Raw genomic sequence first — 72,089 nt, 5'->3', positions numbered from 1 at the left:
TACTCAGTATTTCAGTGGCTTTTTTACCAAATACTTTTTTTCTCTTACTTTTTACTTTTACTTGAATAAAAATATGTTGAAGCAGTGCTACTCTTACTTTAGTGCAATTTTTGGGAACTCTACCAACTTATAACTAAAACACAGAGCAGTTTTTTAAATTTGTTGCACAGAGATGATGAAATCTGGTGATTTTTTTTTTGTATATCTAATAATCAGGCAGATCAGGTGAAGAGAATGAAGAGATTTTCTGTCATATTCAGGAAGCATATTAAGTGATTTCCACTTGTGGTTTCAGATTAGCCTGTTTGCTATGAGTCAAGATGAGCCGAATATAGTAATTATTTCACACAAAATTAAATCTGCCCGACTTTATGCTTAAATCTGTGGCTCCTTGTTTCTGTCAGTGGAGATTTCTGCAGTGAGGAGAGACGAGGCTGATCGTGCCGCAGCTGTGATTAGACTGGGCCACCTCCAGCTTGTTTTGGGATGTGAGAACATAAACAGCAGCGATCAGTGACACGCGTCAGGATGTCTGCTGCATCGCTTTGTCCCGAAGCTGTTTAAATTTAACTTCACACGCTTTGTTCAATAGTTATGATGATATTCAAGGTTTTCCATAAATATTTGCAATTAAGATTTGTAATAAAATAATTAATTCAAACAAAGCCTCATCCTGACATAACAGAGGTTTTCTGACATAGCAAATAAAGTCAAACTTCCTGCCTCACTGCTTGTAAAAAAAATAACTTAAAAAACTAATAATAAATAAAATTAAAAATAAAATAAAAAAAATGAAAGGCTATAGATAAGCTAGATAAGATAGCTGGTTCTATGTTATTTTAATGCTTAGAAAAGTTCTAAGCTAGCTTAGAAGTAGCTAGCCAGATGAGCTAATTTAGAACTAGTTTATCAGATTAACAGCTTTGGAAAAATATTTCTTTTGCCTGAGTTTGTTATTTTGTAGGTATGTTATTTATATAAAAATTTATTTTTTTAAAATGCACATTATATTTTGGTCTGTCTGATGATGTAATTTTAAAATATTAAACAATTGATGTGAATAATTTCTTGAAGTTTTTACTTTCACTATTGTACTTTTACTATTGTACTATTTTACTTTTACAATTGTAAAAGTATAAAGTGATAAGCTAGCTTATTAGCTTATTAGAACTATCTACAACTATCTATCGCCAACATTATCTAGCTGGTTCTAGATAAGCTAGATAAGCTAGCTAATTCTAGCATATCCTAATACTTAGAACTAGCTTAGAACTTGCTAGCTATCTAGTTAGCTAGCACCTCAGAGTTTTTACATCTATATGTTTTTAGTGTTACGTTTTCATACACACAGCCACATGTTAGCTAGTTCTAGATAAGCTAAATAAGGTAGATAGTTCTAGCTTATCATAATGCATAGAACTAGCGTAGAACTACCTTATCTTAATTATGTGAGACCTTTCTCCTGAACACTGATTAAACAGGACAGATGTCGTCTGTTTCAGTTTCAAAGATGTCTTCAGCCTGCCTAGATTATGTGAATGAATCCAGAACAGTTGTTCGGCGCTCCTGTGACCAGGAACCAAAGGTCAGGGAGAGGTCACTGCTGTCACCAGCTTAGAGATGGGAAACTGTTATTGGTGCTATTGTGGAGGGGCTGTTAATTATGTGAAAGGAAGTTGTCTTGTTGTGTATATGTGTCCATCTGCATGTTGTAGTGACAGTATGTTTAAACAAGTCTATCTATAGACTCCATGTTGGTTTTGATTTATTGTGCTGCAGAGACCATTTAAAATCCCAAATGTCCTCACAGCAGACTGAAATATTCAAAACTATTAGCTGAGACAAAACAAAACATAACAGAAAGATGGATCTCAACATTTATCATGTTTAGGCCGGATTAATTAATAGCAATAAAATCTGTTTTTATTCTAAAGAGAAACAGTTTAACTCCAACGTAATCCTAAGTCATTCCATGCAAAAAGCAAGAGAAAAAGGGATTATATGAGTGTTTACTTCGTTGCATGTGCTGTGTGTGTATTTGTGGCCCTGAGACCTTCCCGGATGTAAACAGCGTTTCAGTGAGATGAACTCAGGCTGCCGTGTCTCTCCGTGTGGCGTCAACGTCAAACTGACAATCTGTTATTGGGACGGACCACGCCGATCCCCCGTCACACGCTAGTGCTGTAAATAAAACGCTGCGAGAGCCAAGCTTTTGGCCCGCGGCGCCACGGCTTTTAGACAGCAGATGTCTTTCCTGGTGATGTTTAGGGGAAAGTAAATTATACATAAAAAAATGGAGTTTCAGTCCACTGTGTTCTGGAATGTGCAGGCGGTTTGCTGTCTTTTTGACTCTTTATTAAAGTTTTACATCAAACCTCAGAGTTTTTACATCTATATGTTTTTAGTGTTACGTTTTCATACACACAGCCACATGTAAGCTGATTTGTTCACAGTGACATCCACAAAGGGGGCTCAGGGGGGCCTCGACCACCCCTGGAAAAATTTGTCTATTTTATTTTTAAAGAAATAAATCAAGACTTTTCTTTTATTTGAATCATTTCAAATGTGATTTAATTCAATACAAAAAAAATCCTAAAATATGGCTCAATACCATATACAATTTGATGTCACTGCCTTCCTAAAATAATGTTTTTGATAGAATAAAAAAACCACCACCTCTTTCTTTCCAAAATATCTTTTAGTCAAAAAAAATACAAACACTTTTCCGTATAGGACAAATGTTATGTTGTGGAATTAGTACTTTTTATCAATGTTAAGGCATTACTGACTTAAAATAATACCTTATTTTAGCGAACCTGGTAATTTTTCAGCTGGAAAAATTACCATACAGTATTTTTTTCTAGAGTAGACATTTTTCTTCATTTTTTTCCCAGTATTTTTCTTCAGTTCTAACACTGTAATTTACTACTGCAGTAGAAATAAACTTACAGTAAAATCCTGGCAGCTACACACACCAGTGTTTTACATTATATTTAGTTCACCACTGTATTTACTTTAACAGTAATCTGCTGTCAAAAAAAGTTACATTTACAGTAAAATGACAGTGTCTTACTGTACATTTACAGGATTATTTCTGCCGATATTGTCACCATTTAACTAAATAATATAAGAAAGCAGCTGGAAGAAAGCTCTTAAAGTTTTCCAAAATAAAAAAATGGACAAAAGAAAAAATATGGCTGACTTTTTCTGCTTGTTTGACAAAAATTCTGTTAGATTTGTTATTTTTTGTTTGTTTGTCATTTTTCTTAACAATTATGACACATTTGGTGCTTTTACATATATTTATACTGACAGCTTTGTAGCTGGACGACACGTTTTTCAAACTCACCCAGATTTGGGTCAGTTCCCATCCATTACAGTGAGAGGCGTTTGTTCCCAGAAGGAACCCTGAACATCCAGGAACAGCAGCTGGCTGTTTCCAGACTTCAGCCATCTTGAACTGTAGGAACCTTGATGACAGCAGCCAGCTGGTGAGAGCAGAGCGAGACCAGTAACCATAAAAACATGGGCTTGTGTTTCTTTGCAGAAAAAAATCTTAATGTAATAGATAGTATGTTATAGATCAGAGGTGGCGAACCTGTGGCTCCCGCTTTGGCGGATCCCGTGCGGCTATTTGATACTGAAATTTCCCACATTCTTTGAAGGCAGCACTGACAAAAGCAGCGTAACATGCAGCGCAGGTTGAGAATTTCTGTTAAGCTAGCGGTACAAATCTGCAATAGTTGTCGGTCTAAGAGGAGAGACTTAGGTGGTAGCTGGAAGCTGAATTGTTCTGCATTACAAAGCAGCCCTCCCCACTCAACTCCTTCAAACTAGCCAGCAGCAATTAGCAAACAACTGCAGCTCATTATAGGAGCTACTTCTCAGTGCAATTCTGGTAAAAACGTTGTTAACGGGTTAATAGAAGAGCGATGTTGTGATGACTTTCTGAATACAGACTTTCAGAAAGAGGCGTTTTTAAAGAGACAGAGACCCAATGTCACGTTTTTAAATTACTAAGTCAAATTTCTTAAGTCGTTTTGGATGTAGCTTTTTATGACAATTGAAGGTAACATAGTTACTAAAATGGCACTATATGGCTGGAAACACATTAAACTTCAGAAATTGTTTTTCCTTTTGAGTCTGTGTACTCCAATTAACAATTAATCAATGCTAATACTAAATTAGTTGATGATTATTTCAATAATCGATTCATCACTATTAATCCGAGTAATCGTTTCAGACTTTATTCTCCTAATTTTATGACTTTATTCTTGTAATTTTATTTGTTTTATTTTCTTAGAGTGGCCCTAATACTTGAAGGAGATTTTATTTATGGGTATCAGAGCAAAAGGGGTTGAATACCAAAGTATACTTCATGTAGTTTTTTGTGACATCCACCACTTGTCTATCACAAGAATTTGCAATAAAGTATATTAAAGTATATTAAAAAGGAGGAAAAATACTATAATATCATCGTCACTCACTGTAGATGTATCTTTTAGTGCTTCCACCCATTAATCCAGCACCATCTCGTCTTTTTTCCTCTCCTCCTCTCTAAGGTCTGATGTCAGGACAGGCCTCTGGTCAAACAAACAGCAGACACACTGCTTGTATAGTCCGTCAGTCAGCAGCCCCCTCCCACGTCGACCTTTGACCTCCCTCGCCTGCCTGAACCGCCGCCGTCTTCTGTTCCTCCGGCTCCCCACAGACTCGGGTCCTGTTTGTTGATGTGTACGCAGCGACACGGATCACTTCCTGTCAGAGATCAGTGAGACTCAACACAGACACAAAGTCAGAAAACAGGGGTAGTGGAAATGCAAACTTAAGTGATACAGTGCACAACGCAAACCTCAGCCTACACTTTCAGTAAGTAAAGGTCCTGATCCCTGCTTAGCGGGGTAAATTACCGCGCAGACAGCAGAGGAAACAAGACCTGCAGATTGTACATGTACCGAGCTCCATTAGGTGTCAAAGGCAAAACACATTTTTAGACATCCAGGAGGGCCTGACGCACCTTCTGGGTCCGAATTTATTTTAAAAACATGTTCAGACCAGCTGTTATAGAAGTATACCCACTAAATGCTCAATTAAGAAGGAATAGTTTCATTTCCTTTTCACCTCCAACTCATCTCAAGAACTCCACTGTCTTGGTTTTAAGTGTTCAGGATCCATGGAAAGCAACTTTATCAGCTGCTCTGGTCAGCAAGCAGCTAAAATGAGACGTGTGGCAGCTGAAGCATGAAAAATGTTTGACTTTCAGTTGTTTTAATCGTATTTTATTGTTTGCTAATTTTCAAAACATAAAATCTTACTAGACAGTTTTGGTCTTGTTTCTAGTTTAAATATCACAGTACACTTGAAATAAGGCAAAACTAAAGTACAAGTAACTTTTTAATAAAATATAGTAGTTTGCTTGAAGTAAATAATTCCTTAATATTGATAAATTGCCAGATTATTTCACTTATACCAAGACATGTTTCCCATAAGTGAAATAATCTGCCAATGGAACAAGTGCTTTGTCATAAATATTAAGGAATTATTTCCTTAAAATAAGCTTCTATATTTTGCTAAAAACAAAGTTTCTTTCTAGTTTTGTCTTCTTTCAAATATACTAAATATTAGAAACTAGACCAAAAATACGTGGTAAGATTTTGTGGCTTTGCAATGTACTTAAGATACTTATCCAACAACATTTAGTGACTCACAATAGACAATAAAAAGTTTTGGTTTTTGAATATGAAAATGATTACTTGTCTTGTATTTAGTGTATGAGCAAAGACATTCAAATTTTTCTCATTTCAAGTAATGAAATTAGAAATTTCATTACTTGAAAAAATTTGTTGTTTGTGTAGTTTTTGATGTATGGGGCCCCGAATGAAAATCTGCTTCGGGCCCCACAAAGGCTTTGGCCGGCCCTGTGTCATGAAAGCGTGGTTTCTGTCGATGTGTTCAATGGATGACCTGTCTATGATGTACCATGTTAATAACCATAAAGGTGGGAGATATTCGATTCAGGTTTCTGTAACCGCCTGTTGTTCTCAGTGTAAAGAGTCAATATGTGTGCAAATTTTAAAAATACTTCATGAAATGTATTTATAAGTATTTTTATTGATTTAAATTTAATAAATTCCCCTTTAAGAGGCACACTGCAAACATTTGAAGTGAAAATGAAAGTCCACCTGCTGCCTGGAAAATGCAATTTAAGTCAACAAGAAAATCGTTTTGGTTTTAATTCAGAAATTAAAGTTCATTAAGTTGATTTAACAAACTCTATCATTTTACTCACAATATCAAATTTAAATAACAACTTATTTTACTTTAGAATAATTTAAATTCTTGTTTCAATTTGCATGAACAAAATTTCTGACCTGATCATGAATTTTATTGAACATCACAATGAATTCAGCTCAGAAACATTTAGTGTGAACAGGACATTATCCTCAAGCTTTAAAATAAACTTTTGCCTTAATAAAACACAAGAGTCAGATCAACGTAACGCTCTTCCACCTCAGGATACAGAAACAAGCCGCTAAGCATTCTGGGAAATAGTTCCCACTCCTGTCTTTTTCTTCTTTCAGTTTTTTTAAGTGCTAACCTAAAAACTCCAGTTTATTCAACTCTTGGAGGTTTGACAAAATTAATAAAAAGTTAACAGAGTTAAGTTTATCTTTCACAAACTCACATTTAGGTTCAAAATCTAAAAATGGATCAATTTATTTGACATAGAGACTAGAAGATAGGAGACACAACTAAATGCGGCTCAAATGTTTTACAGTGCAGGTATGTGTAAAAGTAGCATATGTTGAAGTAAAGTTGAATTGTTTCTTTTGATCATCTTAATGTTATTATTTTATTATGTGCAAAACATGGTAGTAATCTGTGTGCCATTAAACTCCAGGCCCCACCCTACGCGCTCCAAGGCCCCCCAGGTTGGGAATCGCTGCCCTGAGGTTGATTCCCTGATGCAAGTCATGTAGCAATACTAATTTTCAGGCTAATTTTGTTCAGCTTCTAACGTTCAGTGATGTTTTTCTATGTAACACACCTGTCTGTTTGTTTGTTTGGGGTCCACTGAATGTCCCTGCTGGATGTTTTTAGTTTCTTAATCAGCGGATTAACTGTAAAACAAGCCAACCATCGTGGGATGAATCAGAATCTAATCTCCTTTATTGATGCCGGCTTCCTCCCCTGTTTCTGCTTCCTCATGCTAGTCTGACAAGCCACATTAGAGGTGTCCAGAAACGCAGCAGTCCGTGGATTTAAGCGCTTTCTTAATGGGTGCATTTGTCTCTTCACATTTCTGCAGATTCTGTGGACCTGTTTAACTGCCCTGTGATGTGTTTACACATGAACACATCAGAACCTGTTCCAGCGTGCATTTCTGAGCATGAGCAGGAAGAATGAAGTTCTAATCAGCTGTCAAGAGGAGCTCTGGGTTTCGTCTTCCCCGGGGGGTCTGCCTGTCAGCTCTTTCCACCGGCCGCTCTCCTCTCTCGGACTCACACTGCCAGAACCAGGGGTGTTTTAGATGTGTGGGGGTGTGTGAGTGTGTGTATCCTGCTCTCGCTGGGGGCTAGACAAATCTGATAATTACTGACCTGACAAGGAATCTCCCTGATCCCCCAAACAGTGTCTCTCCTGTCCCAGACCTCCCCTACAGGCAACCACTCATTGCCCAGTAAGACATATAGAGGATGAATCTCACATTAAACCTCACCTGAACACACACACTCACACCAAACCAGAATATTTTCACCGCTCATTAGATTTTTTCCCACGTGAAACCTATTGAGGATTAATCTACAGCCGTTGTTCTGGAGGATTCTTGGCCAGCCTTTAGTTGTGCATCATAGGTGGATGTGAAGAAGTTAAATGGCATGTAGAGTTTAACAAGAAAGAAGTGCAGTTGGGAACATTTTAAGAACTGTTAACCTCAAAAGGATGTTGGATCTAGTAGGAAAGACATCAAGTTAACTGAGTTCAAAAAGTGTCCCAAGTTCACTTGTCCATGTCAACATGGTCATAAAAGGAGACAGTAGAGGATTGTGTAAAAGATTAATTGCGATACACATACTAGAGTGCAAATTAGATGTGTCTCTGCAGCTATAACGAAGTCTTATGTGAGGCGGCCATGTTGGAATTTGAGGTTAAAAACCCTCCAGCGTTCCCGTTCTGACGTCTTGGGACCTTTTGGTTCATTTTTTCAGTTTTAAACCCGACAGTTTAAACTTTTTTGGAATTAGATAAGAGAAGACAAGAAAACACCATAGGAGGTCTGAAAGTACTGCATATTTTTTTTAATTATTTTGACCATTTCTCATTTTCTGCTTATAGAGCCTAAATCTTTGTTTGGAATTTCATAGAGATGTTGTCAGTAGTTCATAAAATAAAAGAACAATGTTCATTTTACTCAAACATATATTTATAAAAAGTAAAATCAGAGAAGCTGATCATTTTAAGTGGTCTCTTATTTTTTTTCCAGAGCTGTATAACAAAGTTTTATGCGAGGCGGCCATGTTGGAATTTGAGGTTGAGGCTGGTTAAAAACCCTCCAGCGTTCCCGTTCGGTTCATTTCTTCAGCTCTTTTTTCAAGCAGCTCTGATCCAGTGCATTCTGAAATATGTTGAAGAGAGACAGGGAGTGTGTGTGGGTGTGTGTGTGTGTGTGTTGGAAACATCCCAGTCCCTGCATTTGCCTCAAACACACCATCCGCCACTCCTATCCTTGGAGCAGGATAACAGCTGCTGACTGAGAATTCACAACTGCACCATCTCCTGTTTCTCCAGCTGCTGGAAGTCAGATAATCTAACTGCTTGGCTTTAACTAATTATTATTATCACTTCCGTGTGTGGACAGCTCTTAGTTTTCAATTACTTTCAGTGGGAAACGCAGTGGAGCTTAAAACAATGAGCAATTTATCACTCTTGATAATCATAGTAAAGACAGTGTGATGGCTCCACCTGTTTAGCTGCTTGTAGTACAGTGTCATTTACACAGACTGCAGGATGAAGCATGTGCTTCTGCCTGTTATGACTAAATTCATGCAGGTTGTCTTGTTCTTCTACTGTTACAGCTTCTGGGAAACATCTTTGTGCTTTCGCCAATTTCATCATAGAAAAACCTTTTCTCTCTTTCTTTTTAGGAGAGTTTAAAAAAAACACGATTTACTGTCAAACTATACTGGGAAATGTCCAAAATGTTTCAGTACCTGTTCTCAGAATTATAAATCAATCTACGAAATTGCTTTTGATTCTTCCACACCCCTCAGTCTGCAGGAGAGCAGCAGCCGAGGCCACAAAACATCCATCATGTCGACAAATTGACTCAATCGGCTACATGCAGGAGCGTGAGCCTCTCAGCCCTTTGAAACCCAACACTGTTGATGATTCAGCGGAGTGTGTCTGGAGAGGCAGACGGAAGAGGGAAAAAAATGGACGTCTTGTTTGTCATCCATGCCAATGACAGAATGATGGGTGGCAAGTGGTGCAAGTGCATTTGTTATCCCGACCAAAATCAGTTTTAGTTTGACGGGTGAAGAACCTGTGTCCTCATTTTAGGAAAAATAACTTTCAAATCATGACGTTTATAATTATTATTTGCTTTATTTACCAACATACCTTTAACAGATGTGAGGTCGCTCCATGAAAACGTGCAAAGTAGGTTTGAAGTGGATGCTGCACCGAAGTAAGACCAAGGCTATACATCAAAGTTTTCCAACCGAATGCAGAAAAGAAACAGGACAGAGAGAAGGCAAGTAACAACAGCATCCCTGCAAGTGTCTACACCTATTAATAGCAAACAGAGAGAGGGTGTGTGTGCTTATGTCTGAGTCTAACAGTTTATATAATAGTACAAGGACTTAATCGATATGAATGGAGGGCTGTTTAGCAACACAGAGCTGAGGCACACAGTCTTACAAAGTATTTTTGGTTTAGTTTCTAGTGCAAATATATTAATACACTTGAAAAAAAAGATAAAACTAACTTACAAGTAACATTTTAGCAATATATAGGAGCTTGTTTTAAGTAAATAATTTCTTAACATTAATTTTTTTTAAAAAGCCCTTGTTCTGCTGGCAGATAATTTCACTTACAACCAGACATTTTTCCCATATTATATGTGAAATAATCTGCCAATGGAACTGGTTATTTTTTTAATCAATATTAAGGAATTATTGCCTTAAATCAGGGGTGTGAAACTCATTTTGCTTTTGGGCCAAATCAAGATCATGAATGTTCTTAAAGGGCCGGTTCCGCCAGAATGTATTGATAAAACCAGTTAAACTATTAAAATATAAATAAATTCTTCAACTTAAATAATACTGAATGATTTTTCTAAAATATGATTGTTTTTGCAATAAAAAAGTGTTTGTGGTAGTAATTTAGAAATATTTGCGCTTAAGTTTGATGGTAAATGTGACTTTTTATGAATCACCATATCATTATGGATTATAACTCAACATCAAGTAGGGCTGAAGCAACTGTTTAGTATAAGTAAGAAACTGTCAATTAGATCCAATGTTTTTCACCATTTTTGCAAAAAATCAGCAATAAACTCACATTTATGATTAGCGCAAAACAGTGCAAGGATTTATTAATTTTGAGTGAATTTCCACAATAATTCCAGAGAAACTGGAGAAATTGATGCAATGTGGCAGTAAACAGATAAAAACAGATTTGAATTGATTGATAAAATTATATTTAAGCACACTGTTATCTTGACGATTCTATTTATGAGTCTAGAGAGCCGCATTAAAAGCTAAGGCTGGATTTGGCCCCTGGGCCTTGAGTTTGACATGTGCCTTAAAGCAAGCTTCTATATCTTACTGAAAAGTTACTTAAGTAATTTTGCTTTGTCTTATTCCAAGTTTACTAAGATATTTGTGCCACAAACTGGATTAAAAAAAAGACTTGGTAAGAGTTTGTGTTGCACTAAAATGAAACGAATCCTGTCTCAACCTTTCAGGATTTTAATGCTTTCTGATCACCTGAGACCAGGGGCCCCTATAAGTGGGGAAAGGTTATGACAATTCCAAGGGCCCCTGACCAACAGGGGGCCCGCCACAATTTATTTATTTATTTTTTGTTCATAAAAATAAAAAATTGGGGCCCTGTCAATTACAAAATTAATCATATTGTATTTTCGAAGATTGTTTTTAGCAGTAAAAATTAAATGTTACCCTCCCAGACCAGAAAACACACATCCACATTTGCCCTGAACCCCCTGGATCTGCATGAAATGGTTGGAGCACTTTACTGTAACGGTGATCAGCAGCAGTCAGTAGAGGACACAAACAACTGTGGCGGTTACTATGCTGCTAAGAAAAATTATAAAATCAGGTTTAAAAAAATATTTTTTTAAATAGAGAGGGGGAGAGAGAGAAAAAAGCAAGAGTGTCGATTTATAACCCAGTTTTTCTCCAAGAGAGGAGGGTAGACTGTGTGAGATTATCAACCATTTAGCATAGTTAGCTTAGCTACAGGCTACTGTTTGCCTCCTTTTCACTAGCATTTAATGAATTAAGAAAAGAAATGATCAACATATTCATATATTGAGTTTGTCCCTGTACCTTTTGCCACTTAACAACAGATGAGTCAGTCAGCAGCAACTCTAACCCACGTCCCTCCTGACCCGTCCTCTACTAAGTGAAATTAAAGCTGCAGTATGTAACTTTTATAAAAATATATATTTTTTTCACATATTTGTTAAAACTGTCATTGTGTTGTGACAGTATGGCATGAGAGATAATCTGTGAAAAATCAATTTCCTCTGCCTTCTCCCAGTACTATCTAGAAACAGCTAATCGGAGACAGGAGAGTTTTAGTGCTGTCAATCACAATCTCATGTGGCTGCTCATCCCTATGCTGTAGCTAGCGCAGCCTGTTGTGAATGCTTAGTCTAGTTAGCATATCTGCTAATGACAGCAAATAAACATTTTTCCTGTAATGATAAGTTGTTTCTCCACCATTAGCACATTTAGCAGTGAGTGAATGAGGTTGATTGACAGCGCTAAGACCCTCCTACTGGTTCTTATTGGTTGTTTTGGTCAGAACGTTGTAATAGTAGTTCAGGGAGGAGGTGGAGGAGATTGATTGTTTTCACAGATTATCTGTCTCATAACAAACTGGCATGACATGGTGCCAGCTTTAACAAATATGGAGAAAATATATTTTTTATTAAAGTTATATACTGAGGCTTGAATAAAATGCAACTACATATCATTTTTTTGATAAGTCTGGATTGCTTCATGTATATTTTGCATGTTGCCTATGACTGTTGCTCGTGGGGAGAGACATTTCAGTAAACTAAAACTAATAGAAACAATTTAAGCAACCTACTTGCACACTGTAATGCAGACTGTTGGATGTAAAATTTATGAGCAGTAAATATTTTGTTAGTATCAGTATTGGACCAAAAAAAGCAAGACAGTTGCAAGCCTTTAAAATTGTGACACTTTTGATGGGTCAGATAGACTCAAGAATTTGTAACAGCAGCTGTGTGGGGGGGCCTAATTTGATTTTTTGTCAGGGGGCCCAAGATTCCTGGTGGTGCCCCTGCCTGAGACAGAAGACATTTGGATGTATGTACATTAAGTCCATACATCTTAGAGCCTTTTGTATATTAAGTAACTCTTGATGAATGGACTATAGAAGGCTTAAAAAGTGTGACTGGTTTGTAACTGCGGCATCTTATAGCTACTTTGAAAACAAAAAAGAAAATAGTTTCTTCCTATGCTGACACTGACCCCTTGTGGCCAAATGGTGGTACAGCTCTGACATGTTATTTTTCTGTCACATTTAAGACTGCTACATCCATCCATCCATCCATCCATCCATTCATCCATCCATCCATCCATCCATCCATCCATCCAGTGAGGTAGGCTACTGTGGATTATATAGTAAATGTTTCCATCAATAGAACTTGCAGATTCCAATGAACATGCATCACGAGAAACCATTAAATTGTTAACATATTAGCAGGGTGAATATTTCTTTAGTTTAAAAGGACTTCTCAGAAGTATTAGCTTTTCTGTAAAACCAAGTAAACATAAAAGAGAAACTCAAGGGATTTGTGAGAAAAAAACAACAAAATGCTTATTTGAAAACTTTTCAATGCATTATACAGTTTTAGGTAGTAATATGTGAGAAATGATTTTGTTTGTCAAATTTTAATAAGTATTAATACATTTAAAAGCTATAGGTGAGTCTATGGGTTCTTTAAGAGGTTTCTTCCTCTGGGAAGGGAGCACTTCCTTTCCGCAGTCACCACATGCTGGCCCAAGATCATGGATTGCAGCAAGGTCAAAGTCTCAATGCAGTCTCCCTATGATAATTGACTGTATAGCTGTATACTGATTAACATTTTAAAGTACATTGTATTATAAATAAGTTTGAAACAAAATGCAGGTAATTCAATTTGAACATGTATGTGACTGGACTGTGTAACATTTATTTAATTAATTAATGTGAAGTAGTACGTTTAATTTCTAGTAAAATAAATTGATTAAATCAATAAACTGACAATATTAAACTTAATCAAAATTATTTATTCACAAAGCAAGTATCAACAAAACCTAAAGCACTGCTTACTTTAACCGATTGTGTTACTTCGCTCTCATTGGCTGCTTCAGCTGACTTACGTAAGTACGCGCCTTCCTATTGGTGGTTGGATTGACGCCTACGTCCTGTACCAGACTGGTGAAGGTGAACCCGGCTTGTGTCTGTCATTGCCGTCCCAGGAAGCACCCTTTCCCCGTCTCTTATCGGCATCATTCGCTTTACCCTGAGCCATGTCCTTGTTCAGCGACGTCCCTCAGGCCCCGCCTGTAGCTGTCTTTAAACTTACTGCCGATTTCAGAGAGGACAGCCACCTCCAGAAGGTGAATCTGGGAGTTGGAGGTAAGAGCAGGCAGCTGTCGGCTAACGGCTAGCATAACCTCCCTCGGCATTGCTGTCAGTGAGGGAGCCGAGCAGAAACTTCAAAATTCAGCTCGAGAGATGATGCTAGCATATATAAGCATATTTTCTCCTCGCTTTGACCTTCTTTGGGACAGTCTGTACCTTCACTTACAAGCTAACTAGCTACAGTCTGTACCTTCACTACAAGCTAACTAGCTAGCGAGCTGCTGCTGAGCTGAAATTAATATACTCTTCTGTATGTTATGCTGTTAGGTCATTATAAATCTGAATCTGTCTAATGCTGGAAGAACGTTCTCTTAGCCTCGTCTCGTGAGTCGTTCATTTCCCATCAAACCAGCAGTCGGTCTCCCGAGTTTAAGAAAGTACAGAAATATTTCTGAAGAGTATTTGCTTAATGAGTCTAAACTGTTTCTAATTAATGAACGCATTCAACTCTTTATCGTGTCAGTCCTGAACATTTGCTGTTTAAATGAATTATTTACTGAATTAAACAAACTTAACAACAGTTTTACGTCAATAGCAAGACTCGACATGTTCATTCAACCATTTATCCATGTACAAACCCATTTTATAAATTAGAATATTCTTGAAAAGCCGATTTATTTCAGAAACCTTATTACTATATGAGACAACTTACATAGATTATGACCACAAGTGGATGTTTGAAAGCCTTTATTTCTGATAATTATGGTGATTTTCCACTTACAGGTAATGAAAACATGATACTTAAAGTTAAAATATAAAAACCACATTTATTACTGAAATGTGGACTTAATGTAAAGCATGTTCAATTCTTGCTTCAAGGTTTTTTTTAAGGTACTTTTAATCTGACAGGCCTCATCTGAACATGTATTGGCATCCCACTCTTAACTGTAGTCATAATCCTTTATTTTGAAAGTCGTGGGTATACATCTTGCTCATACAGGCCGAATTTCTATTTTTTTTCTAAGCAACTGATAAGTGTATCAGTCTATATTCAGCAGCTCTGTGATGGAGAAAATAGTGATCTGACTTTAAAGCAAGAGACCAAAAAGATGGAAAATGTTTATGTAACTGTTAACTTTGACACCAGTAATTGGGACATTCCTACAATAAACTATGAAATCTGTTCTAATCTTTTGTATGATGTCTAGTCCAGTCATAAGAAGCGATAAATCATTTAATTGCATGAATAATTAAAGTGAGCTCAGTCATTTTCATTTGAATAATTTTTCATTTTTCTCTTTCTCTCTCCACCAAAAACTGGATGATAAAACTCTTCAGTCTGGTGTTTTGGTCTCAACCAACCCTTTTTTCAATGGACAATTTTATTTGTTTTTTCTCTTGTTTTCTTTGTTTATTTTAGATATTTATAATGTCTTCCAGTTCAAGTGTTAAATGTTCATTAGGAATTATAGTTTATTGATCGTTGAGACTTACCACTATGTTATTGAAAATGATCTCAAAACATATTATCGTTTATTGCAATAACTTCTGGGACAATTTATCGTCCAGCACATTTTGTTAGTGTGACAGGGCTAGCGATAGCATAAATATTATTTTGTGTATGGTCTATCATTAGGTTTTTTTTGTTGTTGTTGCTTTTGTGATCTGACTGGATCACCTGATCCAATTAAATAAACTTTTTCATGTTGTTGCCAAAACACACCAAACCAGTCTGGTGAACACAGACACTCTGAAATCATTCCTTAAGGTGCTTTTAAAACACCTTCAGGTGTCACCTGATTCACATTTATCATATTTTATGTTAAGACATCTTGTAATTTTTCCCATAAAACCACAAAAGTCTAAATTAAATGCTAGTTGAGTTTAACTTTGATGTACCCATGGCCTTTCTTATTGTGCCTCTTCCTGAATCTATTCAGATCCACCAACTGGCAGCTGACCTTTCCGGTCTATTTGCCCTCTGCTCCTGATACTTGATGCCGCTCCACAGTCCGGCATGAAGCAGCAGGAGTTCATACAGAGTTAATGAGAGCCTTGGAGAAGTTACTTGCCCTGTTTCATTTAGTCTCACGTTACTATCAGTGTGTTTAGTGCGTAGTTGGTAAGTGTTTGGGGAATTAAACATGGTTTTTAAAGTTTTTACAAGTCAAAATCTGAAAAGTGTGACATGCATTTACAGTTATTGTAGAACTCTATGCATGTAGAGGTTTAAATAGCTCGAGCTCTGTCAGGTTGGATGAAGAACACCTGTAAGCATCACTTTTCAAGCTGTATTTCTCAGTTGGATTAAGGTCTGTGCTTTGACTGGGTCATTCTGCCTCGTAAGGCTGTATGTTAAACATTGTTGATCTTTATGAAGATAAACTCTCGCTCAATTTTGAAGTCTTTTGCAGCCTCTTACGAGATTTCTGCCCAGGATTGTCCTGCATTTAGCCCAATAGCTTCCATTTTCTCCTGATGAAAAGCATCCTGAAAACTTTAGAGCTGAAATAAATAATGGGATTAATTCACTATTGGAATAACTTTCAACTAATTTAACAATCAGTCATTAACTGGAGTATACAGACTCAAATGCAAGCCATTTATTGAAAGAGTAGCACCCTCAAAGCAGCAGGATTAAACCAAAACTGTACAAAAATTACATACATTTTGAGTTTAAGATGGAAAAACCTTCTTTGTTTCAAAATCTTTTACCCAAAACTCTTTAAGTGGCATAATTTTAGCTTCATCTTGTTCAAATTCAGTTAAAAATGTTCCTTTAAGCACCTTCTGCAATCCAATTATTAATCAATTTATCAAAAACTTTATTGTTAAGTCGAGTAGAAAGGGCTGAGCTTTTCACATGTTCATGTTAGAAATATTCATCTGCAGATGCATCCTCTGCTACAAATAATCAGGTTTTCACTAAAGATGTTTTGTGATTTTGCATATTAGGTGGCAAAATGTTTTTTTTTATTTTAAAAAGTAGTTGAATTTGTATTTTCTCATGTATTTCTAATATTCTATAAAATAAACTTTAAGGGGTTAAAATTAAAAATCCTCAGAATGTGCCAATTTTCTCATCCAATAAATCGTCAGAGTAACAGATTACTAAAATAAGTGTGACCTCGGAAGTGTCGGATTTCCTCCCAGGAGAGCATTTTTGCATTTTCCGTGCCCTTTACATGAGTTGGGCCAAATATGAAGCAGGTAAACTGAGGCTTTCCTAAATGTCACTGTGCTTGTGTCCCGTCCAGCGTACCGTACTGATGACTGCCAGCCCTGGGTGCTGCCTGTAGTGAAGAAGGTGGAGCGGCTGCTTGTGGAGGATAACAGCCTGAACCACGAGTACCTGCCCATCCTCGGCCTGCCAGAGTTTCGCTCTTCTGCCTCCAAGGTCGCCCTGGGAGACGACAATCCTGCCATCAAGGAGAACAGGGTGAGTTTGATATGTTTGTGTTACGAAATGTCTGATCTGACCTATTGTCCTGGTCAACAGCCAAAACAACTGTCTGGGGTTTTTCAACTGTTTTAGGGTAATTTTGATGTGCTGAATCCAAAAATCACATTGGTTTTGCTCAATCAGGCCAACTTCCTGAACTATGGAGGCAACATGAGCATCAAAATGCATGACTTGTTCTCACATGTGGATCGGTTTCCTGAGAATCTGGAATCAATGAGTGAAGAGCAGGAGGAGAGATTCCAGCAGGACAGAAAGGAGATGGAGAATTTTACACAATGAAGACATAATGTTCAATTTACATGGACTTACCCTTATCAGTCTTTATTATTCAAGTTACAGAAATCCAAGTTTGTAATATTTAACTAATACCCTCTGTTAGAAAACATTTTTTGGGTGAGAAATATTAACGGAAATGCAATCAAAAAATGTAATCAATTTAGTCACACGATCGGATTTCTCTAGATCAAATTAGAATAAAAACCTGGCCTGATTTAGAAAAATGGATGTCATTTTTGGATTCAGCGATGAAAAATAGTCTTAATTCGGGGCGTGGCGTGGTGGCGTAGGGGATGGCGCGACCCAGGTTTGGAGGCCTGGAGTCCTCGACATGGGTTCGATTCCCGGACCCAGCGACATTTGCCGCATGTCTTCTCTCCTTCCCCCTTTCAGCCTGCTTTCATATAAGGGACACTGGAGCCCACAAAAAGACCCCCTGGAGGGGAGAGAAAAAAAGAAAGAAAAATAGTCTTAATTCAGCTGAAAAAGCATAGACAACTTCCAAAAAATATATTTCTTTAACCCAGTGTTATTAATGCATCTTAAGCTGCTTTAGACTAGGGGTGCATTGATTTTCTTAATGTTGAGAAGTTGGTCAATATTTACATGTGAAGTTATCCACTGATCTTATCTACCTCAGTAAATGTTTAAAAATTAGCCTCTTTCCTCTTCTGTGAGATTTGACAGACAGACCGGCGCATCAGGTCATATCTGCACTTTCACAGTTAGCAATAATCCAGTGTTTCTCAACACTGGCACGATAAAAGCGTTCTCTCCAGGGTGTTTAGGGTCACATTTGCCATTAAACATGATGTTGTTGTGCACACAAAGGATTTTCAGAACAGAAACCAAGCTTTGCTTTACTAAGTTTTGTCCTCTTCCAGGTCGGGGCTGTCCAGGCTCTGGGCGGAACAGGAGCCTTGAGGATCGGGGCAGATTTCTTGCGCCGGTGGTACAACGGCGTCAACAACGCAGGCACACCTGTTTATGTGTCAGCACCAACCTGGGGTGAGTTTCATTACACATCGGCTCTATTTAGCTCACTCATTGTTAAATAATTTTACTGAACATTTGTTTTTCTGCACTGATATTCTGCATTATGAACGGCTTGTCTTTTTCTGCCAGGAGAACTAGTACTTGTTCATTACACTTTAACATTATGCACTTTTTTGGAAAAGCAATTTGTACATCTCTTGGATCGCAAGTCTGATATTTTTATTATTATTATTGTCATTATTATCATTGTTACAATCTTGATTTTTATATATTTAAGAACTTTTTTTGTGTGAACATTTATACCCGATGCTGCTTTTGCGCACAAATTTTCCCCTTGCAGTACAATAAAGCCTGTTTCTATTCTCCTAGGATGGACATTTATCGTATCGTTTTATCATTTATCATGATAAATATGTCATCACGATAAATAATTCAGATTTATCATTGTCATAATAAATTCTAATTAAAGCTGTCCGTATTGCTGGGATTGTTAGTTTTACTATTTTCTCCACTGTTTGTTCAATGAAACCATAAACAAATGTGAAAATATGATTATTTGCAGCTAGAATTTGCAGTTTAATGATATAAATCATAATTCTTTTAATGACTAATGAGATGCTATACAAATGGGAATGTTTTTCAGGAGCAGTATTTTTGTTTGTGATGCTACTGTTACTGTGACACACAGTCAAAGTCAATAAAGAAGAAATAAAAATTCTTATTGTCACTTTTATTATTCTCAAAATAATACTACAGAATATCGTGATGAAACTTTACTTCCATATCGACCTAATTTCCATCTCTTGAGGGCATTTCTTCTCTTGAATCTCTTTTTTTCCCCTCCCTCTGTTTATAAAATAACTTCACAATAAACATGTAGGTTAAAGGAAGTCGTGTCTTTTCTCTATGCTCTCGTTGGAATCTAGAGAATCACAACGGTGTGTTCACGGACGCTGGGTTCAAGGACATCCGTCCATACCACTACTGGGATGCTGCCAAACGGGGTTTGGATCTGACTGGACTTCTGGATGACTTGGAGGTGAGGAGGAACTGACGTTTGTTTGTCACATCGGCTGCCATCATAACGGCCGTTCACTGTTAAAAAAATATCACGATACAAGCATTTCATATCAGTCGATATCAATAATTACTGATTATTTTGTTTGAAAATAGGCACATATCACACCTGGTATTGTTATCACAACATTTAACATTATCACTGTTGCAGAATTTTCTAATGTGGTGAACGGCTTTGTTTTCATTTGGTACAAACTCACAGACTGTGTAAGTCCTTAGAGACATAAATGCAGAGGAGCTTCTATTTTAACACATATCTAGGCCTAAGTCGCATAAGCAATTAATCACATGATTAATTACAGTGAAGTCAATAATTTCCATTTGCCTGATTTAATGTTTTTCTCTCTTTCTATTAAAAACTAGATGACAAAAGCTAGTTTTGGTCTCAACTAGCCAATTTTTTGAAGGATGATTTTGTTTACAGAGACTTCATAATTAATTTTATTGTTTCTGTTGTTTTGTTTATTCATTTAGGATATTTTAACATTTCTTCCAGTTCCAGTGTTAAATGTTCATTAGAATTTAAAGTTGATCGATCTTTCAGAATGTGTTTTTGTGTTATTGTGCTATTACTACCATTATATTATTTGAAAATGGTCTCAAAACAGCAATGTTATAGTTTATCGCAAAAACTTCTGGGACAATTTATCATTCAATAAAATTTGTTATTGTGACAGGCCTAATCATATCATATTAATTTCATGCAATAAAAACAAGTCCCAAACAAAAACTGAAGGAAATTTTCATATCTCTCTTTACTTGCAAGTTAGTTTTGCCTTATTTCAGGATATTTCCACTAGAAACTACACCAGATAAACCTGATGGAATTTTGTTTTTGCAGTAATAAAACCTTTGTGCAGCTTAATCTTTTATCATATTGTTACATCAACTCAAGAAATTCAGTAAAAAGCAACAAAAATACACCATAAATTTTATTGATTTTGTTTGAACAGAAAGCTCCAGAACACTCCATCTTCGTCCTCCATGCTTGTGCTCACAACCCGACCGGCACCGACCCGACCCAGGAGGAGTGGAAGACCATCGCAGAGGTCATGAAGGTAAAACATGGAGCTGCTGATTTAGTTTGTATGTTAAAGTCGCAGTTTCACTGTTATTATTCCTCTCTTTCTTTGTTTTCCAGAGGAGGAAGTTGTTTCCGTTCTTTGATTCAGCTTACCAAGGTTTTGCCTCTGGTAACCTGGAAAAAGACGCCTGGGCGATCCGCTTCTTCGTCTCGCAGGGCTTTGAGCTCTTCATCGCTCAGTCTTTCTCCAAAAACTTTGGCCTCTACAGTCAGTAGACGTCATGAACAGCATTTATTCAGATCTGTAAGTTTAGAAAGCTAATATTTCTGCCTGGTTCTCCTAGATGAGAGGGTGGGGAACCTGACGGTGGTTTCCAAGGACAACGAGAACCTGACCCGCGTTCTGTCCCAGATGGAGAAGATTGTGAGGACGACCTGGTCCAATCCGCCATCTCAGGGAGCGCGAATCGTCAGCAAGACCCTCAACAGTCCTGAGCTGTTTGCAGAATGGTTCGTTGGCGTCACTGTTGATGTGTTTTTGAGACATTCAGCTGTTCTCCACATGAATAGAAATCAGAATTAAAGGGAACCTTTTAACCAAAATTCACATTTCCCAGGTTTCGTATGTCCATTTGGGTCTCTACTGCTTAAGGAAAACCCACCCAGGCATATTTTGGCAATAGGTTAATGTTTTTTGGTGTGTGGAGAATGAAAAAGCTTTCCAATAAATCATATTCAGCGTGGACTTTGCCGTTACCTAGCAACCCCAGTGGAACCCACCCAGTTACCTATGCAACCCAAACTGAGTTCCAGCTCATTTGGTTAGCTGGTTTTACTGCTGTATGAACTGTACAATGGCTGCTGGAAAAGACAACAATTTTGTTGTTGACTTACCATCCAGAAACCACTTGCTGCTTTCTTGTTGATTGTGCAGGAGGCTCCACTTCTGTTTTTCAAAGATGTAGGGTAGGGTTACCCTACCCTAACCCTAACCCCTAACCCTAACTTGTTCAAGGAAGCATAATGGGTGAGCTTTAAATTTTCTGTTGACTTATTTTTCTTGTGTCCCCGTCCCTCCAGGAAGGACAACGTGAAGACGATGGCAGACCGGGTCCTGCTGATGAGGGATCAGCTGAAGGGCAAGCTGATAGCTCTGGGCACTCCAGGAACCTGGGACCACATCACTCAGCAGATCGGGATGTTCAGCTTTACTGGCCTCAACCGTGAGTAGAAGAAACACACACACACCAACACAACAGCTTCTTTCTTGGTCCTCAGTGTGGATAAGCAACACCTGTGCACTGCACTAACATGCTAGCAAAAAATCTGGAACAGCTTCACTCTATGAATCAGCGTTAAGGTATTTACATAACTCTGTGTGTGTAAATGGGTTTTTAAAAAGGGTGTGGAACATCAGCCACTAATGTACACGTCACGGCAAAGCCAGGTCCTATAGAGGCACATTTCTACCCCGCCTGTGCTTTTACATATCTATCACAGCCGTTTTAACTTCCTGGTGCATTCAGTCCAAACCACACACTAGATTATTTTCATGAAAAATACCTCTAAAGTGAATAATGTAATATGTTTTATTATCAAATGTCACCGACGGCTTCGTCAGCACTATAATATAATATTGATAAAAACTTTGCTAATTCCGCTTGCAAATTATTTAACTAATTATTTAACGAGACTTTTTCCCCATGTTACAAGTGAAATAATCTGCCAGTCAAACAGGTTCTTTTTCACCAATATTAAGGAATTATTACCTTAAAACAGGCTTACTTGTAAGTCACTTAACTTACAAGTAACTTGCTGAAAAGTTGTAAGTTAGTTTTGTCTAAGATATTTACACCAGAAACTAGACCAAAAATACTTGGTAAGATTTTGTGTTTTTGCAGTGCAGACATCCTGCAAGCTGTCACTGCTTCCATCTTTTCCACATAGTTGTTGTTTTGAATGCCACCACATTTTTATTGTGGGAACAAAATGACAGTCCTTGAATCAATCTCAGGTATTCTGTCCAGTTCTTTTAAAGCTGTTATGGTTTTTTGTGTGCTGCAGCCAAACAGGTGGAGTACTTGATCAAAGAGAAGCATGTGTACCTGATGGCGAGCGGTCGCATCAACATGTGCGGCTTGACCTCTAAGAACATCGACTACGTCTCTCAGGCCATCCACGAGGCCGTCACCAAAGTCCAGTAAACGTCCACACTCCTAATCGCTACTGTATCCACAGGAAGTACTGTCATGTCTGCACCTCAAACCTGCTCATCTTCTCCTCTGATTGGTTGAAAAGTGACAGGTAAACCAATTAGAGGCCAGGTGTTTTTTTTTTTTCCTTTGTCCCATCAAGTTTCTGGAATGAGCACAGTAAATTATTCCCTGTCAGCAGATCTCTATACCTGGATGCTACAGTCAGATTGTAGTTAGTTGTCTCCAGATGTTAGTGCAAACCAAAATATTTTAGCTGAAAGTGTAATCGGTTTTAAACTGAGCTGTAGAATAAAACTATTGTGCTTCCTCTGTAGACGTGGAACAAAAGCCAACGGTAAACTTCAAGGTTCGACTATTTCATGCTTATGCACTGAACTGCAGCTGTGACAAATGACAAGTAATGAAGAAAATTATATTTTCCTATTTTAAACCATTTCAATTTACAAATATTTTAGCTTGTATTTCTGTGTGTATTGCAGCAGCACATTGTTGGCATCCATTTCTGGAGTAATTTTACTTAATATTGATGAGGAAATACGAGACGCACAAACATTTGTTCTTTTTTTTTCATGGTTTTTCTCTAAAGAAGTTGCGTTTGCATCAGCAGCTCAGCAGTGATCTTCTCTGTCGTGACAGGATGAAGAAGAAAAACCGGTGCCTGATCTAGGTTTTGCCATCTTAGCATCGTTTTCATTTATCCGTTAGCTTCTTTAAGCCCCTCTGTGCCAACAGAAGAAAATCACCTGCCTCCTCACTGTTACTTAAACGTTTCCCTGCAGTGCCCTTAACTGTTTTCACAAAGACACTCAGACACACTCTCATCTTGTGCCAGTGTTTGTAAAGGCATGTTGCAATATGTTCATGCGTAAATAAATTATTAAACACACATACCATGTCGTTTCTATTGAGTGTCTTATTTTTCATGTAGTTTTATGCAATATGACAAAAGTTATATTTGAGACACATTAATGACAAATCGTAATCCCTTCTGCTAAAAGTTTTCCTTCTAAGGAAGTGCTTCTGATTACAGCAGTTCCTCTTTATGAGCAAGCATGAGGGCACAGTGGAGAGAAAAATTCTCTTTTTAGAGGAAGGAACCTTTTCCAGCAAAACCAGCTTTGGTTTCGGTTTGTTACTATCATTTGGAGTTCAGAGGACAGAAAGACGTTTGTATGATATAATCTGACTGGTATGTTGTTGCGCAACACCCCCCCCCCCCCCCTCCTTTCTGTCTCTACTGTCTCACTCTCTGCTTCCTCTTCTGAGAGGGGAGATGTGCTACCAGCTCTCCTTCTAACGGGTTAATTGAGTTTTCTAAATCTGCTGGGATTTACCCTGTCCAGAACTGAAGTAAACTCTGTTTAAGCTGGTTTCGAGAAACGATTCGCCTGGTTTTCTGACGGCCTACATCCAGGTGTCCCACCCTTCTTCCCCCTGTGAATTAGCCAGACTGAGCAGCCTACAGCCAACTAGTTTCACAGAGCACACCTGTTAACGGTCGCTCGTTCTCTATTTTACAACTTGCATTTGTTATTGAACCAGGTAGGTTTTAGTGACTCGGGCGAGTCCCAAGGATGACGTTTTAAATTTGGGCTACCAGCAACTTAAAAACATTTTAAACTTTTTCCTCTCCAGAATCAAACATCACAGCTATTTTACAACCATCAAAGAACTTTAAGGTGACTCATTAACTGAATGTCCACAACATCTTTTAGATTTTCTTTATGCTAAATATTTTTATTAGTAAGGCAGTTTTGCAAGGGTCAGTACAGCTTAATTCAGTAGCAGAAATAATCAAATAAGTAAAATCAATCATCTAGTCTATCTTTCCCTACTGCTGATACTAAGAACTAAAAAAGGAACCTTTGAGAGAGACGGACGGAGTTTGGCGTTTCGAACCCCAGACCTGGCTTGATGATGAAGAAGGTGTTGCAGCAGGAGGAAGATGTTGATCAGCGAAGGCAGGGACCCCTGCAGGTCTGATGAGCCTCCTCTCTGCATGGATGGTGAGGTCACACAGGACTTGGTGCTGGCAGGAAAAAAGGCACCAGTTCTTCTTCTTTGTCTTTGCCTTTGTCTTTATCTTCATCTTTGTCTTTGGGGTCTGAACCCAGCTGATGAGAGAAGTGCGATTTGAAGCCACAGATTGCAGGGCTGACGGGTTGGTCTCCATGAGAAGGTCAGTCTTCGGCTCTGTGGCCCCGGCTCTTCTTCAGCTGCAGAGTTCTTTGTCCATCTCGATCTTGGCTCGAAGCTGCCCGGAGGATCCAACGAAAGGTTCCTCTTTTGCACCCACCTTATATAGGGTTTATCCACCCTTTTGGTGCGTTTTCATTGGCTGTCTGCTTAGACAGATGACCTCACATCCATCACTGTCCTTCAGACATTATGTCCTGATGTCTGTGCTAATGTCTCAGGGTTGCTCAACCTCCTATGTCCGTTGTCTTCACAACCTTTCACCTAAATAAGGCGTTGATCATCTCTGCTCTCCTGTTAGTTCCTTGCCTTTCACCTTTCACCTACTCTCTACCTCCAACATATCAGTGATGTTTAATTGCAGTTACACCTTTTACACCATTTCAAGTTCAATGTCAAAATCACATTTATATCACATTTATTTTCTTCAGCTTCTCTGATTTATCATTCATTTATAATTTTATAACCATAACTTATATCACATTTATTTTCTTCAGCTTCTCTGATCTATCATTCATTTATGATTTTATAACCATAACTTATTAGTTACTCTTATTATGATCTTAATGTGAGTTATTACAGATGTTTTTCTGAAAAGAAACCAAGAATAATACATGATTCTAATTATTTGATGCCAAAGTTACAGTTACTTGTTTTTCTTGTAAGTGTTCTCACAAATGTAAGTGTAAATATTATTACAAGTAAACCAATATTAATATAAGTATTTTACTTTGAATCTTATCAAATTACCAAAATGTTTAGATTTAATTCTTTAAAACTTTCATGCTTTAAAATAAGAAATAGTCTCAGCTATTTTTATAAATCTGCAGGCTGGAAACTTCCTCTTTTTCCAGGAAACCTGCTTTTCCTGTTCCATGACTCTCTCTGACTGACTATGATTTCTTATGATTAGATAGAGAAAAGTAGAATTAAAGCAAAGTTTGCATGAGACAAAAACAACACACACAACCAGATTTATTTTATTGACACCTAAGTCTACTGTTGGGCCTAGATGTCACTTGAGTGATTCATTTTAAAGATAACTTTATTTATTATTACTGTTAAACTTAAATCTCCAGCATGGGGAAGTGGGATGAGCTCGGATTTTCTTGACAGGTACCACATTACAGAAAGGCTCCTCTTGTGGATGGTTAATAAATATGTTATTAATTAATCTCTAAGCACTTTGTAAAGCATTAATAAATGTTTATAATCTATTAATTAAGGGTAAGAAGGAGACAAATTGGTTATGGGTTTCTAGCCAAATCTGTTAACATGTATTATTTCATCTGGAGTTGCTTTACCAAACATTTAAGACTATGTTCTTCTCATCCTTACTTAGTGCATTATAAACAGTTATTAGTGATTTATAAAGTGTTTGTAAATCTATTAGTAACTAGCCAAATATGCTATGTGAGATGTGCTGATTGGCTTTAATGCAGAAAAGTGACTCAGCAGCTTTGACCCTCAAAGAAAAAGATCGCTGCTCCCTTCCTCTAACATTAGCCGATGAGTCAGACGGCACCACTCCCAGCTTTTTGACTTTTATCTGCTTGTGGGTCAGACTTTTCATTAAGACCGCATTTCTGTTTTTAAAAATAGATCTAATGTAATATTCTAAGTTTAAACGTAACTGTAGGCAGAAAATCACAATAACAGAAATTAAGGGTTTCAAATATTCATTTGTGTGTAATTAATTTATATAATGTTAAAGTTCAGGAACTTTTCAATAGTATTCTAATTTATTGAATGGGTGATGGAGTTAGGCAGCCTAGAGAAGGAGATATATTAGGAAATATCTTCCTATTTTGTTTCCTATATCCTTGATATAACTTGTTGCAAACTCCAAACAGAATTTCTAACAATTTCAAATAAAATTAGGAAAGATTCAAGAGTCATGAATATTTCTGCAAGGCTAGCTGCCAGCACTGCCTTGCAGAAAAAGATTACAGCCGAAAAGAAATAACCTGAAATAAATTAAATTAAATGAATTGATGCGATTGAAAATGCAGGATCAGTTCAGCCATTAATACAACTGTTAAGTTATTTTATTAAAATAAATATATATATACAGCTCCAGAAAAAATTAAGAGACCACTTAAAATTTTGAGAGCTGCCCAGACTCAAGCTGCAAACTAAACTTGCTCATCCATGTTCTCATGAACATGTTTTGGACGCTCTTTCATAAGGGGCAATACTCAAACCTTTCCTGCATTAACTGCAGAATTAAAGGGGCAGCATTTTGTTCTCCAGTCACATAATGCCATTTTATTGCACAATCAAGTACGGTAACTATATTACTTTCAGTTGTTATAAAAATTTTGTATAAATCAAATATGACTTCAAACAAAATTGACAGATGTTTACTAACCGTTTAACAATGTTTTTTACCAATGTTTCACTGAGAAGTAGCTCATATAGTGAGCTCAGAAGATGCACAAGTTAGCATTTGCTAATCTGCTAGTCTGAAGGAGCTGAATTGGGGGAGTCGTGGTGAAGCTCAGAAGCTTGGAAACTTCAGTTCGTAGGAGGAGCAGCCCCTCGAAGGCGGGGCTAAGTCCACCCAGGTGTTTTGCACATCTGAATGGTTGCCATGGAGATTAAAGGATTTCTCAAACATGCATGAAAGAATCAAGGCAACTTTCCAGGTTTGTGTTTGATGAGGAAATAATGTTATAACATGATGTAAAGCTTAAAAACATCAGAATTTCACTGACACTGGAAGAGTCAAAACAAACCAGTGAAACTACTTCAAAGCAGGACAAACCGGAGCTTAACGTCGCTGCAACCATGGAAACCCAGTCAATGAAGCTCTTTCTGAAACGTTTCTGAGCTGATCTGAAGGCTAAATGATCTGATGGCTCCAGTCACTCTACTGGCACTCTCTACAAACACTTCCACTTTGTTTAACAGCTGATTGTGAAATAGAAATGAATATAGAAGATGATCAGTTTCAAGCTATTAAAGACAAACATTCAGCTCTTTGTTTAATGGATCTGCAGGCAACTGGTTGATCCTGAAATCAGAAAGAACATCAAGCTGAAAGAACATAAAGACAAATTGATAGAAACATTTAAACAATGGGAAAAACATAATGAAAATACCAAGATTTTCCACCTTGGAGCTAAATCAAGACCATAGTTTTTAAAAGAAAAATTTAAACTGAAACTAAAACAATTTGAAACAGAAAAGATTTGAACCTGAACAATTATTTTGAAACAGAAGAGACATAGTAGATTTGAAACAAAAATATTCAAGCTGAAAAAAGTTTTGAATTTGAAAAAAAAAAGATTTGAAATAGAAAAAAAATTGAAACAAAATTATTTTGAAACTGAAAAAAAGTTTTGAACAAAAAAAGTTTGAAAATGAAAAAAAAGATATGAAATAAAAATATTTAAACTGACAGAAAAAAACTGTAAAATGAAAATATAGCAGAGCAAAATCAGGGGCATAAAGTTTTTAAAAGAAAAAGTGAACTTGAAGCAAAAAAGTTTCGAAACTGAACAATCATTTTGAAACTGAAAAAACTTTTTAAACTGAGAAATTATTTTTAAACAGAAGAAAAAGATTTGAAACAAAAATATTCAAGCTGAAAAAAGTTTTGAATTTGTATAAAACAGATTTGAAATAGAAAAAGATTTGAAGCAAAATTATTTTGAAACTGAAAAAAAGGTCTGAACAAAAAACAGTTTGAAGCAGAAAAGAAATTAACATTTGAAACTGAAAAAAAAACGCAAACTGAAAATGAAGATTTCAAACTGAAAAAATTATGTGAAACAGAAAAAAATTTCAAAACTACTTTTCTGATTCAAGGATTCCTTTCAGTTTCTTTTTTTTTTCACTTTCATGTTTTATTCTTTTGAACAAACTTTATGGTCCCAATTTAGCTCCATACATAACTCCATACCCTTCAATATAAACAGAAATGTTCTTGGCAGACAGAAAAAGAAAACATATTTAGAGATTACATTTTGTGGTTTTAATGTGTAAAGACAATTCACGAAGCAAAGCCTGACCTCAGGAACATCAAATCAAAGTGAGCAGTGGTGTTTCGTTGAATGTCTCCTGGAGCTGCAGGTACCAAACAGCAACATGTTTGGAGTCTTTGGTGTGTTTCCTCTGTACCAACATTCCTGTTATCTCCACCCAGGAAGTGCATGAAAACTTAGTCATTCATATTTTTTTACATTCAGTTAGTCCTTCATAAATACTTAAAGTATTCAAAATTTTTTCTCAGCAAATATTTCCATTGACATGAAATGTACACCAAGATGTCGATAACAACTGAAACCACCCGTACATGCAATTTAATCAAAGCAAATTACTCAAATAATGAAGCTATGGGCAGAGAATTAAATGATACAGTAATAAACTATTGAAGACGTAGTTCCCTTTTAGGATGGTGTGTTTGGAGTGATGTGCAGATATCATTATTTACTATGACTAGACTAAACTCCTAGTATTTCTATGGCTTTAATAAAATCTTTAAACAAATTTTATGGGGGAATCTTACTGCAACAAGTCGAGAGCACACATTTCCCGTCTGAAAACAAACTTCATCTCTCAAAACTTCTGCTCCTTTTCAAATATTCACTGCGTTCTCTCAAACCTTTCTCCTCTCGCCCAAAACTTGTCTCTGCTTGGATCAAATCTCTGCTTGCTTGCAAATCATTTTCTGCTCTCTCTCGAAACAAAAAGCTTTGTGGCCTGGCAACCGTCTCAGCCAATAGAATGAAAAGTAGAAAAGCGCAGTAGAGGGTGCAATAACGTCACACAGAGAGTGAGCTCAGTGTTTTGCCAGCCGCCATAAAGAAGAAGAAGAAGTGTTCAGCGTTTACTGAAGTAAACATGGATGCTAACAGTGGACCATAGCTTACAATTTTGAATTTGTTGTCCGACCAGAGCCAGCACATTAACAGCTTAACCCTCATTATAGTCCGCCATGGTTGTTTTTCGTTCAGGTCGGATGAATGCGACCTGGACGTTCAGGTTTATTTCAAAAGATCGGATATATATCGGATATCCAAGTGGCCCGGGTCAAATTCTAAAACAAAAAAATCCGACCTGTGTTGTTCAGACTCATGAAAAGATCAGATACAGATCTCATTAAAGCAAAAAATCGGAATTGGGTCACTTCCGGGCTGCAGTGTGAAGGCAGCCTCTGATCCCTTTGTATGTGGATTATTTGTGTTGTTCCCATCATCTGTTGTGACTTTCATGTCAATAGAAATATTAGAAATCCCCATCGCATGCCAGCTGTCTGTGAAAAATGTGGAGTGGTAAAGATGAGAGGCTATTGTTTATTTCTAATTCACAACCTGAAGTCAAAAAAATGATCTTATTGACCAGCAAACTCCGGTAGGTTTCGTTTAAAGTCACCGTCAGTGCGCGTGTGTGTTTTCAGATTAAACTCTGATAGTTGTAGTCTTTATGAAGCCATCAGATGATGGCGTCTTCTGCTCTGTTTCAGTCACTGCTAGGTTTTGACCAGCGGCTGCTCTGAAATGTCCTCTGGGGTTTTGTCTCCTTCACGGGACTTTTTCCGTTTCTTGTGACCTGAGAGGAGAAGAAAAGTTCATTTTAAAAAAATGCATACATTATTTTTATACATATTTTGGTACAACCGAGTTCATTTTCATTAAACCTATTATAAAATTAAAGTTCAGAAAATGTCCAGTATGTAAGAACACTACATTTTTCTAATTTCATTCAGTAAATTAGATCTATTTGTTGATTTTTGGGCCTGCAAAGAGTTAAAAGAGATGTTTGGTGGGTTTTTTTTAAATCAATATTGGAAAACATCAACCATTATGTTTTTATCATAATATTTGTAGCTACTGATTCTGATCACATTGTTTCTGTTATTTAAATCTCATTAGGAGCAACAAACTTTCTGCACCAGCCTGATCTTGCGCCGCTCCTCTGTAATGTGGGAGTCCCACAGGGCTCAAATCCTGGCCCACTTCTTTTCTGTCTCCATGTTGACAATATTTCTTTTCACTGCTTAGAAAGCAGTAGGATATATACAGAGTTGGATAGTAAATAATTACATTTATTCAATTACATTTACTTGGTTAACTTTAATGGGGAAAAAAATACTTTTAGGAGTATTTTTACTGCACTGTGCTTTTTACTTTTACTTCAGTAATTTTACTATGAAGTATTTCTACTCGAGTAAAATTTCTGGATTTTCTACCCAAACATGTTCTAACCAAAAATTCACTAGACCTGCAGTTTTTGTTAGTTTCTGAAGTTTTATATTGAAAGAAACGGATTTGTAAAAATTTTGTTTTCTCTGATTTTATTTTTTGCTACTTATATGAATTATTGTCATTTTCACCCTTAAAATACCAACATTTCTACTTAACTTTATATTTTGGTCTGTCTGATTATGTCATTTTTTAATATTAGATGATTGATCATGAGTAGATTTTTCACCAAATATGTTTCTATTCTTACTTGAGTAATTTCTTGGACGGCTACTTTTTACTTTTACTTGAGTAAAAATACACTGCCTGGCCAAAAAAAAAGTCGCCACCTGGATTTAACTAAGCAAACAGGTAAAAGCCTCCTATTGGATAAGTACTGCATAGGCGATTATCTTTCAGCTGGCAGCAAGTTATTTAACCCCAGCTGATGCAATGAGTAACTCCTCATTTCTTAAACAACCATGGCAAAAGACACATCCTGTGGTCGTGGAAAAGACGTTAGTCTGTTTAAGAAGACGTTTTTTACGATTCAGTTTCATCTCTGATGGTTAGCTTCTGATTGAACCTTTACAGGAAGTGACCTCACAGCGACATATGAGAAAGAGAGACTAACTAAGTTTGAGTAGCAGTTTCTTGCCCAGCGTGTCCTCTGAGCCGCTCAGCGACATGCTGCTGATGAAAGGCGATGTGTCTGTTTCTATGGGAACCGCGGCCATGTCTGAAAAACAGAGACGGAGATCTGAATGTTCCTGGTTATCAGGACAGGACACATTAAAGCGACATTTTTTTTGACTGAAAAGGCATAATGTGACAGCAATACATAACAACCAGAGTCGTCTAAGTGTTTTCATTAATCACATCGTAAGTTTTATTCGTAAACCTCTTCACTGTTGATTCTGTGAGTTATTCTGGCTTCTTTTTGAAATGCAAAATGCCCATGAAGCATTATTGTAACAGACGATGAACCAAAGTTTTCTTCGGGGTCAGAAGCACATACTTGTAAGTAGGGCTGGACAATATGGCTGAGAAACCTGTCACGAAATAAGCATTTCATATCAGTCAATATCAATACTTATTGATTAATTTTATGTTTTAAATATCTGAAATATTACAGTTTTCACTTCACGCTGTTGTTTTTTTATTTTTAGGAAGTTATCAGGCACAGTGGCAAAACCTTAAACTGTTGCTGCACAAGTTACTCAACAAGCTGTTGCTAAGCAACAAGAAAGTGAGTGAGTGAGTTAGTTGCTAAGTAGCCAAAGAGTGAGTGAGTGAGTTAGTTAATGTCACCCACCTTACTTAGCTGGCCGTGAGAAGTTGAGGGCCTACATCTCCCAGAATGCTGTGCGGTTTTGGATCAGAGTTCAGTGAATATTCTATATTTTGAATATTCTATAAGATGGATTACCTTTTGATACTGTTCAGATCATGTGCCTATCGCAATGTATATTGTTGTTGAATTATTGTCCAATCCTACTTGTAAGTAAATCAACATCAAAGGTGCTGTTTCTTTTATCACATCATAAATTAAAGAAACAGAAAAACTGTAAAATACATTTTTGGTATAAGGTGCCTTCTTCAGAGACCTGGAGAATGTTTAAAGTTTAGTGACTTCTCATTTTTCGAGGCAATGGTATTGGTATAAATGTTTATCACATAAACCCACAGAAACACAAAACAATAATGTAGTGGCCATTGTTTGCCAAACCAAACATCCAATGAAAGTCCCATCAAGCCACTATAAGGCACTGGGGTCCAGTTTTCTGTACGCAGGCAAAAGAAGGTTTATTGTCCAAACTTGTTGATTGTTCTGGATGATTTATTTCCTACATTGTTTCAGCAAACAATTACAGAGTTCAAACTTTCCTTTGTTCTCATGCTACCTCTCTTGCTCTGGTAAAAACCATAGGCCCCAAACCCAAATGCCTGCTGGTCCTTTACCAGGCCCCTACACTTATAGAAAGTGGACTGACCCACCTTACTTCCTGTCTGACTCAGAAAGAACAAATAAGAAAAATAATAAAACAAAAGATAAATAGAATCAACTATTATTAACCTGTAAATAAACTCTGTAAATAATACAAAAAATAGAAATTTAAGAATAAACTAACAAAATTCAAATGGATAAAGAAATAAAGAATAAATAGCTCCAACAAAGATAATTTTATGTTCTTTAACATCCACAATTTGTTTCCTCAAGCTGGTTTTTACAGTGAGGAGTGGGACAAACCTGAGTGTGTGTCGGTCTCTGATCTGTCCTCTCGGATGTATGGGATCTCATCCATCCTGAGGAACACAGAATCACTGGGACTCTTCTGACCGTCAGACTTACTGCCTATAGCACAAACACGCCCACAGAGTCATCATTTAAAAGCAACGTGTATCCATCACAGTTCAAACATTGCGATTTGCTCATCTGGACTGGACCTGAACCTACACCAGAGGAGTCCAAACTTTTTGCCCTGAGGGACGAAATCGTCAAACTGAACGCACTTGGAGGCCACCTTTTTTTTTTGTTATTTACCTAGAAATTTCTTGTGTCTTTTCAATTTATCTCCTCAATAATAAACAAAATGTGAAATATCTTATAGAAACAAGAAAAACTGACTTTTGTAGAAGAGGGATAAGTAAATCATCGTAAATCTAGATATAAAGAATTATAAACTCTATTATTACCAGATAGGCATTTTTTTGGTTGATTGTGAACTAGATTTTTATTTTCGTCTAAGTTAAGTTAAAAAAGGATTAGTTATTCAGTGCTTGAGTAGTCTTTGTAGGGATTACTTTTTTACTTTTACTTCAGTAAAAGTATGCTGAGGCAGTGCTACTCTTACTTGAGTACAATGTTGCATGTATTCAGCCCAATTCTAAGCTGCAATCCACATCTGCCACTTTAATAATACTCAATTTTCAGGTGACAAGAAGGATTTTGTCCTGATTTTCTTTACGCCATATATTAATTAGATTTTGATGTCTATATTCTGACATGTGGGCTGCACGGTGGCGCAGTAGGTAGCACTGTTGCCTTACAGCAAAAAGGTCCTGGGTTTGATTCCCAGCCCGGGATCTTTCTGCATGGAGTTTGCATGTTCTTCCTGTGCATGTGTTGCCCTGCGATAGACTGGCAACCTGTCCAGAGTGAACCTCGCCTCTCGCCCGAAACATTCACTGGAGATAGGCACCAGCACCCCTCCTGACTCCATTAGGGACAAGGGTGTTAGAAAATGGATGGATGAATGCATTCTGATATTTACTTTTATACCCTCTGCTCATCTGGTCTCAGTTGTGGCCTTTTAAATGCGTGTTTGAGGTTACTAAACTGTAAATATTGTGTAAAATGACGTTTCAGGAAGCTTCTTTGTTTGTCTAGCTCTAATAATGATTCACATCATCTCCTATTGGATCCAGTCTGAACTGCTCACTTTCGGCAGACCTCCATGTGTCTCTAGAGTCAGATATACTTACGGACGATGCGGTTCTTCTCGTTCAGCACTGAGGTGCTGTGTGGGACGCTGGACTGTTGTCCTCTGGTGCGGGCCGAGCTGGGCCGGCTGGGCTCCCTGGGCGGAGGCAGCAGGGTGGCTGTGGTCGGCTCAAAGGGCATGAGCGTAGCAGCATTGCCTGTGGCTGAAGGGTCAGGGGTCGGGGTGTTGGCCTCTGCCAGGCGGATGTCAGCGTCAGGAGTTTGAGGGGAGGTGTCCATTCTAGTGGCTGTCAGCGCGTTCTGGTAGTGGCTACGTGTAATCTGAAACACAGAAGCAGAGGATTCTGGGTATTAATAAAGTTGAATGACTATATGGTGGCTTTTGTAATGTTACACAGTAAATAATTAACAGCATTAATTCAGTTTATTTAGCCTGTCATAGAGAAAAAATGTGGATGTTTATTTATTTAAATTATATTTTCACCATTTCTACATTTAGAAATGTCAGACTTCCAAACTAGATATTTAAATTACAAGATAAGTATTTTGTTTACAAACTAAATATTTAGTAAGGAAGCTAAATGTTTAGTTCCAAAATAAGTATTTATTTTTCAAGCTAAATATTTCCAAACTAAATATTTAGCTCACACCTAAATATTTAGGGTTACTATATTAACCCTATATTTACAAATGAAAGCTAAATATTTTGCAAGCAACCTAAATATTTGACATTTAACTTGTAGCTATTTAGTTAAATAGCTTGTAGCTAAATATTTAGGTCCAAGCTAAATATTTAATTTTCAAACTAAATATTTGAAACTCAGACTTAAATTTTAAGGAATTAAGCTAAATATGCTGTAAGTAACACAAATATTTAAAATTTACCTTGTAACTAAATAGCTTGTAGCTAAATATTTAGGTCCAAGCTAAATATTTAGCTAATACGCAAATTAGCTTCCCGATAAGCGGAAGTCAAATATCAAAATAAAAGCTGGGTTTTGCGGACCTCTAAACTAGAGGGACTGAATTGTTGCTCAAGTGATGTTTTAATCATTAATTATTCTCTTCTCGACATGTCCACCGTTATAGATGAAAACATAGGACGTGCCGATTTAAAGGCTACACAGACTCATGGCTTTAGCAACAGCTCGTGCATCAACGTCCACCAAAACACTTCCGGTTCATGATTGATTCGCTCAAATATAAAATCATAAGTACAGATAAAAGTGAAGTTCTACAAATACCCCAAACCTCCGTGTACCTTGATGATCTGCAGGGGGGTGAGCTGCCTCACGGAGTAGTCCGGCAGGTAGAAGTTCCCTCCTCCGTTCAGCTGACCCAAACTTCCGGCGTACAGCATGGACTCAGAGCTGTGAGAGGGCGATCTGTGGACTGTCAGGGAAAAAAGTGACCAGACAGGAACAACACAGGCAGAATATGCTGTTGCACATTTAAACCAATTTACATCCTGATTGGTTGAAGGTAGGCCGCTCCTGTTTGTGTTTAAATCTTATGTTGTGTTGGAGGAAACTAAACCTGTAACTCAAGTTTACTCGTCAGCTGTTATGCATAATTTCAAAGTGCATAGAGTTTTACCATGAAAAAACAAAGTTGATTTATTGTGGTTTTGTCTCTTTGGTGATTTTTGTTTGGTTAGTACGTAAGTGGTGGTGTGGGCCTCACAAACAGATTCAGCCTTCAGACCTGAGCCAGGCCGCCATCTTGGAGGAATCTGAACTTGGCTAGAAACTCACATTCCCTATTTATTCTGCCAGATGTCCCAAGTAATGGTGGAACTTAATCAAATTATTAATCGAGTTAATCCCTATATATATTAACAAAATAAGCAACATTTTCAATTTAAGCACACTTTTTCCTTCTAAATTATTGAGCAAAGTGATATATAAGCTCAACAACAAATATATTTGTTGTTTTTATATGCTATATAGGTAATTCAGCAATCAGATTGGGGCAAAGGTATTCAGCTTTCAAGTGTTTCTGGATCCCCTGATCATTCATGAAGTTTCTTTGAGAAAATGCTTTGGAAATGTGGACTGTGGTCGCTGACATTAGCGTTGGGGACGTCTGCGCTACTGCAACATGTTTAGCACTGAGATACTATTTGCCACACAAGCTCCTTTTTGCACAACTTGCACATAACCAAAGTCTTTTCCAGTGTCCCATCAGATAATGTTTTTAAGCAAAAACTCTGGCTGGAACCTTTGTGTGTATATATATAAAAATATGGTTAGTTGTGTTAGAATTTCTAACACGTTAAAATCTACATAATAAAATAATCGAAATAAAGATGTTATAGTCCCTGCCACAGTCCCAAGATGTTCAAAGACTCACAATCTGGCCTATGACGCATAATTTGGAGAATATAATTAAAATTGCTTGATCTAGCTTTGATACAGACTCTGTTGGAACATTAGCACACAGAACACACACATGTTCTGATGAGAACATGTGGGTGTATTTGTACCAGTTGACATGATGGCAGGTACTCCAAAATAAGAAAAAGCCCCATTCTCAAACTTCAGCGCTTCTTTGCCAAACTCCACCTCAACTCGGCCCTGAAAAACAAAACACCACAGTAACACTCATGCTGACATCACAAACACCTGTGCAGGTGAAGAGCAAGATTACAGTCGGTACCTGCAGAACTAAGATGAAGTAGTCGACCGGTTTGTTACGGTGGAAGAGGAAGTGGTGCTGAGCTTGTTTGTTCTTCTCATCGAATTTGAGTTCCTGGACCACACTGGGGTGCTTGATGAGCCTCAGCAGGATCTTCTCTGAGATGTGCGCAGGTTTAAAGGGCTCCACCTCTAACATAGGGTTTGCTTTAGTAACATGGCGCCATCTACCAATGTCTCAACATTGTAGTTTCAAGTTACAAAAGTAACGAGATTATCAATGTTATATTTTTTTAAAATAAACCAGAAAAGAAGTGCATGTATACAAACATTTTTAGTCTCTTTTCTAGAAGACATATGTGTCAAACTCAAGGCACGAGGGCCAAAACTTGCCCGCCGTAGCTTTTTATGTGGCCCTTTAGACTCATAAGTAGAACCATCAAAATAACAGTGTGCTTATGCGCTAATGCATAATTGTGAGTTTATTGTAGATTTTTCTCAAAAATCCCATCCCAACAGTATGATACTGCCACCACCATGTTTCCCCATTGGCATAGTGTGTTCTTTGAATAACCATTTCCTGCTTGTGTGTTGGATTAAGTTTGGAAACAGCTGCAGGTGCCTGGGGGGATACCTGTGGAGAGGAAGCGATGTGTTGCCAGGAGCAGCTGAGGGGAAATCTTGACTTTCATTTCATTTTCCGACAGTTTGAAGATGGAAAAGTCCTGCTGCTTCCTCTCATGGTGGGAAACCCGCCGCTTTGTCCGGTTATCAGCTGCGGCATAAACCAGCAGACACAAAATGAGTGTAAAATCATCCAGCTCCTCAGAATCCCATGCTAACTTCTCAAACAGTACAACCAAGCGTGTGTGTGTTTGCATACATACTGTAGAGATCCGTCTCATCAAGAATCTCCGACTTGATGATCTCCTCAATCACGTCCTCCAAGGTGACGATGCCCATCACCTCGTAGAACGGGTCGCCCTCGCCCTCGTTGTTCACGCGCTGCACGATGGCCAGGTGAGACTTTCCTGTGATCACAACAAATGGTAAATGGTAAATGGACTGAACTTATATAGCACTTTTCCAGTCATTTTTTGACCACTCAAAGCGCTTTACACTAGAGTCACATTCACCCAGTCGCACTCACAAGCACGCACACATTTATACACCGATACGCAGATCGGTGGGCAATTTGGGGTTAAGTGCCTTGCCCAGAGGCACATCGACATGTGGCAGGAGGAAGCTGGAATCGAACCTACAACCTTCCGATCGCAAGACGGACGACTACTCTACCAAAGAGCCACAGTCGCCCTCACAGTAACTTTCACCCAAATAATCACAGCTGGGTAGGAACTAGTTACATTTACTTGAGTAGATTTTTTTTTGTTTTTGATTTTTTTTTTAAATGTACTTTTAGGAGTATTTCTACTAGGCTGTACTTTTTGCTTTTACTTCAGTAATTTTATTATGAAGTATTTCTACTGTTGAGTAAAATTTCTGGATTCTTTACCCACTGAATGAAAAACAAACATGTTTTAACATAAAATTCACCAGACACAGACACACACCTGCAGTTTTTAGTTTTATAAGTTTTTTATTGAAAGAAAATGATTTGGAGTAAACAAAAAAAGTCTAATTTTAGATTTTTTGTTACTTACATAAATTATTGTCATTTTGGTCCTTAAGACACCAAAATTTTCACATAATTTTATATTTAATCGATGATGTTATTTTAAAATATTGAGTCTTTTTACCAAAATCTTTTTGCTTTTACTTGAGTAAAATCAAACTTAAGAAAAAGCAGCTTTAATAAAAGTTCAATCCAAACTTGTACACTTGCATTATTCCTCCTAATTAAAGCAACACAACATAATTCTTCCTAATTGTTGTCTATGTGCTTGAGTTGTGCATTAAATACAATAATGTTTATCAATTAAAAACAAAAGATATGAAAGATATGTTTTAAATTCTTTAGTTTCTGAACAAGTTAGAATGTTACATAATGCCAAAAAGAAAATATGATTTATTATTCAATACTGACGTGTAATATCATGGCCATTTTCCAGCCTAGACTAGAAGTGTTACCCACAAAACACAACTTATAAAGTAACTCTTCACATTGTCCAGCATCCAAGAATTTTAACTGAAAGTTGGCTGGAAGGAAAAACTCTGGTTCACAAACAACAAGAATAACTGCAGTCTTGAAGGAATCAACTTGTGCAGTGAAAAATAATTATCAGTGAGAAAAAATGTATTCTTATGCAAAACATAAGATGAGTAACTCATTATGAGAAACCCAACAGATAATATAAAATTGGAGTCATCAGACTTTCATGATGTATTTAATTTGAGTTTATTATTGAATATATTTGTACAATAACTGAGCAGCAACAATGGAGAAATGCTCTCCTCTGCCAAACACCATTAAGCCAAAACTTCTGAATGAGAGTTGAATTATGCAAAAACTAACGGAGAATATTAAACGAGCAAAGAGACCAGACAGCATGAAGGGCATGAAGTGAAAATGCAGCAAACTGAATATTTTATGAGGTTTTCCATTCCACGACAAACAGCAGAGGGCGAATGGTTCAGAAAAGACATTTCAAAAAGTTCAGTGGCAAATGACATAAAAAGAACAGATTTTTAGGCTCTGCAGTCAGTCTAAATTAATTATTATTTTTTAAAATCAGTTTAATTGATGGCTGCATTCGGAATTGGATTAAATATTCCTCATCTAGGATGTGTTTGTCTAGTTCACGCTGAAGCTGCTCGTCTCCATACCGGCACTTTGCTGCAGTTGTTGTTCACAGCAAGGGGGGCTGTTACTTGGCAACTTGCAGCCTGTGATTCACACTGCTTAGCATTCAGGCCAAATATTCGCTCTCCTGATTCTGCTGCATCTCGTCACTACTGTGAAACCTGGCCGTGCTGAGGATCCTAATTTAATCCACATGAACGGCATTTCAGCGTCTAGTCACTGAATGGGTGACATTGTGTCCCAGTGCCTCCAAAATAATTAGATTTCTACACTGTAAAACATGTGAAGGTGGTTTAACTTGAAAAGGAAAGTCAACCTGCTGCCTGGAAAATGCAATTAAAGTCACAAGAAAATTGTTTTGGTTTTAACTCAGAAACTAAAGTTCATGAAGTTGATTTAACAACGAGAGACAAGTTGTCTAAACATTGATTTTTAAGTTCATTAATCTTGAATTGTGAGTTTTAACTTAATGCTGCAATTTAAACCAAACAATTATTTCACAATATTCAAGGAAAAAAAACTGGCCTCACCTGGTTAAAGAGCCACATTTCTCTATTATTTTACTCACAATATCAAGTTAAAATAACTTATTTTACTTTAGAATAATTTAAATTCTTGTTTCAAATTGCATGAACAAAATTTCTGATCTGTAATGAATTTTATTAAACATCACATTTATTTCAGCTCAGAAACATTTAGTGTGAACAGGACATTATCCTCAAGCTTTAAAATAAACTTTTGCCTTAATAAAACACAAGAGTCAGATCAATGTAACGCTCTTCCATCTCAGGATACAGAAACAAGTCGCTAAGCATTCTGGGAAATAGTTCCCACTCCTGTCTTTTGATGAAGTTTAGACTAAATCATTGTGAGAACAAGACCATTGAAGGAGCTTTCAGTCATTTTTGTTTTGTTTTTTCTTCTGTAGGATTCTCATAGTAAAGAGGAAAAACTGGCTGCATTTTCTGCTGCAGTGGCAGGAAGCATTCCTGCAGAGGGCAAAAGAGATAATCCTCTATGTAGATTATCTCATCCAGGTCATCTACATGCAGAAAGCCTGATTACTTTTAAAAGGAACAATTGTGATTATGTGGCTGGTTCAATATTTATTCAACTTCTGGAGCTCCTAAAAAAAATCACTGCATGTTTAGAAGATTGGCAAAGTCTCTGCATTGTTAAAAAAAAAAAAAACTAAATAAAAAGACTAATAATCTGTTCAATGTCTCCTGTAGACAGAATCTGCCTCCTCCGTTTACTGCTGTCCTCACCACAAGCCCAACAGAAAGAAAAGTGCCGAGTCTGCAGCATTCATGGACATGCGGGAAGGCGGTGGAAAGCAGGGAGCTCTGTGATTGGCTGGAGCGGACCCCACCCACAGAAAAATCCGGACTGAGACCGCAGAGCCTCTGCAAACTGGGCATGACTCTCCGTTTTGGTGCAGGGCGGGCTGTGCCTGCTCAGGCTGCAGGTTCTCACACTTTCTGAAGCAAGAGGCCGGCTCGACTCAGTGCTGCTGAAACACACACGCAGCTTTCTGTTTTGCTAATTTATCCACTTAATCTGAGGAAGATTATGGAATAAAAAAATCTGATCGACCTCCAAACGTCGCCTGGTTGCAGCATTACTCGATTAAGTGACTCATTTGTTTGGGACAGAGCTGAGCTGAATGTTTTCTGGGGCCGTTTTGGGATATTTCACTGTGTTCCCATGGCAACAAATGATGTTCATTCACTGCAAAAACACAAAATCTTACCAAGATTGTTGGTCTAATTTCTAGTGCAAATATCTTTGTACACTTGAAATAAGACAAACTAACTTAAAAGCAACTTTTCAGCAACATACAGAGGTGTGTAATAAATAAATAATTCCTTCATATTGATGAAAAAGTTTTAGATTGGTTACCAGATAATTTCACTTGTAACATGGGAGAAAAAACACCAACAATTACAAATCAAACATCTGGAGTTAGTTGGGCTACTTTACCTCGCAAAATTATTCCTGCACTTTACAAGAAAAGAAATTAATACAAATGTTCTGATATTTTTTATTTTTTTACCAAAGTTGCATTAAAACTACAGGGTGGGCCATAATTTTCCATACATAGGAGAATGCAAAATGTTTATTTCAGATGCTCAAGAAGATGTGTTTGACAAAAAAAGCAAAGAATTGAAATTATACTGATGGCTGGATCGGGAAGCAGTTGCACGAAACTTTAACAGAAAACATGGAGCCAGCATCACACACGACACTGTGGCAAAACTTATTTGCAAGTTTCAGAAAACTGGAAATGTTGCAGATCAACCACGAAGTGGTCCAAGACGGGCAGCGATTACACAGAGTCCCACAAAAATAAAAACAGTTGTTGAATATAAACTGTTTTATTTTTTCTATGTATGGAAATTTATGGCCCACCCTGGATTAAAACCTAAAAAGCAAATCCAAAGCTTCACCAGAACCTTTCCTGGCAAAACTCTTCCCACCCTTTAAACTCTTTCACATTTTGTCATTAAGATCCACAAACTTCAGTCTATTTTACAAGGATTTTATGTGACAGATAAAAAACTATGGACCTCATTGTGAAGTGGGGAAAAAAAGGATAAAAGGTTTTCCAAACTTTTAACAAATAAAACTTGGAAAATGTGGGATGCATTTGTATGCAGCACAGTAGACCGTTTCACAAATTGCACACAGACTGAAATATTTAGTATTTAGCCTAAGTAGTATTTAGTAGTAAATAATTAGTTTTTAAATCTTGGCACAGATTCCTATTGGGCTTAAAACTGGACTTTGACGAGACCATTCAAACACATGAATAGTCTTCTAAACCCTCCATCATATCTCTGTTTAGGGTTGTTAGAGTCGCCTTTAATATGGAAAATGGCGGTTCAGTGGGATTTGCAGTTTTGTCTTCTGCCACACGTCTTCCTTTGCGTATGTCAGTTCAAAGTTTTTAACTTGCCTTAAGCGTCTAGATCAGGGTCTCGAACTGAATTTACCCCGGGGGCCGCTGGAGGTAGAGTCTGGGTGAGGCTGGGCCGCATTCACACACACGGTCTCCTCAGCCGAACCTTTCTGATCGTCTATTACCATATTTGGCCGCAGTCAGGCGCTGTAACAGCCGTAATTGTGTAGAGTCTCTTTAAGATACTCTAGTATTGCTAATGATGTCAGAAGTATGCGCCACGGCTTCTCTGTAGAGAGCGTGGGAGAAACGTGCTAGACGGACATGTTAGCTCCCTAACTTTTTAGTAATGTTACGGGTTGTTTGGACGCTGCTTAATTTTCATGTCTGATAATATATTAGCCGTTCAACCGGGCTTTGTAAGGTTGGTGAAGAGCGTATTTATTAAAGGACAACACTGGGGAATTCCCAGTACCAGTGTGGTTGTGAGTTTTTGACCGTCCTGACGAATCTGCCGCCTCCTCTCCTCCCTTAAACACAACCCAAGCGTTACAGCGCCTAACCTTAATTACGTTACACTGATCAGCAACTTCCGGGTCTAGACTGGATGCTGAACCACGTGAAGCGGAAATTGCGCATGTACCGCATGCAAATAATGACAAATAGAAAATGCAAATAGGCCCGGCCGATGTCCCGCCCCCGAGAGCAATATACTCCACCGTGATTGGTAAGTTCGTTCAGCTCCGCACAAAACACTGAAAAGTGCCAATTATATCAAACTCACGGGCCGCACTAACATTAAACTTTCATATTAAGGCGGGGGCCACAAACTATCGTCCCGAGGGCCGCAGTTGGCCCGCGGGCCGCGAGTTTGAGACCCCTGGTCTAGGGCTTTTAAATCAAAGGAGTTCAAAACAAACACAAATGCATGCCACACTTTTCAGATTTGTATCTGTAAAACATTTTTAACACCGAGCATCATGTTTGCTACACAACGCAGCGATGCACTAATTTGTGTTTAAAAATCCCAAGGAAACGACGATGCAGTTTGTGTTTGCAACGCGACGAAGTTTGGAAAACGTTCAAGTTGTGCGAAAACTTTTGCAAAACACAAATTTATTCAGGTTTTAACAGGTTATTGAGATTCATTTGGATAATTCCTCTGATTGCAAACTACCAGGACATGTTGTCAGTGCAAATACGGTCACATCTGCAAATATGAGCAGCTGAACTGTGCCTGCACACAGAGCCGGCCCAAGGCATAAGTAAACAAAGCCTGTGCTCAGTTTACTTAACACAAACCAACAGTGGCCTTGAGTTTTACACAAATCATACATCTAATATTTGATTGAATGTGAATATTAATAAATATGAATTGATGACCTCATAGATAAATTAAAATGTAGCAATTTATAATTATTATTTAAGATTTAATAGAATCTACTTTGTAAAAGTACAAACAATAATCGTCATTGTTTGTTGTTTTAAACAAGTTACAGTCTAAAAGTGTAAACTTTTTGTGTTTCAACTTGGTTTGTTTACAAATAGATGTCAGCAAATAATTAATTATCTGTCACAAAACTGCAATTTGGTTATAGAAACACATTTGGCTAAGATTCCTTGGCAGCCCGTTTTAATTCACATCCCCAAAAACATTGTTACTGAACTCATAACTGTGTTCATCCAGTTAAATTATTACCTATCGCACTGATAAAGGGCCAGTGTAAAGAATTTATTTTGTTGACATGAATGAGCGCACTGCAAAAACACAAAATCTTACCAAGTTTTTTCAGTCTACACTGTAAGAAAAAAAGGTCTCTAATTTAGCTGCCGGTCAAAAGCCGTCTCTTAATTTACATCAAATTTTACCGTAAATGAGTTTTTTTGTGTGTGGTTTCTAGTGCAAATGTCGTAGTACTTGAATTAAGACCAAACTAACTTATAAGTAACTTTTCAGCAAGATGTAGGAGATTGTTTTAAGTCAATAATTCCTTAATATTAATAATATTTAACTTAGAACTTATATTTTACTTAAACTGAAATATAAATAAAATAATCTATGGATGTGGTACTTTTTCATGAGTACTAAGGAATTTTTGACTAAACAAGCTCCTATCTCTTGCTGAAAAGTTATTTATAAGTTAGTTTGGTCTTATTTCAATTACTAATACATTTACTTGACTGGAAGTTTACTGTTTTTGCTGTGTGTTGATAAAGATTTTTGGTTTACATCCTAGTTGACTGTAGACGCTCCTCACCTTTTTTAAACTCCTCCAGCATCGCGTCCAGCTTGGTGTCGTTGAAGACGCAGTGCAGCGGGTGTTTGTAGAACTGCGTGATGGTTTTCAGCGGAGTGCAGTCGTCCGGGTCCACGAAGGCCAAGTCCTTGACAAACAGGATGTCCAATATGTTGGACCTGTCGTTCTCGAACACCGGTATCCTGGTGTACCCGCTCTCCATGATCTCTGACATGGTGTTGAAGTCCAGCACCACGTCCGACGCCAGCATGAAGCAGTCGCTCAGCGGCGTCAGGACGTCCTCCACCGTCTTGGTGCGCAGCTCCAGCGCGCCCTGGATGATGTTCAGCTCCTCTTTCACCAGATCGTGGTACGGGTCTGTGACGCGCAGCATCTCCAGCAGTTTCTCTCTGGTGTAGAAGTTGGAGATCTCCTGGTTGAGAATGAGGTCCAGCAGTTTGCTGATGGGGTAGGAGATGGGGAAGGAGAGCACCATCAGCAGCCGCGTCACCCAGATGGTTTTGGACGCGATGGCCAGGCCGTGACGCGATGCCACGGAGTGAGGAAGAATCTCCCCGATGAAGAAGATGCCAAAGGCGCAAATTACCGTGGAGAGCCAGGTCATGCCCAGGATCTGGCACATCCACACCGCCAAAGACGCGTTGATGATCGCGTTGCCCAGCAGCAACGTGCACAGGACGTAGTTCCCATGCCGACGCACAGATTCAATCTTTCGCGCGTAGTTCTGCTCCTTGTCGGTGCCGCTGTTCTGCAGGACTTGTAGCTCCACCGGGTCGAGCGCCAGCAGGCTGAGGTTCAGTCCGCTGAAAAGAGCCGATAAGCCGAGCAGCAGGACGGAGACCAGGACCTGCAGCCAGAGCTCCGGGACAGCAGAGCGCTCTGTCACGGCGACCCAGAAGTCTCTTGTCCGGTAGTGTTCCCACTTGGACCCGTCGAAGGCGCACATGGAGTAATACTTAATCTTCTCCCCTCTTCGCAAGTCTTTGGCCAGCAGCTCGACCAGCACTGAGTTCTGACTGGAAGCAGACTTGAAGGAACCTAAAACCTCGATGTCGGACGTCCTGGCGTTCTTGTCCATGCACATGTTCCTCTTGGGGTGGACCTGTCCCTCTCTGCCGGGACTCGGCTCCTCGATGAAGGCGATCCAGGGCGCGGCATTGTTGGCGCGGGTCCCCGCGGTGCGGTTGAGCCTCTGCGGGGAGGTGGAGTAGTACACCCGCAGCATGAAGCGGGTTCCCTCCGTGGCTTTCAGCACCCCGTCGTCCACGGACAGCTCCGCTCCGGTCTCCTCCGGACGGAAGCCGAGCAGGCAGAGAGCCGGGGTGGGCAGCAGCCAGCAGAGGCCGAGCAGGAGCCACAGGCAGCGGGACGGAGAGAGCGGAGCCCCGCGGGACTGCGGGGACCTGAGGCAGCACCGCGCGGCCTCATCCTCCGCAGCCATGATGCGGTGTGATGAACTGGCTCAGTCCGGGGATCCGGAGTCACGTGGTGCCGCCTGGTTCCGGTCCATGTGGGAAAAGGAGGGACAATCAGCAATCCGTTTTAACGGTGCTGATTCCGGCGATGCAACACAGCGGAGGAGATGCGCCATCAGCGCCATTACGTCACTTTCTAATAATAGGCGCGAGCTCAGGAGTTGATATTTTGCTCTTTTCAAAATCTCTGCGCCTTTTTATGATGACATCCTGCAGGCAAACGGCGGATTAAACAGCAGCACTTTTTACAGCTGTCAGAGAGGAAAAGTTGTCTTTTGCTTGGATAGTTTACCAGAAGCAAGACTTTTAATGAGCAAAAGTTTTCAAGGCTTTCCGCAGTGGGACAGACTTAATTTACTGATAATTTCTGCTGCTGTTGGGGATTTCAATTCTTTTCAAACATCTTTAATTGTTTTTATCGCACTAAAGCTGCTGCAATTACCTTTCTTTGTTATAGATGTTCATCTTTTTGTTTTCTTTATCTTCCGATAAAATTGTATAAATATCCTCTCCACGTGAAAGTATTTTTTTGTTTGTTTGTTTTGAAAAGGAAGAAAGGAAACTAGCATAGTATTGTTTTATAGGCAGGCATGTAATTAACTTTGTTTGGGTTAAAATGTTAATATATATTTTTTAATGTAAACTGGACTTAATAGTTTTACAAAGTGTCCTGAAATTGAATGTGCTGTTAATATTCTCTATTTAATGTGTATTTAATTGGAATTTGTGACCACATGAGGGCGCTGTTTAGATTATTTATGCAGAAGATAAGATAAGATAAGATAAGATAAGATAAATCTTTATTGTCATTGTCACAAGGACAACGAAATTCAAAAGGCGCCACCAGTCAGTGCACATGCTTAAAAACAAAAAATAACTGTCTCACAATTCACACACAATGTAAGAATTAACAAATAACTGGTAAAAAAAAAACAAAAACAACTAATAAATAAGAACAGCCACATTCTCACATACATCATTCATGATGATTAATGGTTGTTTTTGATTGCATTTAGTTTTGTTATTGCTATCGGGTAGAAACTGTCTCTGAGACGGTTGGTTCTGGTTCTGGTTGCTCTGTATCTTCTGCCTGAAGGCAGCAGTGTGAACAGAGAAGGTCCGGGGTGAGAAGTGTCCTTTGTGATGTGTTGTGCTTTTCTTAGACAGCGGTCGCTGTGCAGGTCCTCCAGTGAGGGGAGAGGGCAGCCAATGATTTTTTGGGCTGTATTCACAACCCTTTGGAGAGCTTTCCTTTGAGCCGTAGTGCTGCTGTTATACCATATGCAGATACAGTAGGTCAGTATGCTCTCTATGGAGCACTTGTAGAAGGACACCAGCAGCTTCTCCTTGATGTTGTTCCTCCTGAGAACCCTCAGGAAGTTCAGTCTTTGCTGGGCCTTTTTTATCAGCTCGAAGGTGTTCATGTTCCATGTGAGGCCCTGCTCAATGTGGACCCCCAGGAAACGGAAATCAGCTACCCTCTCCACACATTTTCCCCCAATGGTTAGTGGTGTAATGTCGGTTTTTTTCCTCCTATAATCTATTATGAGTTCTTTTGTCTTTGAGTTGTTGAGGAGCAGATTGTTCTCCCTGCACCACTGCAACAGCCGCTCCACCTCACCCCTGTAGGCGGACTCGTCGCCTCCTGAGATGAGCCCCACCACTGTGGTGTCATCAGCAAACTTGATGATGGTGTTGCTGTGGTGGGCAGAGGTGCAGTCGTATGTGTACAGACAATAGAGCAGGGGGCTCAGCACACAGCCCTGTGGAGAGCCAGTACTAAGGCTGAGGGCAGTGGATGTATGTTTTCCCACCCTAACTCTCTGCTGTCGGTTAGGGTGGGAAAACATACAGTACAGACCAAAAGTTTGGACACACCTTTCTAATTCAATGGGTTTTCTTTATTTTCATGACTATTTATAAGGCAAGAAATCCCACTTATTAACCTGACAGGGCACCTATGAAGTGAAAACCATTTCAGGTGACTACCTCTTGAAGCTCATCAAGAAAATGCAGAGTGTGTGCAAAGCAGTAATCACAGCAAAAGGTTGCTACTTTGAAGAAACTAGAATATAAGGGCTATTTTCAGTTGTTTTACACTTTTTTGTTTAGTGCATATTTCCACATGTGTTATTCATAGTTTTGATGCCTTCAGTGTGAATCTACAATGTCAATAGTCATGAAAATAAAGGAAACTCATTGAATTAAAAGGTGTGTCCAAACTTTTGGTCTGTACTGTACATCCACTGCCCTCAGCCTTAGTACTGAAGGAAACGCATCTCTGTGTCCTGCTTTATGGGTCCCAACAAAACGTTCACACTATTTAATCACATCAAACATCAAATCATTTCCTTTCAGTGAGCCCGAACAAAAGTATTACTCTTTAACATAGTAAATGTTCCTGGGCAGATATCAGATCATTTAACCTTCAGACCAAATGTAGCTTTGTTTCAATGATTTTAAAAAATGAAGCAATATTTTCCTGTTGTGGTTCTATGCATAGTTCTGTCTCCTTTGTTTCAGTGTAACCTAATAAATGTTTTTATTAAGCACTAAAATATTAAGATCTTTCTGCTCTAAGCAATTGGGACAAATACTTTAACATAAACATACAAAATGTATCAATCTGGGTAAAATGGAGCAATGAACTCAGTGTGATTGGAAATGAGTCTCCGCTTTAAACAGATGAACAGAGGACAGGTTTTATTCCTCAGTGAAATCATCAACTAAAAACAGTTTCAGATTGATTTTTTTACAGACTCGTAGTCCAAATTACATAAAAGAATAATAACAATAATAATAAAAGAATAAAAATCACATAAAAACACTCCTAAACATACCAATGTTTCCAGAACACAGATGTGTCTCTTACTGAACTATATTTAACGTTAGTCAACAATAAGATTATTTCTATTATTAGACTCGTTTAATGGGCAAATAAATTTATGCATGAGATTTCTTAAAACAGCCAAAGAGCTGGCACTAGCAGATTGTGTAATAATAAGAAACATATTTGTACCAAAAAAAAATTAAGAGACAAAAGAAGCAAAAACATTTTTTTATTAGCATTGGGGACCAATAGCGGAGCCCTGAGGCACACCTGAACCGATGTAGTAAAATTCTATCCAATTCACGTATTTATTATTTTTATTTATGATGATTATTGTTATTTATTGGTTAACCCTAATGTCAATCAGCAGTGTTGGACTAATAACACCATCAGCTCAGCTGCTGCTAAGTTACAAACCCAATATGTCGGAGTATTTACCCAGAGCCGCTTCTTTCTTAGGCTTCAAACCTTTTTCCTTTTTCTTGTTGATTGATCACATAGAAAAAAAGATGACTTGTGTTCATTGAAACCTTAGAGGTGCAGAAAAATCTTTTGCCAGGAGTTCTTCACTTTTCATGGAGAAGAATCATTTCGTTCCTCTTTCCATCTTCTTGTTATTCAATAAAACATGAAGCCAGTCTAAATGTGGATATGAAGGGAGGAAGCTACTGAACTGCGTCTGTTAAACTCATGAGCAGAAATGGATAAGTTACATCCATGGGACAGGTGAGAGCCACGGTGAACAATCAAATTCCTACTGGCACAAACTTCAGGAAATCTACTGATTTTTTTAATTAACTAAATGTGTTTCAAAGTTTGTCCACACGGTGGCAGTAGTGCAAAGGCTACCGGCGCTTCTCCAAGCAGAGCCCAGGTTATGTTTTTGCTCATTAAATGGGTCACCTGTACTAACGGAGTAATTAGGGGAGGATTTAATTTATATGTCATTTCGTAAATTAGCAATGGCCCAGTTTTTCTGCCTGCCAATCAAAGTTCAGTTGGACGTTAATGTTCCTGCCACTATTTTTATTCTTTCCACGCTTCTTTGTCTGCACGACGGGGAATCCGTCAAAGATGTTCAGACAAAGACTTTGAAAAATAGGTTGCTTTGTTTCTAAACTCAAAACGGGCCCTTATTGTTTTCTGAAATATGAGTTTGCAGTGTAAAGATTAAAATGCAGAACATTTTCAGCCTACAAATATGAAGTTTCTTGTCTGAACATCTCAGAGAAGAAAACATATCCATCCTCTTGTTTTTCTTTCTCAAAAATGTTATGTATTTTGTCATTATTTACAAACTTAACCATACAAATACAATTATTCATTTTTACATTATAAGGCTATCTATCTATCTATCTATCTATCTATCTATCTATCTATCTATCTATCTATCTATCTATCTATCTATCTATCTATCTATCTATCTATCTATTTAAAAAAAAATTTTATTATATATAATGTATTTCATCAACAAAAAAAATTCGAAAAGTCTTCACCATTTTAATTTAGCTAAACTGAGGATAAAAATAAATAAAAATGCCTCTTTGCCCCTAGAAATGTGACTGCAGGCTGAAGTCAGTTTTGGTTCATCCCCAAACCCGTCAGTAGGGGGCGCTTTGTCTACGTGGGCGAGCATTAATATGCATTAATATGCAGAAATGTAATCTTTAAAGTGTTGGCGGTAGTTTTAAGTAAGCAGGTTGCTTTTAGTGCAAAGGTCATCTCTGTCACATGACCTCTGCAGCGAAACGGCTCCAATTTCTTTTTTTAAAATCTTGTGGCTTCTTGTGGGTTTGAAAGCTGTTCCAACCTGAATCTGACTAATGTTTAAAGGACAGTTAGTGATTAACTGGGCTGGATAAGGATTGTTGGTTGCAGCAGCTGCACAGATACCGGGCGGATCGAGCCTCTCTGACCGCCTCAGCATGCTCTGTGTCCGGGTCTGGACACGCTGTGGCGTCCGGTACCGACCGTGGAGACGAAACGCGAGCCACGTGGGCGCCGCCAGGCTGGATCTCAGCGGCATTTACCCCCCCATTGCCACTCCGTTCACCGCCAAGGAGGACGTAGACTACCAGAAGCTGGAGGAGAACCTGCAGAAATATGACAAGATACCCTTTAAAGGTTGGAGCTCAGCTTCACACTCAGCTCAGATAAACCGAACCGAACCGCAACATACGCAATGCTTGAATAATGATCCTTCACATGTTAAACACTGGATCAGGAAGTCTGCATTAAATACATGTTGTTTTTTAGTATTGCAATAAGTTTGGCTTGTTTTCTACCCTAAAAAATGAGACAAAGTTCAACGTTAAAGAAACACAGAAACTCTTGTCTGTCGCCCCCTACCGTTCTTGAGTTGGTACTACGTTTTATTGTGCAGGGACTTGTTCGTAATCTCCGTCACATTTTCACAAACCCTAAACCTATTTTTGTCAGTTAATTTGTTTTTTATTTATTTAATGTGCAATAGTGAAAACACATAAGGATAAAACAATAGCCCAGATTTAGAAATATAACAAAACAAAACGATGCAAATTAGAATTAGAATCAGAATGCCTTTAACCTAAAAACTGCAGTTTATTCAACTCTTGGAGGTTTGACAAAATTAATCAAATCTAAAACTTGCTAATTTTATTTGACTTAAAGAGTAGAAGATAGTAGACACAACTAAATGTGGCTCAGATGTCATTGTGTGAGTCCCAGAGTTTTTGTTGCTGCAGGTCTGGTGGTTCAAGGCTCCAACGGTGAGTATCCCTACCTGACGGAGGAGGAGCGAGTGGAGGTGGTGAAGGAGGTCAGACGATCCCTGCCGCTGGGGAAGCTGCTGCTGGCTGGATCAGGTTGTGAATGTAGGTGGGATTGGACTCTGTTTAGACATTTAATAGACATAAATACACACATTAGCAATAAACAGACGCTTTTCAGATGCGTTAGATACAACAAAAAAAACCCCTTCAAAATCTGCATTTGATCAATCTCTGATTTACTTGGAATAGTGAAGGATTCATGAAAAACTTTCATTTTAAGGAATGTGGTTGTTACGTTTAATCTCGTTTTTAATTCCTGGTAAATAGCATAAAATGTAACAGATAAAGTTTTGTAATTTTTCTACAGTAGCAGAGTGAATGCAGACAGGCAGCTTTAATTAACCGGTGACCCAGTAACAACATTTTCTGATTACCGTATTTGTTACTGAAGCACAAAGCCGTCACACCCATGTAAAAATAATAATAATAATAATGATAATAAAATGAATAGAAATAATTTCAGACCTTGCTGCCCCTTTAATGGGACTATATAACATGTACAAAATAAATATTTTAGGAGGAAAATGAAACAAGGCAACGGTCAACCAGCATGGCAACATTTGCCAGGAATTGCTTTCCATATATTCTTGATGATGTCCAAGTTCTGGGCAATGTCAATGTTGCCCAATATTTTCTTCTGTTGCTTTTTTTTTTACTGTTTTCTACCATTTATTTATTGCCTGGTATATATGACTATTTTATATGATTCCTCTGACTGTAGATTAAAAAAACAACTAAATTGAGTCTTTTTTATTATTATTATTTTGCTACTTAAATGTTGCAGCAATGACCTGATCCCAAAATTATCCTCTGCCTCTAAATATGCTTGTTTAGCGAAATGGCTGTGACATTATCATGTGTGTTGGTTACTTGATTTTTAGCACTGTAAAGTTTTATTTCAGTGCCTTTAAACTGAGTTTCAATGTGGATTTAAGTCTGAAATGATCTGAAATAGTAACACATTTCCTCCCTGTGTGCGCGGCGCCATGTTGAATGCTTTATGGCTTTTGTGCAACGAATCTTATGTTACCTGTAACTGTGTGGCAGCTAATGTGCTCCACCTGAGAGTAAGACAGGTGTAAATATGAATTATAAAATTATATCAGGAATGGCAGAAATCTGTTTATTTACCTGTGAAAACAAGGTCAGCTGCTTGGAAGGTCATTAAATGCAGAAACACACAAGTATTTTCTTCATATGGATGGATAGATTCATTAAATATTATATTCTTTCTTTTTGGCAGCTTTATTTCATATTTAGTCTGTTTTTGTTTCGCTAATTTTGTTTATATGTTTGCATGTGTGTGACACAGAGTGGCTGAGTGAGGAAATATTACATTTACAATAAATGTTTTATCAAATTGTTGCTTTCTGAATCGTAATCAAATCATGAAGTTTCTCTCCTTTTCACAGAATGCTTTGTACATCCAGAATAATAATTAAAAACAATTAGATTTAGATTCTATTATAAGACATAAGAAGCAAACTCTCTCCATCCAGTGTTTTGAATAATTAGTAGATTAATGTTCGACTTTAATTAGAGAAAAAAATTTGACTGCAAAGTAAAAACAATGTGCATTTTTTTACATTTTCTGTTTATGTTCAGACTTTCACTCCAAACTTTTCAACTTTTTAAAGTTTTTTTTCTCATTTTCAAACATGTTACAGTTTAATTTAAGAGTGAAAACAACAAACAAAAAAATTAACGGTTAGGTTGATCTCATTAGGAAAAGACTTTTTTTTAAGTTTTAAAATGCTTTTCAGTTTTTACCACAAACGCCCTCACAGATGTTCAAATGAAACATGCAAATGTTTTATCCTTTCAAAAACAGCATAAACTCTTGATGACGTTAATTATTGGTTCGGTTAAATCCAATCTTTGGAGTCACGGAGGGTCAGTAATTAAGAACAATTACAATAAGACGTATTTTATTCATTTTTAATCAGACATGTTTTTATTTAAAGCTTTAGTGTTTCAGTTAAATTGAAAGGAAATTGTGTGATTATAGAATCGTGTGAGAAGAACAGGAAGTTTAAATTAGATTGCACAAGATTTTCATATTTTGACATTTCTGTGCTTCTGAACAGCTTTTTACACTTTTTTAAAATCTTCATGATGCGTTTAAGACACACATTAGATTTTGTTGTGCTTAAATAACTCAAAAAGGGATATATTAATATTTTTATTAATAATTCAGCAGTACCCAAATAGCATCCTCTGGAATCAAAGACTCACTGATGGGAAATGATGAATCGTATTTAGAGTCTGAAACCTTAAAATGTTTTCTCACCTTTAGCTCAAACTGAACTGATGAAATCCAAATTTCTTTCTTTAATTTGTAGGTAAAAGCTAATTAAGCATTTATCCTTTTTTCTGTTCTTGCCACACTTAAATGTTTCAGATCATCAAACACATTTTAATATCATACAAAGATAGCTTGAGTAAATATAAGATTTACAGTTTACAGCTTTTAGGTGATTTTATGTAGGACAAAAAGCCACCCTGGCTCTATTAGGCCTTAATTTGCCCCTAATGACTGGTTGTGCCATGCTTTGCAGCAGCAGCATAAACTCTTATCAAGGTTTTAAAATAATTTTCACTGAGTTTCTTACCTTGTGGAGGGGAAACTTTTGCCCGCTGCAGAGCTTTTAGTTTCGTTTTGTTTTTAGTCTTTTAGAAAAGTTGCAAAATGTGAATTTTGTTCTGTGAGGAATTTTGACCATCCATGAAAGACAATGAAGGTGTTTTCATGGCTTAGCTTTGACCGTGTTTGAAGCCAGGCCCGTTGCTAGGTAACGGCCAGGCTTCACTGGGGTTGCTAGGTAACTCAGTTCCTGCTGATTTGTGACATTATATCCGAAGGTTTTTGAACCTTATAGACTGAATATCCTTCAGCAACAACCGGAGTTGGATACTAACTAGTTACATTTACTCAATTGCATTTACTTGAGTACGTATTTTGAAAAAAAATTACTTTTAGGGTATTTTTACTACACTGTACTTTTTATTTTTACTTGAGTATTTTTATTATAAAGTATTTCTACTCTTCCTTGAGTAAATTTTCTGAATTTTCTACCCATTGAATGAAAAGCAAACATGTTTTAACCCAAAACTCCCCAGACACAAACACACACCTGCAGTTTTTATTAAAGTTTAATACGTTTTTAATTGAAAGAAACTGATTTGGGATTTTTTTTTTTTTTGTCTGATTTTGTTATTTTTTGTTTCTTATATGAATTATTATCTTTAACTTAAAATGCCAAAATATGCTAAACTTAACTTTATGTTTTGGTCTGTCTGATTATTAAATTTTTAAATATTAATTGATAATTTGATCAGTCACTCAGAACTTGAGTAAACTTTTTACCAAATACTTTTTAACTCTTACTCGAGTAATTTCTTGGACGGCTACTTTCTTCTCTTACTTCAGTAAAAATATGTTGTAGTGCTACTTTTACTATAGTAAAAGTTTTTTTGGGCACTCTGCCCACCTCTGCCACTGACTCTGTTGTATTATTTCTGTGTTTTTTCCATCCAGCCACCAGAGCCACCATCCAGCTCACAGCCAAGATGGCGGCAGCCGGAGCGGACGCCGTCCTCGTGGTGAACCCGTGCTTCTACAAGGGCAAGATGGACAGCCGGGCGCTCATTCATCACTTCACAAAGGTTAGCTGGCACTTTTACTGCAGAAACGTAATCAGGACTTCTGACATAAGATTGATTCGTACCTCATTGAGTAATAGACTAGAAGTGAATATTATGCCTCTGTAAGTTTCCCAGAAAGAGGAAATTTGGGTGAGTGCATGATATCAGTGAGTAAAGCTCCAATTTTGTTGGCCAGATGAGATAGAGAGATAATTAGAATTTAATTAAATGATTAAATATTAAGCAATTAGACTCAATTTTAAGCATTACATAAAAAATAGACATGTTAAAGGTGACTTATTACGCTTTCCTGAACAGGTTAGGATAGATCAAAATATGTTCATTACATTTTTCCACAACTCTGCTCAGTTCTGCCTATTTTGAGCTGTTTTAGGGCCTCCTGTCACTTTAAATTCAAATAAGCTCAACGTTTACACTAACGTGTAAAAATGGCTGCAAGCAAATGTTCAATTCTACAACCGTACATCTTTGAAAAGTAGAAGTAGAGCCTCCTGCACAATAAGCAAGAATGCAGCAAATGGTTTCTGGATGGTAAGTCAACAATGAAACACTTGTCTTTTTCCAGCAGCCATTGTACAGCTCATACAGAGGTAAAACCAGCTGACCAAACGTGCTGGAGCTCAGCTGGGGTTGCTAGGTAACAGGCTGGGCTTCACTGGCGTTGCTAGGTAACGCAGTGCCTGCTGATTTGTGATGTTACATTCTGATAATTTTTGAAAAGGGTCATCTTCAGAAAATCAATAAACATGATCATATTCCCAAAAAACAACTAGGCGTTTTATTTATTTATTTATTTTTGAAGTGCTTTGGCTGTTTTTAGAAGAAGTTGAGATCCAAATAGAAGTATAAATGTGTACAAATTGTGAATTTTACATAATAGGTCACCTTTAAGGGGTTTAATCTCTGGAGATAATCCTGGTTCAGATACAAAATTATGTCAGAATACGCACTGCATTGAGATTTGAAGCTTGTGAGGATGTGTATTCTCAGACCAGGTGGTCATAATGTTATGCCTTATCAGTGATTTGTCAGGCTAAGTCCAGTTGGTGGCGCTATAAAACCTTAAAAAACCCGTAGATATTTTTTAAAATAAATGTGTGACACTGAATGTTGCGGACATATTAAAAACTTTTGCAACAGAAACATTAAAAGCAGAACCGAGTTCATACATTTTAGCTTTTAAAATATATTAACTTGTTCAAGGCCTGTAATGCTTTCAGAAAATGAAAAAAAATGAAGCTTGTTTTTCTATTTTACTTAAAACCAAATCTACAGTCTGCTTTTTTTTAAATAATTAACATTATACATTGGGGTCAAAAGAGTTTTATTAGAATAGTTAACCAAATGTTGAGTAGGAGTGAAATCATGTTAGAGAATAAAGTAAAACTCTCAGGTTTAGACATGTCATTCCTCCTCCGGCCTGCAGGTGGCAGACAGCAGCCCGGTGCCAGTGGTTCTGTACAGCGTCCCGGCCAACATGGGCCTGGACCTGCCGGTGGACGCTGTGGTGGCGCTGTCTCAGCACCCAAACATCCTGGGCCTCAAGGACAGCGGAGGAGACGTAAGCTGAGGATACTTTTTAAATTTGAGTTTAGTTTTTCAGGAGGAAATTCTGGTCATCTTTGTTTGTTTTTTTTTGTTTTTTTTACATTTTGTTTGATCTTTATTTTACCACATAAGTTGATTGGAAACAAGTTCTCATTTTCAGGAAACATCAAAATGTCATTCAGCAGGAATGAACATCATAAAACACGCAAACAAAAACACCATTTTCATTCTGACTGGACGTACATCTGCTGCTGCAGTGATGGGACTCGACCCAGTGAGCAACAATCCGTCCCTTCAGGAAGCCACAGTGCTGTGATCTATTAATGCAAATTTACTCATCATTCACACATTTTTCCCAGTTTCCATCAGTCATTGTGAGTTTTCCTCAAATCTGACCAGTCACTGCAACCCTTCTGAATTTTGACCAATCCGCTTTTTTTAATAGGAGCTGAATAGACCAGATTTCAACGTTGGCTCTAAAACAGAATTACAATTGCTTCAAAGTTAGAGAAAGATTGCAAAGGTTGCTTTGTGTTTTCTTTCTGTTTGAGTGAATGCACAGTATTTTACTTATCAGTTCAGCTTCCCAGAAATTTAAATTTCTCAGACTTTGTATAGATTCTTACTTTTTAAATTCAATAGCTGGCCGATGTTTTTTAAGACTGAATTGAAAGAAGTAATTATGTGCACATGAATGGACGGAGGTGCAGGACCGCAGAGGCTTTCAGTGAAGCTGGATGGAAAAAATTATCACACTTGATCTTTACAGTGAAGATAACATTTATTCAACACACAAGGTCAAATGTTTTATCACACATTAACTTGAACTGACCTTTAATTTTGACCTTTCACCTGCAGAAACACTTTTTCTCCTGTTCCTTCGCTTATCCACGTAATTTCCAGATTTAAACAAAATGAACTTCATAAAGCATCTTTTCCTCACCTAGCCTTAGTTTTTCTTACAGTACAAACTGAAGCTCTTATGTTACACAAAACAAGAAACCATGAAAGTTAACCAGTTTATTTCCCTTTAATGAAAAGAGAGCAAAATTAATGAACGAGATTTGATGCTTAGTATTCATTATATCAACACCGTCGACGTTAAATGGGTTTTATTCAGCTATTGACCCTTTGCAACGACGTCACTAAATCATTCGAGGCGCCATGATGGGAGGATTGAACAGAGCGACTGAAATTGTTTCCCAAATTTGTTTTTGTCAGTTTATTCATGGCTTCTACTTGTTCGAGTCGAGCTAATTTGTAGCACATCTGGTTGGGGCTCATAGACGGCGGTATTTACAGAAGCCTGAAACAGCTAGCTTAGAAACCGACCCGAACCTCCTCCCTCCTGACATGTTGATCAAATTACCGACTTTGCCTGAATTCACACCACATGATTTATGTCATTATGTCATAAACAGCGTCTCCCTTTACATCGGAGCGGGATCAAAAACGTACAAAAGACGAGACGCTAATAATTTGTTTCCATACATGCTAGGCTACATGACGGTGTGGCACTGTTTCCATGGTTACCAACGGTTAGACACGCACCTTCTCCATAATGTGATATTTGATATCTTTCTCATTATGCTTTCTTGTAAAGTATATGAACGTTAATCTGTATGCAACGAATGAATATAACGTATAAATTTTACTTTTTGAAGGAATTACTGAGTTAAATCAACTTTTTCATGACATTTAATTTTTTGACCAGCACCTGTGCATCATCAGAATAATTATCAATTCCTCGTCAATGTACACCTATAGATTACTGATATCAATAAATTTTAAAATATGATGAAATGCAGCATTCTTCATAAAATCAAGAAAATTATGGACAATCCTGACCATCCCGTTCATGAGAAGACAGAATATCTTCAGTCAGAGGTTTCTTCACATTTGCTGTAACACAGACCACTACGGGAGATCTTTCCTGCCAACAGTCATCACTATCTACAATAACTCTTCTGAAGAATCTGAATCAATGAGTTACATTTAATTCACCTTTGGGATCAATAAAGTGTTTTTGAATTTGAAGCTACTGTATGCAGTTTAGTAGAGCAAATCAAACTTCCTTTGTTTGCTAAAGTATATTCAAAATATTGTTTACATTACATTATCCTTGCATTTTAACAGGTAAATTCAGAGTCTTTTTATTATCAAATATTTCCGCACTACCAAAAGAAATTCCCTGCTGTTACATGGTATAAAACAGCTTGTTTAAACTAGAAGCAGGAAGACATGATGCAACAAGTGGGCATGAACTCTGGAACTAACTGGCCAAGGACCAAACAGACGGGTTTGAATCGTCTTCCTGTTTAAAAATGAGCAATTTGCTGTTGTGTTTATGAAAAGACGGACTGATTGTCAGCAGCTTCTTCACGTTTGAAGGAGTCGTGACGGCTGAAGAGCCTGAAACCAAAGTGCATCCAGCTCTCTGATGCTGTCTGATTGCAGGGTTGCGTGCCGGAAGGAGGAAGAACGCCTTGCTCTTGTCAGGCTCTTCGTGCCTTTTTGTCCGTGTGGGAAGTGTTTGCAAGAAGTTGCAAATGGATTTCTGGTTTGGGAAATGACATGTTTGTGAACTTGCTGGGAGCTGGGAGAGTGGCGCTGCTTTGATACAGAGCAGGACGGTTCAGTGTGAGGAAGAACGACACCAGTAGAGGCGGGCAGTGAATAGTTACATTTACTCTATTACATTCACTTGAGTAAGTTTTAAAAAAATAAAATAAATACTTTTAGTAGTATTTTTACAATGCTGTACTTTTTGCTTTTATTTGAATAATTTCATTATGAAGTATTTCTACTCTTACTTGAGTCAAATTTCTGGATTTTCTACCCACTGAATGAAAAACAAACATGTTTAAACCAAAAATTCACCAGACAGACACACAGCTGCAGTTTATGTCAAAGTTTCATAAAGTTTTTATTGAAAGAAACTGATTTTGAAACATTTTCTTTGGTCTAATTTATTTAATTTTTGTCACTTAAATTAATTATTGTCATTTTGGTCCTTAAAATATCAAAATTTCTTCTTAACTTTATATTTTGATCCACCTGATAATGTGATATTTAAATATTAAATGATTGATAATTTGATTAGTTACTCAGTACTAGAGAAGACCTTTTACCAAATATTTTTTTTACTTTTACTTGAGTAAAAATATGTTAAAGTAGTGCTACTTGTACTAGAGTATTTTTTTGGTTACTCTTCCCACTTCTGGTATCAGAGAACAAAGAAAGTTGCAGAAAGATTATGTAGATCAGCAGACATAAATTATTTCCTAATGTCTGATAAGTTCTGCTGGATAACAGTTTCTATTTATTTTTTTAAAATGGTCTTAGCATAGATTAAATCTCTCAACCTACATCTTTTATGAAAACTTTTAACCAAAACATAATAACCAGCAGCCTCAGATGTTCAACCATCTCTGCTTACTTTAAAATCTTACTTTACTTTAATTTGTTTGTCTTATTGTTTTTAGTCAGAATTACTGGAAAACATCTTCAGCTGGTGTGAAGAACTGAAGATGTCCACAAACCTTGATTTATTGACACAGAGTAGTGCATCAATGTAAAGTGGAAAGAAATTGATACTTGGTTTTCTACATTTTAATAAATATAGAACTGAAAAGTGCGGCATGTATTGAAATGACACACGTGAACTTTGTTCACTTTTTATTTACAGTAATTTCAAAGGAAATTGTTTGAACTACATTTTTATTTTGTTGTGTCAGAATAAGGAGGATTGAATCCAAATGCAAACCACACTTTTCAGACTTTTGCTATTAAAGTAAAAACATATATACTGTATATACAGTATATACAATATATATATATATATATATATATATATATATATATATATATATAGATATGAAAAGACAAAGATAAAAACTGAAACATTTTACAAGGTGTCATGCTTTTCATTCTCCCATTTTTTTTCTATCTGACTTCAGTCTGAACTGAGAGATCAACCTTTAACCCAACATTAATGCTCCGTAGTAAAGCTTCTGACACTTTAGGACATATTGAACTGTTTCTTCTTCTGCTTTTCTCCTCTGCTGCAGATGTTGTGGGTGAACGAACCCAAGGTCTGAAAACTAAGATCCACAGAACGTAAATCTAAGAAAACATAATGCAAAATAAGCCTCTATTCTCTTTCAAGACAATCAAAACTGTCTCACTGAAGGAATCGCAATGATTTTACTTGCTGCTTCTTTTTTATCTTTTGAGCATGTATTCCTGGAAGAAAGGTAGAAATGGCAATGAGAAGAAAATACTTGCAATGAATTCAAGATTTTCTTTCTGTGAAATGATCAAAACCCTCATGTATCCTTTCCAATAGAAATTACTTTTGAATTCGCTTTGCCTTCAACTTTAAACAGTATTCATACCTTAAAACACCTGCATAAAATTCATATTACACCTCAAAACCCCAGATTCAATGACACAAATGATGTATTTTGGTAAAAGTGTGTGTGAATTTCTTTTTAGGGATTCTTTGGATTAAACATTTAAATGTTTACAATGATGAATAACAACAATAAATGCACTAATAAATGTATTTAAAGGGAAAATGAAACACTAATCTATCTACAAAATAAACCTTGCCTCCCTGTTTGACAGTCAGTTCAGTGTCGGTCTAAAATGTAGGCAAAACAACATAATAAGTATTTACTCTGGTATTATTGATTAAGTTCTTTGAACGCTGGAGTGTTTATAGTGAAAAAGAACACAATACTTGTGTTTCTCCTCCTTCATCGCAGGTCTGTCCTTCTCAGTGCCAATTTACCAAACCAAACCATGAAACTGCCTGAGCGCTCCCATTGGGTTTGTATTATTCTGCACTTGAATGGCACACCAAGACTCTCCTGTTTGTTTTGTTTTTATTACAGGAGAAAAGATTCAAAATTTGTGGCCAATTTTTGGCCTACTCTGCAAAAACACAAAACGTTGCCAAGTATTTTTGTCTAGTTGCCAGTGCAAATATCGTAGGACACTTGAAATAAGACAAAACTAACTTACTAGTATCTTTTCATCAAGATGTATTTCAGTCAATAATTGTCTAATATTCGTTAAGAAGTAAGAGTTTTACTGGCAGATTGTTTCTCTTAAAGCAAAACAATTTTTCCATATAATAAGTGAAACAATAATCTGCCAGTGGAACTAAAACGTTTTAATTAAGCTCCTTCATCATTCTGAAAAGTTACTTGTAACTTAGTTTTGTCTTATTTCAAATGTACTAGAAAATACTATGCAATGCAATGGATGTTTTTGTAAAACTTTGACCTGCCGATTTTGACTTTAGCCAATTCCTCTATAAATTTATAAAAGAAATATTGTTGTGTTTGTAAAACTTGAATCTACCCTTAAAATGCAGGCTATTGTGCAACTGATTTTCACAAGAAAGCCATCATGGAAATTAACTTATCTCAAAAAAATCATTGGGAAAAGTTTTTTGTGGAATACTGGAAAATCGATAGTTATCTCAAACGGAAAATTAACTCTATCTCTAGAAAATGGGAAATAACTCATTAACTCGAGAAAACCAGAGGGAAAAAGGATATGTGGAAAACCGGAAATTAACCCGTTATCTGAAACGAGAAAATAGCTTATGATCTCTAGAAAACAGGAAGTTAACTCTTTATCTCTGGACAACAGGAAGTTAACGCTTTATCTCTAGAAAACAGGAAGTTAACTCTTTATCTCTAGAAAACAGGAAGTTAACTCTTTATCTCTAGAAAACAGGAAGTTCACTCGTTATCTTTAGAAAACAGGAAGTTAACTCATTATTTCTAGAAAACAGGAAGTTAACTCTTTATCTCTAGAAAACAGGAAGTTAACTCTTTATCTCTAGAAAACAGGAAGTTAACTCTTTATCTCTAGGAAACAGGAAGTTCACTCGTTATCTCTAGAAAACAGGAAGTTCACTCGTTATCTTTAGAAAACAGGAAGTTAACTCGTTATTTCTAGAAAACAGGAAGTTAACTCATTATTTCTAGAAAACAGGAAGTTAACTCTTTATCTCTAGAAAACAGGAAGTTAACTCTTTATCTCTAGAAAACAGGAAGTTAACTCTTTATCTCTAGGAAACAGGAAGTTCACTCATTATCTTTAGAAAACAGGAAGTTCACTCATTATCTCTAGAAAACAGGAAGTTAACTCATTATTTCTAGAAAACAGGAAGTTAACTCATTATCTCTAGAAAACAGGAAGTTAACTCGTTATCTCTAGAAAACAGGAAGTTAACTCGTTATTTCTAGAAAACAGGAAGTTAACTCGTTATCTCTAGAAAACAGGAAGTTAACTCGTTATCTCTAGAAAACAGGAAGTTAACTCGTTATCTCTAGAAAACAGGAAGTTAACTCGTTATCTCTAGAAAACAGGAAGTTAACTCATTATTTCTAGAAAACAGGAAGTTAACTCGTTATCTCTAGAAAACCATCAGGATAAAGTCTACGTGTAAAACATCTGCTTTCGGCTTCGGTGTAACATAAACTGCATTTGTAATTGAACAGCATAATAAATGCTTAATTCATGAATCTAGCAGGTATGTTTTCTCAGGCCCTTAAGCTGCACATTGCATGCTAGCAGCAGTAATTAGACTACAAAGAAAATAAAAGCTAATAAGTCTTCCTGACACCTGGGGAAACGGTCGTCTTCCTGCGGTATTATTTTCCCCATTAGAGCTTTATCTGCAGAACCAGAGTGCTCCAGCTTTCAGGCGACCAGCAGGAGCTCCTGTAACCTGATTGACTGACTGATCAATTACAGTCCTGCATGTTTTAAATGACTAATATGAGGAAAGTGACTGACAGGCTGTGGTTATAAATACTCTGTCAGTGGGAACGCTAATGGAGGCTGAGGCAGGATTCAGCAGGTTTTCCCTGCGGAGCGCGCGGCCTCCCTTTGAACATTCAGGTTTACTTGGATTGTGGGTTTCAGTTTGTAGATTGACAAAAGAAAGTTGAAAGAGACAAAACAAAACATGGAGCCGATATTCATGAGATGATATTCATGAGCGTCTCCAGTCCTCTACTCACCACCGTTTGAAGTTAAATCCTCTTTTTTTGGCTCGCTTGGGAACGATCTGCTTTCCTCCATTTGTTCTCCTCCTCCTTTTGATTTGAATCTTGAACGATCCCCTCCTCCAAAACAAAAAAGAAGAAGAAAACCTTGGCTCTGAGAGGAGATGATGCTTGTCTCTTGCTGAGCGATTTGTTTACCCTGTGAGATGTTAGGCATGTCTCAGTCCCCGGTGGGAACCTCTCCTGGGATTTAAACACACCGGCAGATATTTACTCTGGCAGCTGGGAGGAACTGACGTTGAAACGCTGCTTTTGACTTTTTTCTTCTCGTTTTCTTTTTTCATGTTTCCACAGATCACACGGATTGGCCTGATTGTTCACAAAACCAAGGCGCAGGATTTCCAGGTTTTAGCGGGCTCAGCGGGGTTTCTGATGGCTGCTTATTGTGTTGGTAAGAAACCCCAAAGGGGAGCTGTTGTTCCTCAACGGGGAACCATCAGCTGTACTTCCTTTCAACCAGAGCCCGGGTGAATAACTATATCTAATTGTTTTAAGATTTCATGTAACAAGAGGCATTTACACTACAGCCATACATGTGAAGACATTTCTTATTGAATCTAATTAATCTGGGTTTTTTTTCTCTCCAATCAGCATAGAAGATGTCAGGATAAACACAGTTTTAGATTTCAAACAAACACACATCCATGGCGTCTGTTTTCAGATGTGCATGAAACATTTGTTGGTACCTTTGGCAAGAATATATAAAACTTTTATATTCCAGTAGCAAAATTTCCCACAAGAAAATCTAGAAAAACATTGCTCTGATAGTCCGGTAGACCTGGTTCGATTTCGGACCAAAATTGCAACTTTTGTTACATGTTCAGTTGGTGCTGTTCATTTTCTCTCGGAGTCTAACGATCCAAATTGGAAAACCTATTCCACCCCCTCGCCTGTGGTGGCGCTGCACCAGGAACCACTGAAGGAAACGACACAAAAACCTCTGAAGAAGACACTGAGCACAACTTACTTCACAAAATGTAAATCAAATTTTAGCAGTTGTGGGATTTCTCTTTTGTTCCTGGTTAAAAAAAAGAGCCATTTCTCCCTGTAGTGCTAGACGCATTTTTTTGGTTGTAATTACCCAGAATGCACTGCACTATTGACCCTTTACACCTGACGTCACACTCTCCAGAACTCCGCCCAGTCCTCCATAACGGTCGTCAAAACAAACAATGCGCTCCTTTAAAGTTAATCTAAAAACAGACATGTAACCTATTAACCTATGATCGCTTCTATTTATAGTTGATTTCACTTTTAAAATTGTCACCGGGTGCTGCGCGGTCGGCTGAACAAATAGGTAAGGGTGAAGACCAAACTTTATTTTATAAGTGTTAATGAGGAAAGATGCGGCAGCGACGGCGGGCAGCTGTCGGTGTTATCGCGGATTTGCAGCGAACACTTTTTACAAGGTAAGAAGATTAACGCTCATGTACTTTATAAGTAAATATGATTAGAAAAGATATCAAATATCGTAGAATGGAGAAGGTATGTAACCGTTAGTAACCATGGAAACAGTGCCGTACCGTCATGTAGCCTAGCATGTATGGGAAAAAACTGGTTAGCATCTCGTCTTTTGTACGTTTTTAATCCCGCTCCGGTGTAAAGGGAAACGCTGTTTATGACATAGTGACATAAATCATGTGGTGTGAATTCAGGCAAAGTCTGTAATTTGATCAACACATCAGGAGGGAGGAGGTACGGGTCGGTATCTAAGCTAGCTGTTTCAGGCTTCTGTAAATACCGCCGTCTATGAGCCCCAACCAGGTGTGCTACAAATTAGCTCGACTCGAACAAGTAGAAGCCATGAATAAACTGACAAAAACAAATTTGGGAAACAATTTCAGTCGCTCTGTTCAATCCTCCCGTCCCTCACTTCACATCATGGCGCCTCGAATGATTTAGAGACGTAGTTGCAAAGGGTCAATAGTCCACTTCCTGTTTCTGGATCGTCTCCAGTCCACTCGCATCCGTAAGAAAAGCAGGAAATTGTGGACAAGCACCTCACTGTTAAGCATAGTGGAGGATCTGTGATGCTGTGGGCTTGTTTACCTTCCACAAACCCTGGGAACATAAAATGTAAACATCCCTATGCAATCAAATGAATGAAATGAGTAGTTTTAAATAGCAAATTACTTTAATAATTATTACTGAACTTAGTTCTGATATGGTTGAATCTGTGTGTGGTAAGGTATTCTTATAATGTTTGTAAGTCGTTGAAGCAGTTCATTTGACTTGTGTTTAATATGATCTTGTTTGTGTCTGAAGGACACAAACAAAATGTCTTTAAATTATTTTTATTGTAATGTTTGGAAGAATGGCCTTCAGAGATTAATGCTGATCTTTAAATAAACAAATAAACCTTGTTAGAGAAATCCCAGGACATTTTAGGGAAAGATGTAAGAGGACTAACATTCAGTAAACTGGAAAAGATAATTATTGGGTCTTTAAGCTGGATAATGATCAAAAACATTCAGCCGATTCACAGAAATGTTTCAGCAATCACAAATGAGACCTTTTTTTAAGTCCTGCAGAAACCTACAGAGTCCAAAATAAATTATACAAATAGCTCAGAGTTTAGCACAGCTAGCAAGTCGGCACAGACAGGTTCATATATCCATGCGGTCAATGTGTGTGTGTGTGTGTGTGTTGCTGCTCTGATTACCAAGTTCATCCTCATGATCATCATGTTGCAGGCTGTGTGTTGAGGTCTTATGAAAATCTTGCAGCTTTGATGGGAAATGAAAACTGCTGACACGCTGCGGCACTTAGCGGCTTCCCAGATCTGGTTTGCTGACTTGTCAGTTCAAAGCTTTTTCAAGTCTTTTTTAATTTGATCAAATCAACCTTCCTTTGGAACGTCACATGTTATTTTACAGTTTGATGTCAGCATGGCAAGTTCCAGAAATAAAGGTGTAGTTTTTGTTTTCGGGGATTTTCCAATCACTGTCATTATTTGATATCATAAAGAAGAACAGACTCTTAGTCCTAGAAATTGTACTCAAGTAACAATGGCACTAATTGAACATACTTTTACTCAAGTAAAAGTAAAAGTAGCCATCTAAGACAATAAAAAGTGTTTGTTTGAAAGTCTACTCCAGTACTGAGTAACTGATCAAATTATCAATAATGACATAATCAGACAGACCAAAATATAAAGTTGAGGGGAAATTTTTTTATTTTAAGGACACAAATGACAGCAATTAATTTGAGTAACAAAAAATTACAAAATCGGGCAAAAAAAATTTCCAAATCATTTTCTGTTAGTAAAAAACTTATGAAACTTTAACAAAAACTGTAGGTGTATCTGTGTCTGGTGACCTTTTGGTTAAAACATGTTTGTTTTTCATTCAGTAGGTAGAAAAACCAGGATTGTTACTCAGGTAAGAGTAGAGATACTTTATAATAAAATTACTCAAGTAAAAATAAAAAGTACAGCGTAGCAAAAATACTCCTAAAAGTAAATGTTTTCAGAAAAGTTGCATTTAATTACTTTAACTGTAATTAAATGCAATAAGTTACTGTCAAACTCTAACAGGACATTTTGGTAAGTTTTAATTTGAAATTTGTGAATGTCAAGTTGTCAAAAAGACCAGTTGATTTAATTAAATTCATTTAATTATATCTAATTGAATATAGAAATTTAAGCAAATGTTGTGCGAAGACAGCATTTTATATTGAACTCTCACTGGTTCCTGTGTGTGTGTCGGCGTGCGTGTGTGTGTGTGTAGGTGCTGTCGGTGGAGTGTGTGCGCTGGCTAACGTTCTGGGCCAGGAGCTGTGTGAATTGGAGCGTCTGTGTCGGTCTGGGCGCTGGGAGGAAGCCAAAGTCCTGCAGCAGCAGCTCATCGAACCCAACGCGGCCGTGAGTACCATCTGCTGCGCTGCTTGAGCCACCGGTTCAGGAAACCGGCACCAACACCACCACAAACCGCGTCAGACTGAGCTTCATCACATTTTGTCACTTTAAGGCTGAATCTATAGGGTGAAATATTCACTCCTGTCAGAACATGTGACAAAATATTTACCACAAGAAAAGAAGAGGTTATTACAGTAAAATAACTGTAAGAATTTACAGCAACAAGAAAATAATTTTCAAAAGTTCTGCTGATTATTACAGATTGCCATGTCACAACATTGCTAATGTTTATTTTCTATCATGAACAGTGGCTTGCACAAGTATTTTAGTATCCATTGGACTTCCCTACATTTTTCAAACTACAACTGCAGACTTCAGTCAATTTCATTGGGATATTATAAACCAAACCAAACCAAAGTGGTGCATAGTTATACATTGCTTCAAAGACTTTTTTTAACAAACAAAAAAAAGCCAATAAAACCATTGTTACTCTGGAGGAGCTGCAGTCAAAATGTGCAAAATCTGGATTTTTTATGTTTTGTTGCTATATATTTAGGTTTCTACTATTTCTGAAAACAGCTTTTAAAAAACTAACCAGCTGTTGTCAATTTATGGTAAATAATTTAATGTTTATTGGTGTCTGTAAAATGAGGCGTTTCAAAAACCTCCCGATTAAGTCACAAACGGGAGCTGCGTCGTCACCTAGCAACCCCAGTGAAGCTCTACCACGTCTAGTCAGCTGGTTTTACCGCTGTATAAGCTGTACAATGGCTGCTGAAAAAGTGTTGTTGACTTACCATCCAGAAGCCACTTGCTGCATTTTTGTTGGTTGTGCAGGAGACTCTACTTCTGCTTTTCAAAGATGGACGGTTCCATAATTACGCATCTGTTAGCAGCCACTTTCGTGCGCGAGTGTAAACGTTGAGTTGGGGGCGTGGCCAGCAGCAGCTAATTTGGATTTAAAGTGACAAGACTCAATACAACAGCTCATTCTGTAAGGAACTCAAAGCAGTCAGAACTGAGCAGGTTAAAATCTCATTATCTAAGAACGATTTCTGTGCAAAAAATGTAATGATCAAGTTTTGTATAGACCAATGATCTTTCCTAACTAGTCCAAAGAAGCACAAACAGTCACCTTTAAGTTTAATTACATCATTTTATCAAATCATGTTCCTAAGTGATGAGCTTCACCAGTAGAAGTGAGTAAAAACAGAATGGGTTCAGTTAAAAACTGTTTTGAGCTCTGTGGTGAATGTCAGAGGTGTGTGCTGAGCTCTGATCAGAGATGCTCTGGGACCGGCTGATTTGGCTGCTGACTGTGCTTAAGGCTACAAACAGGTCCATTAAGGAGAGCTAACTGTCACGGCCCAGGCAGACTCGCTCTCCCACCGCTTCATGAGTCTGAAGTCGCACCAATGTTTCTTTTTTTACTGCCACTGTTTCCATATGCAGTCCATATAATGATGGGGATGTGTAGAAATTGACTGAAGCTCCGTGTTGCTAGGTGACCAGAAAATTGGGAGTTCCTGCCCTGAAGCAGGCGATGGAGTGGTTTGGTTACCACGGCGGCGCCTGCCGGTCTCCTCTACAGCCGCTCACAGAGGCAGAGACTCAGCTGCTGAGGCGGGACTTCTCCACCAATGGATGGCTGTGACGGGGAGGTGGGCGGAGCCTGTGTGCATCGGGCGGGCGTCGCATGGGCAAGCGGATGTTTCATCTGTGTGAGTCTGGGTGGGAATCGAAACGGCAATAAATAAAATTTGATCACACAGATACCATCTTTGTCCATTTTATTGGAAAACCCTAAAATTGAACTTCTTGCTTTTACAGGTCTCTGGAACGTACTGCACATTGTTAGGCTTTGAACGCCTCACAGAGCTCTGATCAATACATTATAGTATCTGAAAATGGAAAATGTGCCAAAGGCTGTACACTGCACAAACACTAAATCTCACCAAATATTTTTGATTTAGTTTCTAAATATCTTAGCATACTTGAAATAAGACAAAATTAACTTATTAGTCATTTTTCAGCTAGAAATATGAGCTTGATTTTAGTCAATGATTCCTTTAACATTGAATGAAAAAGTTATAGTTCGCTTATAACTATTACTTTTTCAATCTAAAAAAAATGGACTTAAAAGAAGCTCCTATTTCTTGCTGAAAAATTACTTGTATGTTAATTTTGTCTTATTTCAAGTATGCTAAGATATTTACACTATAAATTAATTGAATTTTTGGTTTTGAAGATTTAATGTTTGGAAAATCAGGATTTTTTAAAATCAATTCACTCCTATTGGTTTTCATAGTTCAGGGCGGCCATCTTGTTTGTGATTTACAGCTTCTATTCATCTGAACTTTGAATTCAGACCAACTTTATGGTGGAATATTAGGGCCAGTCTAAGATTTATTTATTTTTTTAATTACAAGAATAAAGTCATGGTATTGCAAGAACACAGTTATACGACAGTAGAGCCGGGAAAAAATAAGAGAATAAAGTCATAATTTTATGAAACGCCAACATGAAAAATAACAAATTTAAAATTTGTAAGTTTAGAGATAATAAAATATGTAGTACTTCTCTTAACATATTAGCATCAAATTATCAATAGCAAGACTTTGAAACTATTGCTTTTATTTCATTAAACAACTTTTTCTAACTTTAAGGCATTTTTTGGGTAAAATTGCATAATTTTTCTGCTAATGTTCAGACTATTTTTTTCGCACTAGTCAAAGATTCTTGTAATTTGTTCCAAATTCTCTGCTGTACAACTCACAGGAGGTTGGATGGAAATAATTAAAAAAAACTAAAAAAAAACTTTTTGACAATATTTCTGTAATTTACTTCTTTAGAAAAGAAAGTGAGCAATAACTGAATAAATAAATTGGATTTATTATGAAAAAAAGAAACAGTGTGCCTTTCCAGCTAAGCACGTAAAAAGTTAGCCTCCAGGTTTCTGAGCCGAGTAACTCCAGAACCTCGTCACCCCTGATGGAAACCCAGCTCAAAGATGCACACTGTAATTTTCCACATGATGGAAAGCTATGATGGATGCTAAGTAATATCACCCCTTCATTATGTTGTAATTCACAAGGCCTGCAGTTGATTGTTGGACTTTTCTCTCTTGTTGTAGTCCAGACCTGCACAAACACTAACCAGCGATTTAGCGGGTCCATTCAACCATCATAATGTTCTATTTTAAGTTAAATAACAGGTTTTTACCATGGTTAGCAATCTCACTGTAGCTTGGTAGACCTGATTGAATGTTCCCAGCAACTTGCTGTGTTTAACTTGAGTAAAGCTTTGCTTAATAAAGTTCTGCGTTTCCTCGCATTGCATGAAAAGAGACTCAATCAGCACGTTATATTCACACACAATGACAACATAGAGCAGTACAACAAATTGTACAGTACAACAAATTGTACTGCTCTATGTTGAGAGATATCTCAGCAGGAAGTAGCTGAGATATGTTAATCTCAAAACTCAGTTACACCATGATCAACAGGAGCTTGGGATACTTAAACAGA

The 72,089-nt window shown here is 37.5% G+C and overlaps 3 protein-coding genes and 1 long non-coding RNA gene across 4 annotated transcripts; 2 read left to right on the top strand and 2 right to left on the bottom strand.

Moving 5' to 3' along the window:
* The first annotated feature begins 13,681 nt into the window (after nt 1–13,681).
* LOC116720250 (aspartate aminotransferase, cytoplasmic-like) lies at nt 13,682–23,793 on the top strand. Its single transcript, XM_032563399.1, has 9 exons — nt 13,682–13,902; nt 17,106–17,287; nt 18,472–18,595; nt 19,510–19,622; nt 20,614–20,718; nt 20,802–20,952; nt 21,029–21,194; nt 21,765–21,907; nt 22,749–23,793. Exons 1-9 carry the CDS (start codon nt 13,794–13,796, stop codon nt 22,886–22,888), a joined length of 1,233 nt encoding a protein of 410 aa, XP_032419290.1. The 5' UTR covers nt 13,682–13,793; the 3' UTR covers nt 22,889–23,793.
* A 5,259-nt stretch (nt 23,794–29,052) lies between these two features.
* On the bottom strand, nt 29,053–47,685 carry LOC116720228 (metal transporter CNNM1-like). Its single transcript, XM_032563369.1, has 10 exons — nt 45,287–47,685; nt 38,253–38,396; nt 38,000–38,140; nt 37,388–37,557; nt 37,215–37,305; nt 35,991–36,121; nt 34,771–35,050; nt 33,536–33,640; nt 31,919–32,023; nt 29,053–30,652 (listed from the first exon to the last, which is right to left on the bottom strand). The coding sequence occupies exons 1-10, from the start codon at nt 46,725–46,727 to the stop codon at nt 30,573–30,575; spliced, it is 2,688 nt and encodes an 895-aa protein (XP_032419260.1). The 5' UTR covers nt 46,728–47,685; the 3' UTR covers nt 29,053–30,572.
* LOC116720276 (uncharacterized) lies at nt 38,923–43,117 on the bottom strand. The gene is made up of 3 exons (XR_004339361.1): nt 42,367–43,117; nt 41,647–41,656; nt 38,923–38,936 (listed from the first exon to the last, which is right to left on the bottom strand). It is a non-coding gene; the product is annotated as an uncharacterized LOC116720276 (long non-coding RNA).
* Nucleotides 47,686–51,232: 3,547 nt separating the features above from the next.
* Nucleotides 51,233–70,338, top strand: hoga1 (4-hydroxy-2-oxoglutarate aldolase 1). Its single transcript, XM_032563407.1, has 7 exons — nt 51,233–51,715; nt 52,315–52,443; nt 55,940–56,067; nt 57,494–57,628; nt 65,001–65,097; nt 68,435–68,568; nt 70,067–70,338. Exons 1-7 carry the CDS (start codon nt 51,517–51,519, stop codon nt 70,214–70,216), a joined length of 972 nt encoding a protein of 323 aa, XP_032419298.1. The 5' UTR covers nt 51,233–51,516; the 3' UTR covers nt 70,217–70,338.
* The last annotated feature ends 1,751 nt before the right edge of the window (nt 70,339–72,089 follow it).

This window comes from Xiphophorus hellerii, chromosome 5, assembly GCF_003331165.1.
Source record: "Xiphophorus hellerii strain 12219 chromosome 5, Xiphophorus_hellerii-4.1, whole genome shotgun sequence".
NCBI classification, from domain to species: Eukaryota; Metazoa; Chordata; class Actinopteri; order Cyprinodontiformes; family Poeciliidae; genus Xiphophorus; species Xiphophorus hellerii.
The sequence above is the reverse complement of the archived record's forward strand: the minus strand, read 5'-3'. Positions and strand labels throughout refer to the sequence as shown.

Coding starts and splice junctions, on each gene's coding strand:
- LOC116720250 (XM_032563399.1), top strand. CDS start 13,794: ATGTCCTTGTTCAGCGACGTCCCTCAGGCCCCGCCTGTAGCTGTCTTT. Junction 20,953..21,028: donor CAAAAACTTTGGCCTCTACA/GTCAGTAGACGT, acceptor TGGTTCTCCTAG/ATGAGAGGGTGGGGAACCTG. Junction 21,195..21,764: donor CCTGAGCTGTTTGCAGAATG/GTTCGTTGGCGT, acceptor CCGTCCCTCCAG/GAAGGACAACGTGAAGACGA.
- LOC116720228 (XM_032563369.1), bottom strand. CDS start 46,727: ATGGCTGCGGAGGATGAGGCCGCGCGGTGCTGCCTCAGGTCCCCGCAG. Junction 37,306..37,387: donor ACTTCATCTTAGTTCTGCAG/GTACCGACTGTA, acceptor TTTGTTTTTCAG/GGCCGAGTTGAGGTGGAGTT. Junction 33,641..34,770: donor CGAGAAGAACCGCATCGTCC/GTAAGTATATCT, acceptor TTTGTGCTATAG/GCAGTAAGTCTGACGGTCAG.
- hoga1 (XM_032563407.1), top strand. CDS start 51,517: ATGCTCTGTGTCCGGGTCTGGACACGCTGTGGCGTCCGGTACCGACCG. Junction 52,444..55,939: donor GGCTGGATCAGGTTGTGAAT/GTAGGTGGGATT, acceptor TTTTCCATCCAG/CCACCAGAGCCACCATCCAG. Junction 65,098..68,434: donor GATGGCTGCTTATTGTGTTG/GTAAGAAACCCC, acceptor GTGTGTGTGTAG/GTGCTGTCGGTGGAGTGTGT.